The following is a 72089-nucleotide window of genomic DNA, read 5'->3' on the forward strand; positions in this document are numbered from 1 at the left end:
GGAACTGGAGGACATTATGTTGAGTGAAATAAGCTAGACCCAGAAACAAAAATACCATATGTTTTCCTTTTATGTTTGTGCTAAAATTTAAAAAAAAAAAAAGAATGAAAAAGAAGAAAGAAATGCCTGTGTATAATGGTATTGCTGCAAATATAGCTTTATAAAACACTGTTCTATACCTCTGTGAAATCAATGGTTAAGAATGTTATACTAATATAGTTTTAATGATCTGTGGTTACTTTAACATTTATTGTATATGGGTGAAATAATTATTTTTCCGTTCCACTATTGTTTATAGCCATTGTCTATATTTCCACTAAAGTCATTTTGCTTTTCAGTCATTAAACTTCTTGTTCCATGTAGTATTAAACCTTTTTACTGTAATGTAAATTTAATATATGTTATCTCAAAAACTGAAAAAAAGAAAGGTAGGTGCAAGGGAGGGGGGGAGGGAGGGAAGATAGAAGGGGATATTATTATGTTCTTAGAATTGTATCTACAGAGCACATTGAATCTCTTAAAAACTAATTAAAATTTAAAATAAAAAATTTTAAAATACTCCTATTGAATTGCTCTAGTATGAAAATAGAAATGTACTTTCCTCTCCAGCCCCTTTTCTTGGGTCATTTATTTTAGAATACCTGTAAAGTAAATATTTTCTATGTATCTTTAAGCAAAATGAGTTTCCTATCAACTTTATAACCAAGAAATATTTTTCTCAAGGACCTCAGAACCATTTATTTCAGATGTAATCACCAACGAAGATATTGCTACTATCTTCCAGTTTCCCTGGGAGAATGGAACCCTACCTTCAACAGATAACTGCCTACAAGTCACTAACTTACCTACCTACCATCATAAAGACAAGAGGAGTTTGTTTTTACTTTTAGATAAAAGCAATTAGCAGACACAATGGCCACTTCAATTATTGGGCAAATATGGGATGAAATAAATGTAACAAATTTGCTATCTATTTTTCCTATTTGTTATTATTTATTTTTGTATACATTTTTATGTATTTATTTTAAGGCAGAGACATACAAAGAGACAAATACACAGACGTCTTTCATCCACTGCTCGTCCACTGTTTTACTCATCAAATACCCACAATATCTGGGGAAGGGCTCAAGCCAGGATCCAGGAACTCAATTCAAGTCTATTACGTGGCTATTACATGGATGTCCAGGACCCATCACTTGAACTATCACCTACTGCCTTTCAGGTGTGTGTTAGCAGAAATCTGGAAGGGTAGAGGAACTGGGACTTGAACCCAAGCACGCAGATATGGGAGTCCCAAGCAGCATTCTAACTACTATCCCAAATGCGTGTACTCATTGTATATTTTGAGAACATGTAGGAAGTGAATTCCTTTTTGACCACATAAAGGAAAGAGATTTCTTTTGTCTTTGCAATCTCTTTAGTAGAATGACTTTGGAAGTACTTGATATGTCTTTGGATTTTTAAAATGTTCAACAGAAAAGGTTGATCCATATGACTACAAAGCTTCCCAATCAATCAGTGATCAATTTTTAAAGTTAAAATTAAAAATATATGTATCAGCACTTCAATTGCAGTAAACCTCTTCAAGTACTGAGTATATAATTATGGATGGTGAGTGACCACACTTTGATCAATGTAGGTTCAAAACTTCAGTAAATTTTACCACTAACAGGATATAGGAAATATTACAGCCCACAAAATCAAATTATTAGAATTACATTATAAGATGGCGCCGTGGCTCAATAGGCTAATCCTCCACCTAGCGGAGCCGGTACACCGGGTACTAGTCCCAGTTGCCCCTCTTCCAGGCCAGCTCTCTGCTGTGGCCAGGGAGTGCAGTGGAGGATGGCCCAAGTGCTTGGGCTCTGCACCCCATGGGAGACCAGGAGAAGCACTTGGCTCCTGCCATCGGATCAGCGCAGTCCGCCAGCCGCAGCGCACCAGCCGTGGCGGCCATTGGAGGGTGAACCAACGGCAAAAGGAAGAACTTTCTCTTTGTCTCTCTCTCTCACCATCCACCCTGCCTGTCAAAAAAAAAATTACATTATAATAGGCAAACATGATCAGTGGTCCTGAAACTGTCCATTGGACACATTTCTCATTGTCAATTAAGAGATATAACCCACAGTTCTGCAAAAGAGGAATGTGAAGACACTATGCAGAACTTAATATTGAGATTTTCAAGCACATACGCAATGTCCTCTTAGGACTTCTGGCACTGATTTGAGGGAGAAAACAGAAGCTCTAAGGAGACTTCTGAATATGCTTTAGAAATGGTGCTTCCATAAAAGTTCTTTTTCTGTCACTTTGTTTTCAAAGCAGCATAGCATAATGACACAAATGTTAAAGCTACATTTCTTTGAGTGAGAACAAGTTGAAACTGTGGAGGCGGCTAAACCAAGAAAATAATACATGTGCATTAATTTAATCTTTCAAATAAATGTTAACATTAATAGTTCCATGATGAGTTTACCATCTGCCTTTCAGAAAACAGTTTTTATCTTGAATATGTTATACTCACAAGTACTACAATGAAAACTTTGGAGGAATGATGTCATTTCAATAGGTGCAGCAGTTAATAAGCATAAAGTTGTCTAAAATATAATGAATGCAAAGAATAAACTACTAAAATAACTTTGTAGTGTCTATGTTCCAATTACATGAATTCTTGAAAATTGGCATATATTGGGAGAGTAACCTGGAAGAGCATTCTCCAAAGAGTGATTCAACGTTCTGCATTCCTGGACAATGACTTACCTCAGTGTTTTGCTGAAGTTCAACTTAAACCCACTTAAACTAGGTGCCTGTCAGACTCTTCTGTGGTCCCAGCTGGTAGTCATTAAGATAGCACATGCAGAACCCCAGTAATCTGAAGTACAAATGTCAAACTGTTGAAAATACTCTATCGGATTGAAACAGCAGGCACTCAGCCAAATCCTCTCAGTGTAGAATGTATCTCTCAATTTTGTCATCTATGACCGAGAGCTCTCTGCAGCTCACAATCTACCCTGTTTCCCCAAAATAGCTTGTAAGTCTAGGAATCAATGCCTCAACCTAACGCTTCTATTAAGATAACTGAGTCCTATATTCAGGAATGACTCACAGATCGCACAAAGGGATTAGGTTCTAACACGCACAACAGAAACCTGCTTGGTAACACATCTTTTTTTTTTTTTTTTTTTTTTTTGCATTCTTTCTTTTTTTTTTTTTCTTATTACTGTCCCAATACCTCATTAGGGCTAAAAACTAATTAACTTGTATTCAGAACCTTGTTCCAGAATCTACTTCAGGAGTAATGCAAACTAGCAACTTGCAAAGCTCGAAGACTATATGATCTGTGAACTTTTTTTTTTTAACTAAATCCTAAATAATAAGAATCATTGAAAAAGTTAAAACTAAGCTCTTGATTAGTTAAGCAGAACGTTTATATTCATTGAAGAAAAATTATTTTCACTTGTTTCCAGATTATAAAATTATTCTTCCAAAGCAGTCTTCTTAAATGCTATGTATTAATTGATCAAATGAAAAATGACATTAAATGCATGATATCTAAAAGAAATGGAAACACATAACTAGTCCACAAAATTATAACAGAGAACATTTAAGTCAATATCATGTTGCTTTTTGTTTCATAGACTAAATTCTGTTATGATCAATGTAAAACCTAAAGGGAGAAAATAAAAAAGTTATTAAATTGTGTATATCAGATTTTTTCCTTTTCTCAAAAAATACGGAGAAATCATAATATGCTAGACATTTTCTAATTGAATGGGATATCACAGATTTTCTCTTTCAGAAAGCATTGCCTTTGGGAAACCTGTATGCCAACAGATGTAAGGGGTAACTCTTGAATAAAGAAATATATGTTTAATGTTTTGTTTGAAATTTTAATATTTATGGTAATTTAATGGAGAGTTGTAAGGAGGAATAAAACTCTATGCTTAATATCCAATTTTAAAAGACTTAATCTGTAGGGTAGAGAGCTTATGAAATTTGTGAATATTAAGTATAAATAGAAGAACATAAATCTTTAAGGAAAAAGGCATTTTGGCTTTCTGAGGTAAATAATCAGAAACATTTCACATTGTAACTAAAACACCTAGGAGAAAGATATTTAAAATTAGAGGGAAAAGTGACAGAATGTGATCTACATTAAGCCAAATTGCAAATATATTTTTGAATAGAAGTTTGTGTCAATTTGTCTAAAAATCTGTTTTTCATACACCTATTCTCAGGAAGCTCTGGAAGATATACACTATCAAAAACACAGAGATAGAAGATTTGGGTAACAAGGACTCTAACTTCAGCAACAGGAGAATGTTTTCAAAACGAAACAGCTATGAAGCAGACCCAGAGAAAAAAGCCAGTTTAATCTGAAGAAGGAAGTGTTCTCAGAAAAATGACTCATGTGAAAAAGCAAATAGATCCCTTCAAGCAAGGAGGAAAATACTGTATCTTTATAAGTATATTGACATAGATATAAATAGAAATTTTTAGCTCTGTTGGTGATTTAATCATTGTGATAAGAATACGTGACAGATACTCTCAATGGATGTTTCTTTATATTTTTAAATTGAAATTCATATAAAATTATAGGGATGAGTATCACATTTTTTAACTCTGCAAAATAAAACTGGTTGAAAGTTTTGTGTATATATATATATACACACACACAAACAAACATATTTCAAATTCTCATGAATTGAAATATGTATACATAAATATAATTAAAAATTTGTGAAAATATAATTGAAAGATAAATTAATTTTGGTGCAAAAATTCTATAATAGAATACAATTCGCATAATCACAACATGAGGGACTGACATGGTGCCCCAGAGAGTTAAGCTGCCACTTATGACACCAGTCTCCCATGTGGGAGTGCTAATTCAAGTCCAAGTTGCTCCATTTCTAATCCAGCTGCCTGCTAGTGTTCCTGGGAAGGCTGCAGAAGACTGTCCAAGTACCTGGGTCCCCAACCACTCACATGGGAGACCAGTATTTAATTCTTGACTATTCCTGATTGGAATTGATTGCATATCTCTGATACTATTTATATGGCTAATATACATGGATGTGCAAGTATCATTTTATAAGAAGTTTTCATTTTTTTTGGGACAGAGACCCACATGTAGGATTGCTGGCTCACATGGTAGTGTTATGTGGAGATTTTTTAAGGACCTGCCATGATGATTTCCTTAATGGCTGTGCTAATGGACAATACCACAAAGAGTAAAAAAAAAAAAAATCAAGAGTATGGAAGAGTATAAGAATACATTTCTCCACATAAGAAATTATTATTTTTTAATATTTTTGTCTTTTTGACATTAGTCATTCTAATTTGGATGAAGTAGTATCTTATGCTTTGATTTGCATTCTTCTGAACGTTAGCGATGTTGAGCATTTTTCATATACCTGTTGGTCATTTTGATGTGTGTGTTTGTGTGCGTGTGTTAGGAATATCTCTTCAGACAATTGCTTCAATGTTTAAGGATTCATTAACTTAAAAGAGTGACAGAGAGAGAAAAAAGGAGCAACAGAATGAGCAAGACAGAGAGAGAAAGCTGGAGACCAAGAGAGATGCCTTCCATCTACTAGTTCACTCCCTAGCGCTTGCAATATCTGAGGCTGAGGCAGTCGGAAGTCAGGATGCAGGAGTGCTATGAGTTTCTCCCATGTGTGTAGCACCTCAATTCACAATAGCTAAGATAGGGAATCAACATAGATGTCCAGCAACCAATGACTAGCAAAGAAAATGTGGTATATATACACTATAAAATACTGCTCAGCTCTAAAAAAGAATGAAATCCTTTCTTTCACAACATAATGAATGGAACAGGAAATCACTACACAAGGTGAAATAAGTCAGCCCCTAAAATACAAATATCATGTCTTCCCTGATCTGTGTTAACTAATAAGGTACAAAAAAACCCCACAATGTATATGAGTGAAACACATTTTGAGATTTGATGATTGTTTACAGCCCTTTCCCCTCTACTGTTGAGGAACAATGTTTTTTTCTTCTTACTATTTGATGAATTCCTTACTTAGTTTATGGTTAATCATCAGTATAAAGTAAACTGAAAGTAGATCATTGTAAAAATTAAAAGAAGGAGGATGGAGGGTAGGAGGGAAGTATCACTGTGCTCCTAAATCTGTAGTGATGAAATACATGAATTTTGTTCACCTTAAAAATAAATTAATTAAAATAAAAATATTTCAAAAAGAAATGAAGTCAGCATATGAAAGAAATGTTATCACCCCCATATTTAATTTTAGTACTATTGACAATAGCAGTGATATAGCATCAACCTAGCTGTTCATCAACAGATGAATGCACAAAGAATAAGAAAAGTAAGAGAGTGTCAGAACTGGCTATTAGAGAGAGGCAAAAGTTTAAGACAATTTTGTGCACAAAAAGAGTTTGTAATCAAATGGACTATAGAAATGGGGTTCCTGGGGACTGAAGAGCTAATCTTTATGTATAAGATGATTTTTGAAAAATGTATTGAATTCAAGCAGTACTAGTTTCCTAATGTATGTCATTTAATAAGGAAAAGATAAGTAGAGGAAGTCAGTAGAAGAAATCAGTCAGGAAAGTGATGTGAGAGACCACAAATGGGTCAAAAAAATGTTTAGGGGGTAGCAGTAAGGTAAGTACCTTGAATATACAGGAAATAGTGATCAGATTAGGGTTTAATTTGTGTCAATCCTAAGCCTCTCCTGGGAATTTCCAAGTCATCTTTTGATCTCTTTAAAGGATCCTGTAATTAAAACTTTTCTTATTTTGCTTAACAGTAATTAATCAATATTGAGTATTCAGTATGTGTCACATAGTTGGTGTGTCATTCTTTATTCCTGTCTTTCACACTCTTCTTTGATACCACATTCACTTCCTTTACCTAATCTCTATCCAAAGGACATGTCATTCATTGTAAAGTTCTCATATTCTCTGAATTAAGACCAAGGAGAAAGGAGTCACACAATGTCACCAATGTAGGAAGGAAAAAAGAAACAATTGTAACTCTATGCTAAATGTGGTAAGTATTGAAATAGAATAAACCAATTTCAACTTAGAATACTGTTACAAAAACCAATGAATAATAAATAATTATCAGTTGGTTAATTGTAACAAAATATAGGATGTATTCTATCAATAAATTTACGTAGTATTTACTATAAATAATTTATCATAAAACAACACTCTAATAAATACTAAAATGTAATTTTTCACAGATAAAAAAGTTAACCTATTGATAAGTATTCTATCATTAATTAGTATAAGAAAATTAGTGGAAATTTAACTTTAGATTTCATCTACATAGCCATTTCTGGGACTGAGTCAATTTAATAATAAATAAAGTCTAGAAGGGTCCTAATTAGAAGTTATATGATATGGCATGATGTATTATAAAGTTAAACATTGTCACCTCCCAATAAGTGGTTTCTCCTATGGTATACTAGTAGCCAGCATAAGTGATAAAGTGATTGTTTTCAATATATAGTCACATCCAAATTGTAAGTAAATACAAAGGAAAAGGCCGAGTAAATAATAGCACATAGATAAAAGTAAGATTTTAGAATTAATATTTCTCTGCATGTTTTATAGTATAAAGTAATTTATGGTCACATGTGATTATGTTTAATCCATAAACAAGAGTGATATATTAAACTGCACATTTATTCCCTCTTGTTCAAAACAAGATTTTCTCAAGGGCAAGAAAATTACCCAATCTTATTTCTTAAATTGTTCTTTAAAGATTTATTTATTTATTTTAAAGGCAGAGCTATAGAGAGGCAGAGGGGGAGAGAGAGAGAGAGAGAGAGAGAATCTTCCATCCGCTGGTTCACTCCCCAAGATGATTACAATGGTTGGAGATGTGCCCATCCAAAACCAGGAGCTACGAGCCTCCTCTGGATCTCCCAAATGGGTGCAGGGGCACAAGAACTTGGGCCATCCTCTACTGGTTTCCCAGACCAAAGCAGAGAGCTGGATCAGAGTGCAGCAGCTGGGAGTAGAACCGGCGCCTATATGGGATGCCGGTACTGCAAGCAGTGGGCCTACCGGCTATGCCACAGCGCCAGCCCCTATTTCTTAAACTTTTACAAGTATGCTTCATGGATTTTTCCTTTATTGTATACATAATTTACAAACTTGCAATCATTTGATTTTCCTGACTTTCATTAGATTTTACTTTGGCTTGCCTGGTACCTTCTATAGAATAGCAAAAATGTCACGTGGTGGACTATCAATTTCCTGGTTCCAGCGATAGATGGACAAAGCATATAAATGCTGTGGTGAAAGGATCAGTAATTATTTTTGCTAATGCTTTTAGAGAAACAAGTGCAATCAGGCTGACAGCCTGTGGTGCTGATGGAGAATTATAGAATCAATCTTCTTGTCTGAGAGACCATTTTTCCAAGTTTCTCTGCACACTCCAGGAACTTACACTCTCAGCAGGAATGCCATTATCAGTCTGGAGATGCTTCAGTTTTTATGTTTTTCTTGGTACATTCATTCAAGACTGAGTGAAAGCTTTGCTCTTTTTTCTTTCTTTTTGCTTTTAAAAGACTAATCCCTCTCTCACCTCAAACCGAAGGTAATATTCCTCTTTTTCAAAGACAGATCCCAGTGAAACAATACTGTTGTCTGAGGCAAAGCTCAGCTCATTGGTCTTACTTCCTATGTCCTGGCCCAGTGAAATGGACTGAAGATTATGCACTGCCAGTAATTTGGGGCAAGCAGACTCTTGGTATTATACCTCAATAGCATGTTTCACTGTTCTGCATTAATCAAGGACTGATCTTCATAACCATAGTGATCTGTTTCTAAAACACTAGTACTACCCAGAATTCTCATCATAGACAAAAAGTCAACATGAATAAAAAACACAGTTTTCAGCTAACATTACTGAAAACCAAGACAATATTTGGAGACAAGATAAAATATTCACTTAGTTAAATTTCTAAACTTTAAGCGAAACATGAACATACGAACAAGCAAATGCAGGACCTCATGTAATGAAGAAACTGCAGATCTGTGACAATAAAACTAAAAATTTTTAATTTGACAATATTTATGCTTGTGAGTCATTTTATTTACAGATTGTCAATGTTTAGGTGTTTTACCTTGTGGAAATCTTAAATTTCTTCATTTTTTTCCCTTTAAAATAGGTGAAAGTATTTCAATATTCTGACTTCTTAAGTGCTGAAACTTAACTGAAAAGTGATCGCTGTTAAATATAAGAGTGGGAATAAGAGAGGGAAGAGATGTGCAATTAGGGACATGCTCAAGCTGACTTACCTCAAACGGTAGAGTTAGAAACATACCAGGGGATTCCAATTCAATCCCATCAAGGTGGCATGTACCAATGCCATCTCACTAGTCCCAGTGATCAATTTCTGTTCACAATTGATCATAATGATAGGACTAAGAACCAAAGGGATCACATAAACTGATAGAATAAAAAAGGGAGAGAACTATCCAACATGGGAAGTGAGATACACAGTAGACCCATAGAATGGCAGATGTCCTAAACAGCACTCTGGCCTCAGAATCAGCCCTTAAGACATGCAGATCTGGCTGAAAAGCCCATGAGAGTATTTCAGGCATGGAAAGCCAAGACACCCTGGGGAAAAAAAAAAAAAAAAAAAAGAAGACCTAAATGGAAGATCTCAGCGAGTGAGATCCCAGTGGAAAGAATGGGTCATCAAAGAAGGAGGTAGCTTTCTCTGAAGGGAGGAGGGAACTTCCACTTTGACTAAGACCCTGTCGGAATAAGATCGATGTTGCCGATCTCAAAAGGCTTCCATAGCCTTGGCAACTCATGACTAGAGCCTAGGGAGATTATTGACGCCATAAACAAGAGTGTCAAATTGTTAAGTCAACAACAGGAGTCACTGTGCACTTACTCCTCATGTAGGATCTCTGTCCTTAATGTGCTGTACATTGTGATTTAATGCTATAACTAGTACTCAAACAGTATTTTTCACTTTATGTTTCTGTGTGGGAGCAAACTGTTGAAATCTTTACTTAATGTATGCTAAACTGATCTTCTGTATATAAAGAGAAATGAAAATGAATTTTGATGTGAATGGAAGGGGAGAGGGAGTGGGAAATGGGAGGGTTGCGGGTTGGAGGGACGTTATGGGGGGGAAGCCATTGTAATCCATAAGCTGTACTTTGGAAATTTATATTCATTAAATAAAAGTTAAAAAAAAAGAACAAAGGAAAAAAAAGGTTTTAAAGTGAGGATATAGTTTTCCTCATGGGCACTGTCTGCCTCAACATAAACTACTACAGAACATGCCTGTGACTACAGACTTTTAGTTTAGGCCACTGAAGATTAGAGATGGGACTTGAGCACCCCCTTGACTTGCATCCTCTGGTGTGGTTTAACAAAATCCAGGAGGAAAAGAAAGCTAGGCATCAGAAGCAATGGGTGGCAGACCTGTTAATGGCTGTTCTGTACAGTGATCTGCCCTCAAGGAGACCCAACAGGCCAGTCTACTGCAGTAGCTTTCAATGTGGAAAGCCTGGGCTTCAGCAGAGGTCAGCTTGTGAAGAGCCCTGGCAGCTCTGCCAAGAGTTGGATCACTGGAAATGGACCTGCCCTGGAGTCAAAGGATGTCCAGGTCAGAGCCACAGATCTGTGTGTCCTTCTAGACCCACTCCCCCAGCCCCACCTCTCCCCCCAGCAGCTGCAGGGGGCTGATGGCCCAAGCACAGTGAAGCACGCACAGGGGCTCTAATCTGTAGCACCTCCTCCCTGGGCAGGTGAGCAGCCTAAGGCCTGGCATGGGAGCCTAGCCCCAACCTGCAGTCAGCCAGCAACTGACTCCGCCTCCCAGTTCTGAGTTCCACACCTGCACCACCACCACCCTGCCATCTTTCATGGGATCCAGCAGGCACAGGGCTGTGGGTTCCATGCCTGCACCACCACCACCCTGTCATCTTTCAGGGGATTTAGCAGGCACGGGGCTGTGGGTTCCATGCCTGTGCCACCACCACCCTGCTGTTGAAGAGCCACTCCTCTCCGTCACAGATGAAGTAACCTTTATCCTACTTAGTGAGTTAGTTCTTAGAAGTAACCTTTGCCCTACTTAGTGTGCTAGTTCCTAGAAAGAGCCCTAGGCACCAGCTGTCACTTGAGTTGTGGTTCCCAGCAGGTACCCCGCCTCAAGGCTTTGTGATAACTCCTAGTTGCAGAGCACCTTCTGGCGAGCAGCAGATATCCCACCCTAAAGTCTTAAAGTGACTCCTGCGATAGCCAGAAAAATTTTCCCTCCACTAACCCCCTCATTTAAATCCTCCAATCAGTGTGTGAATCGTGTGTGTATCATTTAAACCCTCCAATTAGCGTGTAAATTGTGTGCATTAAGTAAATTATGTGGTTTTTCCCTTTAAAAATGCTTGTTAACAACTGTTCGGGGCTTCTTCTTTGGATGGCTTTGTGCTGTTGAGAGGCCCGTCTGCACAGACGTTGAATAAATCCTCTTGCATGTTGAAAAAAATAAAAATAAAAAACAGAAACATGTGGAGAGATAATATACTATTAAAATTGAAATTAATACTGAAATATAGAAAAAGATAAAGTATATTCATGATACATCAAGACAAGAAAAAATCACTTCATTATCATAAAAAAAATTCCTGAAGACTGATCATACCATAGAATGGACAAACACCCTACTCTATTGATTAATATGTTTTGCTAATTGTTTTTTAGCAATGACAGCTTTACCTTTTTTTTTCAATTTTCAGTAAATCACTAGATTAATAAAAATATTGCATCATAAAAATATTCCCATGTGAAAGCGTTCTGCATTAAGAAAGTCATTGCTTCCATGTACACACTTAAAAATCATTTAACACACCCAAATCCTGTGAGTTAATCCTATCAGCAATCTGTAGTCCTCCACTATGTGTATTCTCACTTGCTGCAAGAATCCATAAAATAAAATTGCTCAAATATAGATGTCATCAAGGTGATCGTGAGTTCATGAGCATATATACCAGAAATTCAGTGATGACTTACTAGCCAAAAATTAGCTTGTATACTTTAATGCATAAAGATAATTAAAGAGAAAATTATTGTTTTTAATATAGAAAGAATAACTTAAAAAAAAAAATGATTAGGGGCCAGCGCTTTGGTGCAGCAGGTTAAATCCCTGGCCTGAAGCGCCAGCATACATTATGGGCACCAGTTCTAGTCCCAGCTGCTCCTCTTCTTATCCAGCTCTCTGCTATGTCCTGGGAAAGCAGTAGAAGATGGCTCAAGCCTTGGCCCTCCGCATCCACGTGGGGGATCCAGAAGGAGCTCCTGGCTCCTGGCTTCGGATCGGCACAGCTCCAGCCATTACGGCCACCTGTCTTTACCTCTCTCTGTAACTCTGTGTTTCAAATAAAATAGAATAAATCTTAAAAAAAAGATTATTTTTAAAGAGTTACAGAGGGAGGGTGAGACAAAGATCATCCTCACTCCCCAAATGGCCACAATGACTGGGTCAGGCTGAAACTGGGAGTCAAGAGCCAGGAACATCATCCAGTTCTCCAACATGGGTGGCAGAGGCCCAGACACTTGGGCCATCCTTTGCTGCTTTTTGCAGGCCATTAGCAAGAAGCTGGATTAAAAGCAGAGCACCTAGGACATAAACTGACACCCATATAGGATGCTGGCATTATAGATGGCAGCTTTACCTAGTATGCCACAATGCCGCCCACAGAAAGAATAATCTTAATAAAGACTTTAATGATATCAAATACTTATTAATAAGTTTGTGAAAGTCTTAGTAACTTTTATGTAGTCATATTTCTTTATTAGGTATACTTAATACAGTAGAAAGAAAAGACAAATTAGTTCACTTAATAAAGTTCACACACTAAAAAATACATAATAATCTATGGTAATCATAGGTACTGGTTTTCTCTGACAAAAGAATTATTTTTAGTACACATGGATTGATAGAAATACATGGGATTTATTTCCTAAAAATTAATGTAGGATGATATTTGTAAAAGTATTAATTCAAATCATTTTTCTATACATAGCTTTGAAACCACTAAGCAAATTAACTGCATTATTTACCAAGGAATGTAATATCCTCATATAACAATATCTTGAAGTTACACAATACTTATCTTGAATTCTTTCATAAAAATTTTTGAAAGTCCAAAACTCATTTTAATATACTACCATCTGCAGCAATTGACAATGGCTCAAGTGCCTACACCTGGTATAGGTAATGCTTCCCAGGTACATCAGTAGGTGCATTAGCAGGGAGCCTGAATGGAAGTAGAGCAGCTGGGATAAGCTTAAACCCTTACACCACAACACCAGTCCCCAACTTCTGAAATTTAAGTTATTCATAATCTATGACACAAAAATTCTACCTCTAGTTGTATTTCATCAGAATCACAATACTTTTGGCCAAGAAATGTTTGTTACAGTATGTTCATTAGAGAATCTTCCATAACAAAACCAGACTGTCCAAAACCCAAACACCCCTCAACAGAAGAATGGATAAATAAGTTCCATACATAAACACGATATGAAACTCCCTACCAATGAAGATGAACCAACTCCATACAAGACCATGGATAATCATTGCAAATTTAATATTGGTTTTTCTCCTTCACCTGCGGAGAAAAAATTTAGCTTAATTTTTTAAATGTAGAGCAGTTATATTAACATGTGTGGAGCAATGACATTTTTCAAGCCTCCAGATTAAAAAAAAGTGGATCTTTTTTGAATTATCAGTTACAAAAATATTACTCAGGAGAAAAGAAGAAAATGGTATGTTAGAGGTTTTTATTTTTTATTTACTTTTTTATAATCCTTCAAATTGGAAAATATATTTTGCTTCTAAGTCAGGAAAACAAAACCACATTTGATTTGTCCCAGTAAAACTGAAAAAGGAAGCACTTTGTTCCTTCTTTAATGACATAAAAGGTATTTCTGTGAAGATAATTAATAAGTCACCAAATCAGCATTTGTTTAATTTTAATTCCAGATATTAGCTTTAAATGTATAGAATGCATGTCGTTTTCTCTGCTTCATCATAAGTTCCTTAAATACTTTTTCAGTACTTATGGATATCCCATGGTCTATTATTTGCATTCAATTTTAACATAGTTATATAAAGACATAATGTTTCAAACACTAGGAAATGTAGTTGAACTATAAATGGAATACATCCAGACACCAAAAAAAAATGCTAAAAAAGCGATGGACTGGTATTTAATATTGCTGAAACAAACAATGATAACTTTAATCAAACTGTTTACATTATTGCTAACAGTGTTAACCTATCAAAATAAGCCTTTTTGATAGATTTAGTATGAGATAGAAATAACATCAAGCTTAATTTTTATAAGTTCTTATTCCAGAACACAAATTTGTATAAATATTTTTCTTTGAGCATTTTCTTAAAATATTAATTTGGTTTCAATTGAGTTTTTTTAATTTTTTTAAAATTTTTACCCAAAGAAACCATTTATTTAATGAGTAAAATTTCATAAATACAACTTTATGAATTTATCGATTTTTCCCATTATTCCCACCCCCTTACTCCCATTCCATCTATATACTATGATTTTTAAAAAGAAAATTATTGTCCATCATCTAAATTCAAGTGTTTGTTAATTGAAATAAAATAGAAAAATTTCCTTTTCTTTGAAAAAGGACTTTTATGTAGTTATCTGGATATACACATGAAAACAGAAGGTGTTCCCTCTGCACCTGGATAAAAGAAGATGATGGAAATATTGCTCAGAGTTCCATGGCCGGGGCTGCATTTCACATACTATAAGATATTTGGGAATATTTTTAGTCACAATACATGCCAACTCCTGAGACGTAGTTGTTCAGGGGCATTTAAATTCCATTTTACACAAAAAATAGTCAGCAATGTTGTAGAACTCATGAAACATCCCAAGATGAAAAGGTACATTTTAAAACTGTTTCCTTTTGCTTGGTTTATTTTTGTTTTTTTTTTTTTCTTTCTTTTTGAGCAACATATTATTAGAGGATCTTAGCATGTAATCAGTCATTAACACATAATTATTTTTGTCTTGCAGAAGAATTGAAGTTTTTAGCAGTAAGGCATTAAAATATTTTGTTTTAGGATATTAAAGAGAAATAAGCATTTCCTGTTCACCAAAAAAACCACATACTATTTTTTTTATTTTTAAGTGTTTATTTACTTCCACCAACTTGAAAGGTACAATCAGAGAGACTCAACTGGCATTATGATATAGTACTTATGCATTCCAGGTGGCAGCTTAACCCACTAGGCCACAATGTCTGCCATTAATACTTTTAATTCTTGATCAAAAAAAAAAAAAACTAATGATAAGACAATGCAGAATTAGAAAATATTTTCTTTCTTTAGTGCATACAAAGTGTATTATTTTCTGTATTTCCAAAATGAGTAAAATACATTTAAATGAAATTAAGATGAGGTATCCTCTTGACCTTTCTATATATTTTAGATGATTAAGGTTTTCACTAACTCTCCTCCCTCAGGATTACAAGAGATTTAGGTCATTCTGTTGTATAAAGTTGCTATGTGTTGTTATTTTTTTTAAATGAGGAAAAATCTGTTTAGACAGGGATGTGGTTGATCTCTGAGAAAATATAAAAATGACATTATTGGAATGATGTTTGAGGGACCTTAGGTCTAACACTGGCAATTTTAGTTGGACTTCTTCCTTTTTCCTTATTTCTTCACCTTAATATATGTGACCACGTCACTCACATAATTTGCTTATTAATTCTATGTAAATGATTTCATAAATACATTATGATAATTTTGAATTGAAGAGTGTAACATTATAAAATGCCTTTTCAATATTTCATTTATTATAGTGAGACATGCTGCTTTTTTTCTGACAAGGAATGTCAATTGATGTCAGGATACTACCTTAAAAAGTTTTCCTCCCAAGGGACTTGATACATATGTGGCTACATTTTCAACTGTGAAGAGCTGGAACCCTGCCTTTTGCTTTCTTTCAATCCACTTCAACCATCCAAAGATGTTTCCTTCTGCAGGATCAGATTTCTCAGCCAGACTTGTCAAATATTTTTTGGAAGAAATGTTCAGTTTCCTGAGAGTAATTGAAAACTTCAGGGCACATGTTTTCAGACATTGCTGGAGTCATCCCCTGTATCTACAGCAGGCAGAAGTTATCATTCATCACCCGGGGTGTTTGAAAGCTACTTTCCTACAGCTGACCTTCTTTTAGTTACTTTTCTTGGAGGCATATCCACAATGTAATAAACACATTTATTTCAAGGTTTCCGTTTTTACAAAAATGTCTTTAAACAATAATATACCATAATACGATATACTATTTTTATTTCCATCGTTACAAATAGTGGAAATTACCCTTCAGAGTGAAATTTCACCTAAAGAACTAAGCTAATTAATTTTTCTGTGAATTACTTTCAGCCCTTAAGGTACAGATTTCAGGAAATTTGTAAAACAAAAAAGGCTTAAACGCTGAGATTCAAGAAAAAAATCAAGGTTCTTTAATTTATGTTTCTTGCTGTATATCGGCAAGTTACCTTTCTCAGAAGCCTTGGTAATTATCCTCAAGTAGGAGCCCCTGTCCTGCAGACTCTCATTTATCATTTAATATAAATTCCTTGGTATTTATTGCCATATGAATCCTCTATGGAAATCCCTCTCAGTAAAAAAAAAAATAAGACATATATTAATTCTGTGAACCTGTAAAACTGACCATTTAACTTTAATAAACACTCAATGATTCTCAAACACAAATGCAAGGAGTCTTGTAAAAGTTCATGAAAAATTAGTGTGAGGAAAAAATGCACAGATTTTAAAAACTTTTGCACCAAAATACAGTTACCTTTAAATTATATTTTCCATGAGCTTTTTCATGCACCCTTGTGATACACAAACACACACACATACACACACATCCCATCATTCATGTATATTTCATATTTCTTTATATTTTCATTTTTCTGCATGGTTAGGTTATTCTCACCCAAAGTAATTGGTACCAGAGTTACAGAAGACTGAAATGTAAGCTTAAAATTCAGAACTTAAGACATCAAGAGGCTTTTCTTGGTCTCTTCCTAGAGCCATCCTTTGAAGAATTCTGGAGAGATATTTGTGGCAAAACACATTATACTACTGCTTGGGACTCTTGTATCCTGTATTGGAGTACTGGTTAATATTCTGGCTCCTCTACTTCTGATCCTGCTCCCTAACTTCCTGATAATATGCCTGGAAGGGCAGCAGATGATGGTTAAGTACATGAGTCCCTGCCACTCACATGGGAGACTTGGGCTAGAGTTCCTAGATCATGGTTAACTTGGTTCAGTCCAGCTGTTACCTGTATTTGAGGAGTGAGCCAGAGGATGGATGATGATCTCTTTCTCTGTCCTTTCTGCTCTCTCTTACTTTCCCAGGTAGAGACAATAAATAAACCTTAAAAAACTGATTCTTAAATGGCTCTGTAAACGTTTCCTCTGCTTACTCTAGAGCATTTGTTTACATTAGGTAGCTATGTTTTATTTTTCTTTCTACTAAAGGAAGTCAGGATAGCCTTGCAAACTGTTCTATATAAATTGAGTATTGCTATTTCTGGGTTCCAGTACTGTGGTGTAAACTCCTTTTTTGCACATGTGCGTAACATATGCCTTTATGAATTAGCCATAAAGACTAAAATGTCATAGGAAACTGGCACTGTTCTATCTCAAATTAAAGAAATTATTTGATCTCAGATCCAACAATGTTGTATTTCATGTTATGATAAAATAAATATGGACACCAGAAACAAATTCTTGGCAAAGGATCTGGCTAGACAGTTCTCCAAAGAAAATAAAAAGTAAAAATGTATACAAAAAATGCTTGAATTCCTTGGTCATCAGAGAAATGCAAATTAAAGCCACAATGAAATAGCACTGGACACTTATTAAAATGGCTACTGACAAATACAGGCAAAAGGTACCTAGCTGCTCGCCTTCTGACCCAGCTCCTTGCTACTGTTCCTGGGAAAGCAGTAGAAGATGGCCCAGGTGCTTGGGCTACTGACCATATGGGAGACTCAGGCAGAGTTCCCGGCTCCTGGTTTCTGCCTGGTCCAACCTTGGCCACTGCAGCCATTTGAAGAGTGAACCAGTAGATGGAAAATTTCTCTCTCTTGCTGACTTACTATCTCTCATGCTCTCGCTTCCTTGCTCTTTCTGCAGCTCTGCCTTTCAAATAGTTAATCTTTTTAAAAATATGCAAAAAAATGACACTAGATTCCTGTCTCTCACCTTACAAAAAAGCCAACTCATACTGGATAAAGCCATGCATGTAAGACTCCCAAGATGCAACTATTTAATGGAAACATCAGGGAAATGAATCATGATATTGGAATGGGCAAGATTTTTGGGGGGTAAGAAGTTAAAAACACAGACAACCAAGGCAAAACTAGATAGATGAGTCTATAGAAAACTGAATGGTTCACACAGCAAGGGAAACAATCAACAGAGTAAAGAGACAACATGAAGAATCGAAGAAAATATTTTCTGCTTATTTATCTGGTACTGAATTAACATCCAGAATAAGAGAAGAATTCAAATCAATTATAGAAAATTAAATTAAAATTCACTTTATTTTTGCTGAAAATGATTAAAATTCAATCATCAAGTGTTCTTCAAAAACTTAATGAAATGTGTATTATGAAACAACTATACATGGAATTTAAAATTTTTGTGCCAAAACAAACTTATCTTTTAATTTCATTTCCCATGAATCCTTTGAGATACCCTCATACATAATTAACTCAAACTCAATACTAAACAGAGAACAGTGTGATTTTTTAAAAAGGTAAAACTTGAATATATATTTCTCAAAAGAAGACATGCAAATTGCCAATGATGTATGGAAGCCGATGCTCAACATTACTGACCATCAGGGAAATGCAACTCCAAATCGCAATGTGATATCACTCTATTTTAGCCATAATGACTGTTGTTAAGAAGACAAATGTCAACAAGTGCTGGTAAGGATACAGAGAAAAGGGAACACCAATACACCATCAGTAAGAATGTACATTAATATAGCCATCAGGAAAAATAGTATGAAGATTCCTCTAAACATTAAAAATAGAACTACTCATTGGTCCAGCAATTCCACTATTGGGTATAAAAAGAAAATGAAATCAGTATGTCGTTGAGATATCACACTTCCTTGTTTAGAGCAGCAAGGTTCACAGTAGTAAAGTGACAGAGTCAACCTAAGTGATCATAACCAGATGGATGGATAAGGAAAACAGCATGAATACATGCTGGAATACTATTCAGCCATAAAAACAAAGGGAATTTTGTCTTTTCTGATAAAATGTATGAACCTGGATGACATGTAAAACCAGGCAAAAACAGAAAGACAAGCACTGTGTGACTTCATGCATATGTGGAATATGAAGATGATATTTTTAGAGAATAGAGTGGTCTAACAAGAGGATGAGGAGGGAAGGGGATATGTAGGAGGGGAGTGGTTGGTCTGTGGTTACAAAGTAAGAGTTAGGTGGAGGAATAAGTTGAGTATTCTACTTCAAAACAAGTGACCGTACACAATGATAATGTATTGGATGAATATATGATTATTTCAAAATAACTAAGAGAGAGAATTTTTATAGTTCTTATTACAAAATATTAATAAATGTAATGCTATTACAAAATTAATAAATGTAATATTACAAATAATAAATGTATATGTTTTAATTATACTAATGATACAATGTGTGTATGCATTGAAACAGTACTTTATGCCTCTTATAAGTATAAACAGTTATTATATGTCAAATAAATTTTTAAAGTCTTTAAAAAGAAGAATATCTTGAGAATTGTGCAATATGGAATAACCTAGAGAACATTTTGTCAAGTGAAATATGCCAAGCACAAAAGGAAAAATATCATGTGATCTCACTTATGTGTAGAATCTAAGAAATGTTGAACTCGGAGGCAAAGAATAGAATGGCACTTTTCAGGGTTGGGTGGGGTGCAACATGGGAGACATGTTGTCCAGCATTTGCAACATTTCACTTACATGGAGTAATGCACTCAAGCATTTTGCTGTTCAACATGTGAGCATAGAAAATAACAGTGCTGGCCCACAGTGATGATTGTTTCACTTCTGGAATTTGAACTGGGTTGGAGGGTACTAATATCCTGGTGAAAATCAATCATGTAATTGAACACATACAAATAAATAAGTACATACATATTAGAGCAACAACAACAAAAAAACAAAACACAAGGGTAACTAAGCAGTCAAAAAACACTCAAAACTGCACAATCTTCCAATATAATGAAGAAAACCTAGACAATCAGCTAAACTTGCTACAGATATTAGGCAGGAAGGTAAGAAATGGACAACCCTACTACAGGGCCAGAGGTTTTGATGAACAAGGTACACTATGGCTGTTTGAAGGTTACGTAGGGTGAGACCTCTTCCGTTACCTACAGAGTGGGTTCTGACTTTCAATTTCAGAATTCTAAGTATGATATTAATGCTCGTTTAACATACAGGAATAGCAAGAGCAGAGCAGCAAAGTAGTTTAGAACAAATTTGGCTATCTAGTGAGTATACTGAAACAGTGTACGCACTTTGCTTTATGTCTTCCTATATGTTATAATTAGTTGAACTCTATTTGTCCTATTACAATGTATTTAATTCAAAAGGAGATTAATATATGTAAATATTCTAGTTTCATAATTGGGATAAGACTAAAAAGTTTGGTCCCAAAAAAGCAGGTCCTTAGTCTAACCACTAAGATGAGGATCATATTTGAAAGCAAATCAGAAGAAATCACGGGGCCTGAAGCCTAGGGCCTCTTTAATTTCCTCTGAATAGAAGAAACATTAATCCTGAAATTCAGTTGACAGTAAGTCTTTAAGAAGGAAGGCCTATTTTGTACCAAGTGTTCAATAGTGGAAGGTAGAAACTAGACAGCAATTTTTTAAGCAGAAAGAGAGTTCCTAGGTTAAAATCTATAATTTCCTCACTGGCTTGCCTTAGGAAAATAATATTCTGTACATATCAGTGAATTCACATACAAAACAAGGGTTATATTTACTATACTTTTCATTAATTTGGACAGGAAGTGGTTAAAATTTATATTCTTGTGCTATGGCTGTCAAAAGGAAATTTAGTGCCTTGAATTGAGATGGCACAACAAAACAGGCAATCTGTTTCCAACTCAAATTCCAAATAAGAAATTATTCTTCCTTTCAATGGAGAGTTTAAAATGCCACACTCATTACTCTAGCACACAGAATGGTAATCATAGCAGACAGTGTAATGGAATTGACAGAAGGAAAACAGATACACTTATGAGGACAGGGAATATTTAGGTAAGAAGGAGATGAACCCAACCACAATGTAGATTAAGCTTTCCTTTTTTTTTTTTTATTATGCATTATGTGAAAATCACAGAGAGTTCATTGGATATTTAGATTGTTGGATGTCTATCTTAGAATTAGGGCAAGTCAGCTCATGTCATCTGTTCCAAGGCAGATACTCTATAAAATATGCTTGGAGCACAACGGTCATAAAATATATCTTTTTTTCTATTTTTCCATGATCTTTTTGAAAATTCCTCATACAGTTAAAATAATCTAGAATGTTTTAGATTGGCTTGTGCTGCTGTAACTGAATACCTGGGATGTGGTAATTTGGAGGCTGTGACGTGCAATGTCAAGGTGTCAGCATCTGGCAGAAGCCAGTGATGGGAGAAGATGGAGTGGGGGAGAGAGAGAGGCAGAATTTGTCCTATTATAGGGAAATTACACCTAAATGGCATGTTGCCCTTTACCCCCTCTGTCTCCCCCTCCCCCACACACACTGGGAGATCTGTTCTCTCTCTCTCTCTCTCTCTCTCTCTCCTGTCTCTCCCCTCTCCGATTTTTCTCTCTCTTCTCTCTCTTTCTCCTCTCTCTCCCCCACCCCCACCTGCCAAACCGCTCAAAGAACTAGATAAGGAAAAGGCCTCCAAGGCCTCTGGAGAGCACCTGTGTCAGGTTCCCTCTGCTATCAGATCAGAGAAAAGCTGAACCCTATGCCCCTATGCACACAGTCTCTTTGGAGACTGCTGCCACCTTTTTGCTTCAATAAAGCTACCTGTCTGTTGAGGTTGGCTCCATCTGCTTTTTCCATCTTTCCTTGCTGGGAGTACAAAAGGCCAGAACCCTGAGCTATTCCAAGCCTAACATTTCGTGGACCACATGGGGAATGGGTCTTTTCGTGTCCTAACCCCCTCCTTCCCTCCAGACTTTTCTCTTCTTTCTGTGGAAACTGGGGTGAAGACCATGAAGTGACTGTTGAGCATGTGGCACCCATGGCAACCTGCACACTCAGGGGGAACCCCCTACCGATCTGCTCCATGACGCTCCATGATGCTCAATCTCTGCCTGCCTTTTACCGGCTCTTTCCTATCACCTCTATTTTCATGTAAGAGAAAGACCATGGATGAATGGAACTGGGACTAACCTGGTGGTGGATGACTGAGAGCCTCTGACCAGAGTGATTCTCTGGTGAGGCTCAAACTTCCTCAGGCGAAAACCAGACCCTGACCACCCAACAGGCATCCTAGAGTCACCTCCCTTTTACTTTCACTTCTCACCAGCATCAGAAGCCAAGAGCTGCCTTGGCCCTAACCTTTTGTCTCTCCTTTAGCCCACCCACACCCTCCTGCTAAGGGATTCAGGTGCACTGCTACCTGCAGAGCTCACTGGTGGTGGGTGTGAACCTGCCCCTCAGAGTCTTAATTCTCTTTCCTCCTTTTCTATTTAGCCGACACTCCCCCAATCACTGGATCTTGAGGGGCACAGGCAACCACATATGTCCCCCTTAAGGCAGGTGGTAGGGCCAGAGGGTCCCACTAGAGTCTATGCCCTTTCTCTTTTTCCACTATGGACAAGATTGAGGAAAAGTTAAGCTCTTTTGCAGAGAACCCATCTAAACATAAGAAAGAGTTCCTCCACCTCTTCCAAGCGTACTGTTTAACCTGGGGAGATGTCTATTTTGCATTAACCTCCGCATTTACTGCTGATGAAAAGCAGTGCATCTGGTGCTTCTCTCAGATTTGAGCACACTACCTGCATGAACAAGATCCCTCGGTATATCTGGTGGTAGGCACCGCTTTCCCAGGCACCAAGCCAGACTGGACATAACATCCTGGAGATTTAGGCATACCAAGGCTTAACCTGTCTCCTGGAAGGCATGCAGAAAAATACTCATACCTATGTCAACTATGACAAGGTCAGAGAGATTACTCAGGGCCCTGATGAAAACTCTGCCTTCTTTTTATCTTGCCTTATTGAAGCAGTCCAAAAATATACGAATCTGGAAGGAACCAACCCACCCAGGACTCTGTATCTTCACGTCCAGTGTATTAGCCAAATGGCACCTGATATCAGACACAAATTCTGACAGCTAGAAAAAGGGCCTAAAAGTGCCAAGAAGGAACTCCTAGATGTGGCCTTTAAGGTATACAACAACCGAGAGGCTAAATTAAAAAGTGAAAAGGACTGGGACAGTAAAACATGCTGGCCTCAGTCTTCCGAAACCAAAATCTGTCTGGACCCGACACTCCAACACCCAAAAACAGGACCCTCCTTTCACTGCAATCAGACACTGGGGAAGAGCACGTCCCAACCTGAGGCCCCCAGGGTCACTGGAAATGGGCCCCCAGGAACATCCTGCTGCCCCTGGTGACCTCGCCTCTTTCTTTCTGTTGACAATATTTTCAGATCGCACTGTGGACTCCAACATTCACCCTACTTGTTCCCTACACCTTCATCTCCCTTACTCTGACACATGCCTTCCTTGTGATGCCACAATGCTCCATGCCTCTAATGGGCAGAGGCCTCCTCTCCAAACTAAAGATTTTTGTCTTCATACCACCACTAGACTTCACTTTGATCTTCTGTATACAACTCCACTCCTCTGCTTGTCCCCAGATCCCCATCTCTCCCTTTCCTCTGCCTATGCCCTGCTTTGTCCCCTCTGCGACAGCCAAGACTGCCTCTCTCTTCCTCATTCCTACTCCTCTGTTCTCCCACCCTCTCCCGCTGAAAACAAAGAAAATACTGTAAAGGCTAGCCAAATGTTTATTGCTCTAAAAGTCCTGCACCTGGGACATTCCAAACTTTTAAGGTGATACACTGTAAACATCACCAAGGAGCCTTGCTCCTATCAGAGTCCTTGGGGTGCTCTACACCTCCCCCAACAAACAGCTCTGCTCTTCAAGCCTGACTTCAACCAACAAAACATGGGGTGGATTGCTACACTGGGAGAGTGGGCATGGTTAGCTCCCTTTCTCAGGCCATCATGGTCATCCTTATGGCCCTGCTATAAGACCATGCCTATCTAATTTGTTCCAAAATTTCTTACAGGACCACATCAAAGCGTCTGTCAAGATCAGATTAAGACCACGATGCTACAGCACTTCAATCAAGGATACCTGCCCCTTCACTCAAAACTTGAAGGGCTCTAGAGGCAAGATGCAACAGGGCCCCTTCTCAGCAGGAAGTAGACAGATGAAGTCAATGTCCCTCTTCCTTTTTGCCTCTAGGGGCTGTAATAAAAGGCATGTTGCCCCTTACCCTCTCCTTTTGCCCTCCCCCCCAACCATGGGAGAACCACTCGTGGTCTCTAGCTACCTGAAAAACTAGGGAAGAGAAAGACTTCTAAGGCTTCTGGAGAGCCAAATTCCCTCAGCAATCAGACCAAATAAAGCCAAGCCCTATGCCCACCCTGCATGTAGTCTCTTTGGAGACTTCACCACTTCTTTGCTTCAATACAGCAACCTGTCTCTGTTGAGGTCACTCAGCCTCCTTTTTCCATCTCTCCTTTCTGGGGATATGAAAGACCAGAACACTGAGCTACCCCAAACCTAACTCCACTCACAATAAAAATATTGATATTCATTCATTCATGAGGGTGGAGTTCTCATAGAATAATAATCTTATTAAAATTTTTTAAAGATTTATTTTATTTTATTTGGAAGGTAGAGTTACACAGAGAGAGGGAGAGACAGAGAGGTCTTCCATTTGCTGGTTCACTCCCCAAATGGCTGCAATGGTCAGAGTTCAGCCAAACCGAAGCCAGGAGCCAGAAGCTTCTTCCAGTTCTCCCAAATAGATTGCAGGGGTCCAAACACTTGGGCCTTCTTCTGTTGCCATTCCTTGGCCCTCAGCAGGGAGCTGAATGGGAAGTGGAGCAACCAGGACAGGGATCCACTCATATGGAATGCTGACTTTGCAGGCAATGGCTTTACCAGTGCACTTTGGCCCCAGAATAATCATCTTTTAGTGCTTTCAATACTTAATAACATTATAATTCATTCAACATAAGTTTAAAATATGTAATCAGATACGTATTTTAAGATTATTCTAACCATTTCCAAATTTTAAGATTAAGAGTTTAGTAACCACGGCACAGCATGAGTGAACATCCAAATACAGATTGTATGTATCCCAAAAAATGATTTGAGAAGTACATAAAATAATCTGTTCATGTCATTGCTGAAAATATTAGTAGGAGTGTATTCTTGAATAGGAAGTGGCTACTTAGGGCCAGAATTTAACGTATTTTATTGTCCAATATTTAGTGTATGTGTGAATGTGAAATAGTACACAGGTGGTTGGGAAATATTATGCATATGGAATTCTTTATTGGGAATGGCCACAGAGTTCTGCCACAGGATTTTTGCTCCAATCACTTACCTAAATTTAGATGAAGTAATACTTCAAAATTTTAACAAATGTTATATGGTAAACCAAATATTCCACAGAGTTTTGAGGACCAAAACAAATGAAGTACACAAAATCATTTATCCTGCCATATACTAAGCACACAGTTAAGCAATACTGTTATAAAAATTATTTTAAATAACACTGACTTCTTTTCTTATTTTATATCAAAGTCTCAATTCTGAATTTTCTTTGGTAGGAAATGGAAAAAACAGTAACACTTGGATTTCGATAAACTGTGCGACAATTTTGGAGTGCGGAGAAGGAGGTGAGGCTTGACCACTACTTTGCATTATGTAAATCTTAACTACATCAGTCTAGTTCATAAAATGGAATCCTGTTCCACTAATACAATGAAAGTACAGATTAATATTTCTTTTCATGAAAATATGTTTCCAATGTACAAATAAGGTAAAAGAAAATGTTACTGGGGGCTGCTGCTGTGGCGCAGTAGGTTAATCTCCGCCTGCGGTGCCAGCATCCCATATGGGCACTGGTTCTAGTCCTGGCTGCTCCCCTTCCAGTCCAGCTCTCTGCTATGGCATGGTAAAGCAGTGGGGGATGGCCAGAGTGCTTGAGCCCCTTCATCCATGTGGGAGACCGTGAGGAAGCTCCTGGCTTCTGGCTTCGGATCAGCGCAGCTCCGGCCCTTGCAGCCAGCTGGGGAGTGAACCAATGGAAGGAAGACCTTTCTCTTTGTCTCTCCTTCTCACTGTCTGTAGCTCTACTTCTTAAATAAATAAATAAATAATCTTAAAGATAAAGAAAATGTTACTAAACTGTATAGTCTATTCATTGTTAAAATATATGTATATATGTGCGTATATATTCTATATATATTCCATATATTCTGCATATATGTACATATTCTACATATTACTATATTTAATAAACATGTTACATGCAGTAATTTTAATGTAAATGTTTTTAAAGATGTAAAACAAGTATCACTTTCCAGTATTGGGCAGTTAAATTTATTAAAATACATGTTTACAAAAAATACAGAGGGTACTAAAAACAAAATGTAAATTAATATTTGCATATTTTTACTCATACTGCATTTTCAAATATCTTGAGAACTGTATTAAAGGAGCAGTGGGTTAAGCTGTGGCCTGCAACGCCAGGCATCCCATATAGATGGTACTTTATGTACCAGCTACTCCACTTCTGATCCAGCTCCCTAGTAATGTGTCTGACAAAGCAGTGGATGATTACCCAAGTGTTTGGGGCCCTTCACCCACATGAGAGACTCGGATGAAGCAACTGGCTCCTTGCTTCAGCCTGGCCGAACCCTGGCTGTTGCAGCCATCTGGGAAGTAAATCATCAGATGGAAAATCTCTCTCTCTAAATCATCAGATGGAAAATCTCTCTCTCTTTTTCTCTCTCTCTTCTATGTATATAACCCTGCTTTTAAATATATAAATAAATCTTTAAAGACTGTATTAAAATATTTTTAAAAGATTTTACTTATTTATTTGAGAGGTAAGTTATATACAGTGAGAAGGAGAGACACAGAGACTTGTCACCAGTCTCTAAACAGAACAATGTACCAACTACTTTAAAACATTTACATTGGGGGCTGGCGCTGTGGCATAGCGGGTAGGGCCACTGCCTGCAGTGCCGGTATCCCATATGGGCACTGGTTCAAGTCCCAGCTGCTCTACTTCCCATCCAGCTCTCTGCTATGGCCTGGGAAAGCAGTAGAGGACGGCCCAAGTCCTTGGGCCCCTGCACCCATATGGAAGACCCAGAAGAAGCTCCTGGCTCCTGGCTTCAGATCAGAGCAGCTCCAGCTGTGTGGCCATTTGGGAAGTGAATCAGCAGATGTGGTCAGCATGTGTGGTTTTCATATAGGTTGAACGAATCCTTTGTGGATAACAAGAAAGGACTATACTTCCATTTCTTTACTCTTTTTCTTTTTTTCATATTTTTATTCTGTGGAGGTATACACCAGCCATTATTTTCTTTGTTTTTCATAAATACCGTTATCAAAAATCCTTTAAAATGACAACTTGTATTTATGCTCATATAGTCCTCATTTGTGATAATACTAATTAGTTGTATAGATCATGGGCTGTCACACTTTCCCTGTGAACAGCCACAGTGTTTGGACTTGACTGTTTATATAGAGTTTGTGATGCACATTACTTGTCTTCTTTTTAACAACATTACAAAAATGAAAAATATTATCCACTCTCAGATTGAACCAAAAGTGTTCCTAGTTCAGATTCAGTTACAGGCCAGAGTTAGTCAAAACTTTGTTTAGATTCCAGGATTCATTGAATCTAATTTTCATTCTGCGTAAGTACTTTATTTCTCTTCTTGAGAAACCCTGCCAGTAGTAAAATCTGTCACCTTTGCATTTCCTGAAGAAGTCTTTATTTATGCTTCATTTTTGAAGGATATTGTTACCTGATACTCAATTTTAGATTGTCTGTTTTGTTTCAGTCATTTTTCTCCTTTCTTTCTACACTTTACTGATACTATTCCATTATCTGATGGTTACCATGGTTTCCAACATGTCTGTCAGCATGCTTCTCTTTTTCCATGTCAGTTTTGCCCTTGCCACCATTTTTCATTCTGTTACTGATTTGCAGTATTTTAGTTATAATGTAGTCTTGTCAATTGTTTTATATTTATTCAGATTGGTTTCTATAAAAATTTTCATTCTCTATGTTTATCTTTTTCTTATAAGTTAAGTCTCAAATTGATTCTATCTCTTTTCAAAGTTTTTACATCATGTAGTCTTCTCTCCAGTTACCTATTAGTCTATGTTATTTTCTTCCTGGACATATTGATCAGTTTACATATTTTTAGTTGCTTGTTTGTCAGTGTTGCTTCTTGCTTGGTTTTTCTCTATCAAGGTCATGTATATATACTCTGTGTCTTTTCTGTTATTAATCCTGTTTAGTAATTTGTTTTATATTTTGCATTTCATGTATTAGAATTTTATATCTAATGGTTTCATCTGGACTTTTTGCACTTTCATGATGTTTTTCATCATCTTTATATTTTACTTTATCTCTGTAGGCCAATTATAGCATAGTTACCATCTTTAGTATTTCTCTGCCTGTTTCTTTTGATGGATTTGTCTCCTGATTATCATTTATATGTTCTTCCTCTTTGCATGTCTGATAATCTTGACTACACGCCAATGATTGTGAATCATATGCTATTAAATAAAAATTTTTATAGGCCGGCGCCGTGGCTCAATAGGCTAATCCTCCACCTTGCGGCGCCAGCACACCTGGTTCTAGTCCCGGTCAGGGCGCCGGATTCTGTCCCGGTTGCCCCTCTTCCAGGCCAGCTCTCTGCTATGGCCAGGGAGTGCAGTGGAGGATGGCCCAGGTGCTTGGGCCCTGCACCCCATGGGAGACCAGGAAAAGCACCTGGATCCTGGCTCCTGCCATCGGATCAGCGCGGTGCGCCGGCTGCAGCGGCGGCCATTGGAGGGTGAACCAACGGCAAAAAGGAAGACCTTTCTCTCTCTGTCTCTCTCTCACACTGTCCACTCTGCCTGTCAAAAAAAAAAAAAAAAAATTATTGCATTTCTATAAATACTTTTTCTGGAACATAATTTCAATTAGTTTGTTTTGTTCATTTCGATACCAATTTCAGAAAATTTTATTTCAACAGATACAGAGTATAATTCACTGTCAGTTTAGTTTAATTACAGGATGTGACCCGTTGACATAGAACGCTCTATGTATTAAGAGTTATTTTATTTGGTATGATGATAATGCTAATTGTTCTTAGCTGTATGTGATCTCCACAAAGTATTTCACCCATTACTTTCCAGTTGCTCTGCCCCTCATCTCTCTGTAAGGTTTATCAATACTCCATCAAATGCTTGATTGGATTCTTCCGCAGATCTCCATAATATTCTCTCTCCTTCCCTCCTCTCCTCTCATTTTGTATCTAATCTTCTCCTCTACTTTATATTTCTCCCGTCATCTATCTTTTTCTTTCTTCCTTCCTTCCTTTCTTTCTTTCTTCCTTTCTTCCTTTCTTTCTCGTTCTCTCTCTTCCTTTCTCTTTCTTTCTCTTTTCTCTCTCTCTCTCTCATTACCTATCATCTATTTATCTATATTTATTTGTCTGTCTACTTATCCATCATGTATTTCCTCAATTTCCATGTCCTTCTCTGAAACATTTGAGTTATTCTGGTCTCTGCAAACAGTTATCTTTCTTCTCAAAGCAGCTGGGTTATTTTTGGGTTCCACTTTCCTTGTTTGTGGCACAGGTAGAAACTTCCCCTTAACAGTAAGCTGGAAGTCATTAGAGTAATATTGTTACTTCCTTTTTCTAATGGTTCAATTAATTATTCTGCTTTTATCCAATATCTGCAAACAATTATGCCCTTCCCCACTCCAGTTTTCTGTTGCTTACAGTAACAAAGCACTTCTCATTGCAGTTAATCCTCTGTGGGTGAAAGAAAAACTCTTGGAAAGACTACTGTAATTGAATACGACATGATTCACCATAATCATTATTGTGAAGTATACACCCTACATAACCACCCTACCCCCGACACATGTCATACCTTTTTGTAATTTCCTCACCTTTAGTACAGGCAGAACCTGCAATTTACTTATAACTAATAAATTGTGACCAAAGTAAAGGATTCTACAGATGCATTTAAATATTTAATAAATTTACTTAAAACTAGCCAAAAAGATTATTTTGGTGGCCTTCATGTAATCAATAAAGTCATTTAACAGATAACCTACAGGCCGGTATTTGACACAGTGGTAAGATGCCAACTGGAAGGCCCACATCCTGTATCAGAAAGTCAAATTTGAGTCTCCACTCTGTTTCTGATCCATCTTCCTGCTAATGCAGACCCTGGGATGCACTAGGTGATGATTCAAATATCTGGCTCCCTGACACCCATTTGAGAAACCTGGATTGAGTCCCCAGCTCCTGCCTTCAGCTTGGCCCAAACCCAGCCATTACAGCATTTGGGGAGTGAAGCAGTGAGTGGACGCTCTCTGTTCCCCTCCCTTCCCTCACCCTCCCCTCTTCTCTCCTCCTCTCTTCACTTCTCCCCTCTCCCCCATCCTCCTTTCTTCTCTTCCCTTCCCCTCTCCTCCCCTCCTCATCCCTCCTCTTTCCTTCCCTTCTCACTTCTCTTCTTTTAAATAAATATAAAGAATTCAGTAAAACTTTTAAAAATATAAAAGAAGGCCTAGAAGTCAAAGATATGGAGTTCCGACTCCACTGATGAGTAGAAGTAAAAAAGCAAACACAAAACAAGCTGCAGGAAATCTTTATCTAAAGTGAAACGAATGTATCCAACAATCTGGGCCAGACTGGTAGTGGCTCTGTGCCTAATTGAGGGTTCAGAAGAGAATAAAGGAGTGTTATGTAGTGAAATCTTATAAAGAGAAATAAGGAATCACCTACGATTTACATAGTAGTTGTAGCTCCATAACAATCAGTAAATGTTAGAAATATACAAAAATATTTTATGTTCAACTTCTGTGCTCAGATCATCATAATCGTGTCAACATCTTGATTCCAACCCTGAACACCAATCTTTTTTTTAAATGATTTATTTTGTTTTATTTGAAAGTCAGAGTTACAGACAGATGGGGAGAGACAGAAAGAGATAGGGGCTGGTGCCGTGGTACAGTAGGTTAATTAATCCTCCACCTGCAGCGTTGACATCCCATATGGGCGCTGGTTCTAGTCCCGGCTGCTCTACTTTCAGTCCAGCTCTCTGCCAGGGCCTGGGAAAACAGTAGAAGATGGCCCAAGTCCTTGGGCCCCTGCACCCACATGGGAGACCAGGAAGAAGCGCCTGGCTCGTGGCTTCGGATCGGCACAGCTGTGGCCATTGCTGCATTTGGGGAGTGAACCAACAGAAGGAAGACCTTTCTCTCTGTCTCTCCTTCTCATTGTCTGTAACTCTCTCAAATCAAATAAATAAAATATTAAAAAAAGAGAGATAACTTCCACCTACTGGTTTACTCCCCAGAGGGCCTCAGTGGCCAGGGCTGGGCCAGACTAAAGCCAGGAGCCAGGAACTTCATCAGGGTCTCCCACGTGGCTGGCAGGAGCCCAGACAGTCAGCCCACCTTCTGCTGCTTCTCCCAGGAAATAAGCAGGGAACTGGATTAGAAGTTGAGTAACTGGGACATGAACTGGTGCCTATACGGGATGCTGGACAGCATGGCAGGCAGTGGCTCAACTCACTACACCCCATTGTCAGCCTCCTGAGCACAGATCTTAAGTGAATAGTAGCCAAGCTTCTGAGCTACAGAAGCTATTATATCACAAATGATTCTTTTAAGCCAATTAAGAAAGCATAATAGAAAACTAATATCACTATACAAAACATAAAAAGAACTATTCAAATTCTTCTAATTATTAAACCACAGCAAATGCATTATCTACAAATGAAGGAGCTATATCATTGACTAAAATGTCACTAAGCAGTATTGCTCATTGTGATCTAACAATTTTCTAAATGGTAAATCTCACTGGTCATCACATTCTCTATATTTCTGTGACTGTCTTTGCAATCTGTTCTCCAGATATGACTGGGACTTTCTTCATAATCCCAATGTCTTTGTTTTCCTCCTATCCAGCTTAAAATACTTGCTGATTATATAAGTTCCGGGCCAGATCTAAGGCCAAAGGCAGGAGAAAAATAATGTCTGAACTCTAAAACCATCAGGCATAATGAACACATTCTCTCATAGTCCATCTTGTTGTGCTTGAAGGCTTCAGAGGTGTGATAAGGCCTAACCCACACTGGTGAGGAAAATCTGCTTGACTCAATCTACTGGTATCAATGTTACTCTTATCCAGAAACACAGCCAGAGTTGTATTTTACTACACAGCCAGAGTTGTATTTTACTAAGTGTCTGCTCACCTTAAGGACCTGTCAAATTGACACAAAAACTTAACTCTTATTTACCCTCTCCCAGACATCTAGTTGCTGAGACCCAGTGTATTTTACTGGACTTGGGTTTTATGTCTATCTCAAAGCCAGAGAAGTACCTGCCAAAGTTAGCACCTGTGAAGTTAGAGTGAACACTGTCAGGAAAACCACCCCTACTTCTGACACATATTTCCAGTTCAGAAAGCACAGAAAACCTGCTGTAAACATATCTTGACATACCTACTGATGCCACAGTGACTGGAATCAGGATTGTCTCTTGCTTAGATATCACAGTACCATGAACGGTCTTCTCTCTGTCTTTGCTCTTGCCCCTTCATTGTGCTTTCTGTCAACACAATACCTCCAGGGTAAGGATAAGTCAACTATTCTAACTTTTTTGGTTGGAACCCTGTCAAGACTTTACTTTTTATTCAAAGTAATGACTTACAAAGCTCTACGGGAACTGGACCACACTTACTTGTTTGACATTTTCTACTAATACAGCCTTTATTCACTCATTTCCAGGCATCAGCAACCCTATTCCTTTTACTTGAACATCTCAGACAACTTCTCATCTTAGTACTGGTATTTTGCTCTACTGTCCCTCAGGCTAGAATGTTCTCTCCAAGATACTCTTCAGAGCTAAATCCTTTACCTATTTAAGTTTTGCTCAAATATCATCTTCTAAATAGAGTGTGTTCTGGCTACCCTGTTTGAAATATCAATATGGCCCTCTGGTACTTACTAACTTGCTTACTTGGTCTTATATTCCCCCCACATATCATCATCATATCATTTCTACTTATTTTTTATTCTTAATATTTTTATGTTTATTTTATCCCCTAAATATTTTTGTGCTTGGATTACAACATTTTTCTCATATACCAAAAGCAAGAATCTACTGTATGGGGTTGAATTTCTGTGATTATTTAAAATCCATTATATATTAAATTTACGAAGAAATTTTGGTGACATTAAACAAAATAAGGAATCATCATGATTTACATAGTCATTGTATCTCCATAAGAATCAGTAAATATTAGAATCATCCAAAAATTTTATGTTCAATTCTGTGGTCAGAACATAATAATCAGAATTTTTACCTAGAGAACTAGTGAAAACCACAAAATATTTATGAATCAATTAAATTCTATTTAATATCTACCCATTAATTATATAAATCCCCATAATGGAAAATAATCTACATTATTATGTTATTGAATATCACAAAAAGGAAACTGATATAAAATATCAAAGATCTATTTTCATAAGCCATTTCTTCATCACTTTTATTTATTTTTATTTTTATTTTTTTTTTTGACAGGCAGAGTGGACAGTGAGAGAGAGAGACAGAGAGAAAGGTCTTCCTTTGCCGTTGGTTCACTCTCCAATGGCCGCCGCGGCCAGCGCGCTGCGGCCAGCACACTGCGCTGATCCGATGGCAGGAGCCAGGTGCTTATCCTGGTCTCCCATGGGGTGCAGGGCCCAAGTACTTGGGCCATCCTCCACTGCACTCCCTGGCCACAGCAGAGAGCTGGCCTGGAAGAGGGGCAACCGGGACAGAATCCAGCGCCCCGACCGGTATGCCGGCACTGCAAGGCGGAGGATTAGCCTAGTGAGCTGCGACGCCAGCCCTTCTTCATCACTTTTACCATAATATAAAAACTAAAAGTAATGCAATGCTTAAAAGTGAGCATTTTTAGTGCTATTTGTATCTATTTGGGGTTGAAAATGGAAGTTAAATTGTGGGGACAAGGACATGAAGTCCATATGTAAGCCCTAGTCTTTCTCATCAATGGATTTAAATTTAGTACATGAGATTGGTGAAGTACTAATTGGAATAAATGTTAAAAACGCATTAAATTTTTATGGATATCAAACAAATATAATTTCTTTGCAGAATGTCAAGCAGTATTTATACGAGAACTAGAAAGGAGTAGAAATGTCATGGACAATTTTCAGAAGTAATCTTCAGATGATATCTTTGTTTTCTCCCCTTCCATAGACCCATTTCAAACAGAACTAAATATTTCCTTTCTCCTGTTGTCATTTTGTGTGTGCATTTCCTATTATGTATTTGTTAATACATTCCAACTTTTTACTTTGCTACTTTCCCCATTGGACTTTGAGCCCCTCCATTATAAATATTTGTTCTGATTAATATATGATCATTTCCTAAAATAAATTCCCAGAAACTGGAATGAAGTAGTCAACTATCTAATGCAGTCACAAGAGTTTTCAGGCTGGCTTCTTCAATGGATGAAAATAATACCCCCAAAATATCTTAAATATGATTTTATCTCTGGAAATATTTTTGATATGTTGCACTACAGTCACATTTTTCTTGTATTCAGAGGACAATGTGTATGCAATGTGATTAACTGAGTTCTAGAATGTAGCAGGCTGCTATCAATCTTGGGAGCAACAGGATGAGTATGTTATAGAAGGATGCTGTTAACCAGGTGTAAGTGAAAGCCTCACTGGCAAGATGGTCCTACAAAGGACAAAATATATGAATAACAATGCCAAAACATTGCAAATTCACTCTGAAATGCCAGGGCATAACACTCTTGGACTAGCTGACAGGATAAAAGAATAATTTAGTAGGGTATTTCTTATCTATTGTACCTTACCTCTAAAAACACGTTGAAGCTGTGTTGAAAACTGCATTACAAGTTATTGCTGCCCTAAGCTTCAATAACTTGTAAAATGTCAGTAGTGCACCTACTATAAACACATTGAAAAAGCATCTTAGTGCATTACTGCCTCCAGGACTGGAGACCCTGTTTATGGAATTGGGAAGTTACGACCCCATCTGTTATGTATGTGAAACAGCTTACCAACTGTAAAAAAAAAAAAAAAAAAAAAAATCTGTTCTGCAAATCCACACATATCAGGGGTAGTGGCAATTAGCCAAGGGGATGAAATAATAATATATTTGTTTCTTATTTCATTTCTCTTACTCCAAAGTCTGGCTAGTACACTGCTGTGAAAATAATATCTCATGTAAAATATTATGTGTTCTTACCTCCCTTAGAGGTCTCTCCTAACCCGTGTTCAAATGTAGTATTAAAAATTCACTCAAATGTAAAGCACGAGCAAATGAATCACATTAAAAAAGAAAGGGGGGAAAGTTCCTGTTATGAATTTTAAATTTCATTCTCTTTAATGCCTGCTTCCTGCCATTCCCAATGATTGGAACAACTCTGTTCTACGTGATTTACATCCTGTCCTCTGGTCTGAGGTCTTATCGGGCAAAGCTGTTCACAGAGAGACTAGCATAACCAGATAGCTAATTAGAAATGCAGCCCCTCTGGCTCCTTTCAAGCCCTAAGCAATCTGCAGTCCAGCAAGATCCCTAGTGGTCAATATACAGATTAAAGTTTGGGGACCACTGCTCTAGGGTCAAAGTAAGGTGAAAGGAATGACCTAGAATGAGTATTATAAACTGCTCTCTGTAAAGGTGTGTGCCTATGTTTCTTCTTTAAAATGTGTATTTTCAAGTAAGAATAAACAAAAATAAGCAGCTGTCTGCTGACAGTGTATAATATGTTCATGTGTACTCTCATTCTCTCAGAGGGACATATTTATAAAATGGGTATAGGTTTTTACCCCCAAAATTCCGAAGTATCCATTCATTCAAGTACATTATTATTGTATGTCAACACTACAGTTGGCCTAAATTAATTAAAAATTTTACACTGAATTTACTTTCACAATGATTTTGAAAAAAATCTTTCTACATAAAGCTATATGAATTTCAGTCATTATTTCAGAAATGTAAACCTCTAGATATGGCATTAAAGTTGAAGGGCAAATGATGTAAACCTTAAATACATAAGGCATGTGTGTGTATGTGTACATGCATATATTTAAAGTGTGTATTTTCATGATAGAAAAAATAGTAATTAAATTGCAACTGCAAATAAGACACAACGTGCCCACTGAAAATGAACTAGGAGTTGTCCTAACAGTTAAGAGGCCTGTTAAGATGGCCACGTCCCATATTGGAATACATAGGTTCAGTCTTGGCTCTGGCAACTGGTTCCAGCTTTCTGTTAATGCAGACCCTAAGAAACAATAGCAGTGACTCAACTGGTCAGGTCCCTGCCACCCATCTGGGAAATCTGGATTGATTTCTCAGCTCCTGGCATCTACCTGACCAAGTTCTGGTTGTTGCAGACATTTGAGCAGTGAATCTGTTATTTCTCTGTGTGTGTCCCTCTCAAATAAAAGCAATGAACCAAGAAGTTCTAAAGATCTGTTGTACAGCATCATGATTATATTTAATAATAATATAGACCTGAACTGCTAAGAAAGTAGATCTATAATTTTCTAATGACAAAAAGTAGGTGAGGTGATTGATATAGTAACTGGATTTTTTAAACATGTGATAATATATGCCAGTATTAAAACATCATGTTGTAATCATAATATGTTTTTATTTGTGTACTACACTTTAAAAAATTTTTTAAATGAACTACTTATGTTTGCTCTAGTGTGGAAGGACGTTCAAAATGTATGAAGTGAATAGAAAATTTTGAAAATTATATGTACATATATAGTATAAATCTGTTATTATAAAACAGTCTCCAGATATTAGGAGCTAGCATACAATATGAATGACACACACATAGCACACACAAACATACATACACACCCAAGCATGAAGAATAGAAAACATATATGAAAAAGTCATTGACAATTCTGAGGAGTGCAGTGAGACACTTGGAATATGTACTTTCACTTCATAATTTTCAGCAATTGTATAGCAGGTAATATCTAGTTTGCTACATTCTAAGAAATTTTTGAACTTTAAAAATGCTTCGTTCTACTGTCCAATATTTTATGGTTACTTTTACTGTTATGCTTCCCGTGTTTTTAATAGATTTTATCTGCCTTTCTATTAGGATCCATTTCCATTAGAAAAGAAAAGAAACAGAAAATGAAATAAACTACCTCTTGATTTCTGCTAAGGCAAATTTAACTTGAGGATGTTCTAATTAATAGCCAAAATCAAGTTTCCGAATTCTCTGTATGCTTAAGTAACCTATCCTTCCTCAAGTGAAATTAACACAATGGACTATAGTGAAGCAGAATTTGTTTGGAATTGTACCAGTTGGTGCCACAGCCCTGTCTCTATGGATTGGTCACATCCAGAAAACGAGGTCCCTTTGCTTAGCCATTGAAGTGCTGTCCCTGTTGCTTTGGCACCCCCTGGTGGAGGAAAATCACACAGATTAGAAGAATTAAGGAGTAACCCACCAGGAATTCATTGTCTGGAAGATAAATGTGTTGCATTTTTCAGGTAACTTCTTTGATTGGAGCACGCTGGGATGAAAGTACATTTCGGTTACATTGATTTAGTGCTATGACCTTCTGATATGGCACTGCCAGGTTCTCCATGATGCCAGGCTCTGTGCTTCCTGTGGGTTTCTAGTATTTAGCAGAGCAGTTGTGCACAGTCAAGTTCAATATCCAGATATGTAACAGATAAGGTCACAGAGAAACTCTGAAATATCAAGGTTTTAGAAGGAACCACAGGTCTGAATATGTTTGTGCATAGTTTTTCTTCATATTGGAGAAAATTTGCTTTGTATTTTGTGGGACAATCATGCAGTCCCAGGAAGAGGCTAATAAAGACAAAACTGTTAAATTGCTACAACCATAGGCTTCAGACTTAAACAAATTTGGAAATATATTTATCTTTGATACCTATTACATACATTTTGAAGTTCTTATCTATGAAATTCTTATGATGTGATCAATGCATTTCAAACAATTATGAAGATTACAAAGCAATGTACATAAAACGTGTGTGTGTGTGTGTGTGTGTGTATAAAGCAGTTAGAGTAATATACACAATTTTTCTATAAGATGCAAGTAGTAATTTTTTCTATGAGTTATTTTCCTTAGTTGTAATTCTGGAAACGTACAGATATATCTGTTATTTTATCAGAAATTAAATTGCCCTAATAGTAAATCATGAAGTTACATATTACAGCAATACAGAATGAAGACTATCTAAAAGATTTTGAGTTAGTAAAATTTATTGAGGTCACCACAAAATTTGGTGTTCTAGGGATATTCATCTCTATCATGTCTCCAAAAGTATCTGCCTCCTGGTGGTCTTTTAATTTATCCTAATCCACAGGGTACAGGGAAGTGGGGTGTGGAGTTGGAAATGATTTTAAAAATCTCCCTGAGCTTGATACATGTTTTATGACTATGTTTCTACCTTGTCATTCAAGTAGGTCCTGGAAGAGTAAAGCTCCTCTCCCTTGAGTCAGGCTTATGGTTTGACGTTGCAAAGCTCTGGTAATTGGAGTCACAAAAGTACCGAGTCAGCCCAAGCGGCAGCCAGGGAGTCTCAGAGCACTGCTCTCTCGGAGCCAGCATGGACAGCCATCTGTTGCGATTACACTGACAGCTGCAACCTCTTCACTGAAGAAGAACACCTGAAACGTCAGTTCTAAGTAGGCCAGCTGCATCAGGTTTCCTCTGCAGAATCTTCTGAGAGCATCAGTTATCTTCCAAATGCAGTTTTTAAGAACGTTGGGGTCCTTTCTTGTGTTTGAGCACCCCAGTATATACTAACACTTTGGGGGCTTTATCTAAAACTAAATTGGGTGTTTCTAAACTGAAATCAATTTTCTGAACTGAAACCACTGTTTTCTAAAGAGATCTTTAAGCTTGTTTTCTCAGCATTTAGCCATTCAGAAGTGAGTGTTATGTTCACTGCATTATATCTAAGTGTACTAGAAAAACATTAAAGTAATATAGATAGCACCTCCGGTGTGCCTCTGCTGTTTTGTACAGAGAGATGTCAAGTCACTCAGTAGCATCAAAGAACATAAATTTATTATTTTATATTTCTGGAGGTCAGACATGCAAAATGGGTTTCACTGGGCTAAATCAAGGTGTCAACTTTGCTGTGCTTTTTACTGGAGGCTTGAGAGGAAAATTGATTTTCTTATGTTTTCCACTTTCTAATGGCCATCCATATTCTTGGCTCATTGCCCAATTCCCCCATCTGCAAAGCTGTCAATAATCAGTTATGGCTTTATAATGTTGCATCACTGTGGTTATTTGCTTGCATCACAACTGACTTGACCCCACTGTCTTTGTTATATTATGAGGAATATCTTCCTATCTTATGATTTCTTAATCACATCAGGGAAAGCCCTATTACTTAATGTTACTTAATCACATCAGCGAAAGCAAGTTATATTCACAGGTCCCTATTTTTAGAACTTAAATATCCTTACAGGAGCATTGTCATGCCTATAATAAAAGTCCATCTGTATGTTATAGATGAGGAAATTGGGAAACAAAGAAGTTGAGAAATTGTTCAAAGTCACAGTTGCTAGTGAAAGAGCTCAGGTTAAATACGGTAAATTTAGTTTCACAATCCAAACAACTGCTTGGTTTACATATTTATGTACTGGAAAAGAAAGAATGAGCCAGACACATGACTTTTTATGTCTACATTGATATACAATAAAATCAGGTGTCATTTAAAAAACTTTTACTTTCAGTAAAATAATGATAGCATCAAAACACTATAGAAAAAAGATCTTAAAGACAAAACAAACAACACCCTTAAATCATGAGTATGAGCCACAGAGATTGATAATGCTTCTTGTGCAACTGCCTCAAAGATACAATGACCCAAAGGAAAAAAAATCAGAATAAAAGAGATGGCAGACTGCAAGTAAAAATATCAGTAGACGGTTCTGAAAAACAGAAAAAGTTGAGGAAGTTCTGAAGAGGAGATAAAAAATGTGGACTAGAGTAGGAATTATAAAATTAAGAAAGTATTTTAATGAGCAGTCCTAAAATGTATATAAAATGAAAATTCCTTAACCCATTATTTTCACTTCCAGCATAACCAAATTCATTCAATGTGCAAGTCTCTTCTGTGTTTGTGGCAGAATATGGTAGAACTCCAAACTGAACCATAGAATGGAACCCTTGTCTAAACTGAATATGAAGATGCTAAATTGACACCAGAAGATCATGAAAGAGTGATTGCATAGAACAGTACATGCAAATATATTACTGAATAACTTTGAAATTAACTTTACTGAAGTCGGGACTTAAATTAACTATCTACCTTAAACAAAGGCAAAGCTATGGTGGCTAAACCTAATAGGACAGCACTTCAAACACGCTCAGATGGATTCAGTGTGTCACATTCTCCAACTCTTTGCATCTTTTTAGAAAAAAAAATTTTCAATACATTTCCATTTGTTTAACAGATATTGGGAAATTGTCAATATGATAAATATGTGAGGATGCATAAAGAATGTCACTTTTGCAGTTCTGATGCTTGTGTTTAATGTTATAAAAGTATCTTAAATACTAAATTTGGAATAACATTGATTTATCTTGTTTGCAAAGCATTATGTATTCTTTCTTAATAACTTAGAGAATTAAAATAAGTAAAATAGAAAAAAGCTATTATTTTACCAGTCAATAAAAGATGTTGTTAGTAAATGCTTATCTTTGAAATTATTTATACTTTTTTCTGCATTTTAAGTAACAATAACATATTTTAAAAGCTATTTCAAAATTTTATTTCACTTAATGCTGTTTATAGAACAACATACCTATGGCTATTCCCCTGCCATTACACACCATCTTGTCTAATGGTTATGTACTATTCCATTTGTAAATGCCTTCGCACAAGGAATTTAGTCAAGCCAAGTTTGTTTTAAATTTTGTGAAGAATTTGGTTGTGGAGCTGTAAAACTTTCAAAAATGTTTCTCCACAGTCCCTGAAGTAGTACAGTGTCATGATGTTTAACGCTACTTTCTGCCAAATTGTGTGGTAGCATTTTCAGTATCTTGAAATTTCATTGCATCTTTTCATTAATAAACTGCTCCTGCATTCTATGTCCTACTTTTCTACATTCTATGTTTTATTTTTACCATGTAAATCCTAGATATAATTAATAATGGTAACTTTAATACAAAGTCTCTAAAACATTGTTTGTCAATGTTTCTCATCATTAAATTTGCTTGATTTTATAAAAAATTCTAAAATATATGATAGCAACTTTTCTTTTAGATACCAAATATTATTCTGTAAGCAACAAAAAAGGTATTTTCCCATGAAAATACCATAATTCTACCACTAAACTGCAGAGTTATTCTAAGCATAGTTTGAAATGAAATATGTCATGTGAGAAAATACTGATACTGTACTGCTGGTTTCTTTTTTTTTTTTCTTTTTTTTTTTTCTTTTTTTTTTCTTTTTTGACAGACAGAGTTAGACAGTGAGAGAGATACAGAGAGAAAGATCTTCCTTCCATTGGTTCACCCCCCAAATGGCTGCTACAGCCAGAGCACTGCGCCAATCCGAAGCCAGGAGCCAGGTGCTTCTCCTAGTCTCCCATGGGGTGCAGGGCCCAAGCACTTGGGCCATCCTCCACTGCACTCCCTGGCCACAGCAGAGAGCTGGCCTGGAAGAGGAGCAACAGGGACAGAACCGGCAGCCCAACCGGACTAGAACTCAGAGAACCGGCGCCGTAGGTGGAGGATTAGCCTAGTGAGCCGCAGCGCCGGCCTACTGTTGGTTTCTGTTGGATGTCATGGAACTATTATCTGAAATCCAAGAGAAAAGAAGCAACAGGTAAAAACATCCTTTTGAAGTGAATTTCTTGTTTTGTTGCCTGATTGCACTACAGTCACTAACAAATTTGGGTTCACAAATATGAGCAAATTTTGTGGTAGTTCCAATGCCTTCTCACTTTTATAGCAGTACTAGTGCTCACACATGAAAACCCAAGTGTCTATAGTGTGTGCATGCATATCTGTATGCTTGTGTACATTTAACCTTGGTATAATTAAACCTAAGAAAATTGGTACAATCCTTAAAAAATAATCATGTGATATTCTGGCTAAAATTGATTTTCACGAAAATGAACACTTCATAAATAAGCCCTAATTACTCAAACCCAAGTTTGGATTCAATAACAGAAATGTTCTTAAAATGTAGAGACTATGATTAAAAATAGCTTACTTTTACAGATTTCATATAAAAGATGTAAAAAATATCCAATCACTTCAGCTCCCAAAATCGATACTTCAAATATCTGAACACTTTTTAGTGAGGTACTTGGAAGTATAATTAAGTACACAGCACTGGCAATGAGAGGCAATGAAGAAAATGATCTTGATTAGATTCCTGCTAAACCAGGAGACCGAGTGAGGAGAAGGAGTATTGACTGTGATTTTTAGCCACTTCTGTTAACTCCTAACATAAGGACGGCTCTAGGATAGACTGGTGTGGTAAATTTGTTTTGGGTAAATGGATAGAATAGATGTTTCTCAAGAGTCTCTAACACACGTAGTTCACAAAATAACAGAGCAAAACGATTCCTTTTGGTATCAGAGGCTCAGTGTTAGCAGTGTTATTTGGTCCATTTGTTTTTCAGGGTTTATTTTTTCTTCTTCAAGAATCATTGATAGGATTTTTGAGAAAGCCATTTCTTCTTCTGGAAGTAAAACCTAAACCTCTTGTAAGTCATCTCCTCATCCCAAGAGCAGTCTCAGTTCACTGCAATCAGAACTCTGTGCTTGATGATCTTAGCACCACAGTGTTTCAAAACAGTAAGCATGAGCATCCTAAGTGAGACCACTTGTCTTTACCCTAACCACTACACCACTACAAGAAATGCATCATGCACACATGGGTGGGAATGGCAAGGAGGTTTGTCTGTCACAATGACAAGATACAGTGAAGTTTAAAATCAGGACTTAGATGTACAGAAAGCAGAATAGCAGAGCTCTTCCCATGACATTTGAAACTAATTTAAACATGATTCCTACTATGCGGAAATATTCAGCATCATTCTTCTGTATGCTAAGCCCCTGGTAAAACAGATTTAGAAAATCATCAATTTCCCATTCCTTCTAGTATTAAGCATTCACAGAGAAATGAGTTGGTTTGGCTAATGAAGGAATTCCAAGGTATCACATAATATCAATGACATCACTGCTACTGCTTCCACTAATACCCAGATTATTACAAATAACTTCCAATTTTCCATGTGCCTGTGTTAAACGCTTAGCATCTGTTTATTTCATTGCAACATCACTGAAGATTGCAACTATATTCAAAGCAATGGCTTATAGAATTGGTTTGCTCTGACTCTACCATTTCACTAGGTCACACTGTCTCATTCATTTCATAAAATCATAGCACTCAGAAATGCACCACACTGGTCTCTTTCACATAAAAAGTCACCTGTAGAGGGAAACTTAGGTTAACTCCATATCTTGTCTATTAATAGTGTTCCAATAAAAATAGGAGTGAAGACATCTGTTTGACACACTAATTTCATTTCCTTTCAATATATACGCAGTAGTGGGATTTCTGATTCATATGGTAGATCTATATTTTGACGTAGTGGTTGCACTAAGTTTTATTCTCACCAATATCTAGTATGTAAGAGTTGCCCATTCTTAACATTCTTATGGGTAGTTTCTGTTTTTGCCTTTTATAACAGCCATTCTTTTTAAAAATATTTTATTTATTTATTTATTTGAGAGGTAGAATTACAGACAGTGAGAGAGAGAGAGAGAAATGTCTTCCTTCCATTGGTTCACTCCCCAGTTGGCCACAACAGTCAGAGCTGCACTGATCCAAAGCTAGGAGCCAGGAGCTTTTCTAGGTCTCCCATGCGGAAGCAGGGGCCCAAGGACTTGGGTCGTCTTCTACTGCTTTCCCAGGCCACAGCAGAGAGATGGATTAGAAGAGGAGCAGCCGGGACTAGAACTGGTGCCCATATAGGATGCCAGTGCCGCAGGCGGAGGATTAACCTACTGCATCATGGTGCCAGCCATTCTATAACAGTCATTCTAACTGGGGTGAGATGACATTTCATTGTGTTTTTGATTTGTATTTCCCTGATGGTTATGATGGTATCTATTTTTTAATATACCTGATGATCATTTTTTATATCTTAGGTAAAGAAACTGAGGCATATATAAACCATGGACACTGCTTTACTGTTCATTAAGAAGGATTACATTCTGGCAGCTGCAACTAAATAGATGGTCCTGGAAGACATCATGTTAAGTGAAATAAGCCAGGTATAGAAACATGACTACTGCTTAATCTCACTCTGATATAAGATCTAAAACATCTTCTCTAATATAGGTTTAGAATAGAACACTGACCAGAGGTTGTCGGGAGATTGGAGCAGTGGGAAAGATATAAAGAATTTTGTGAATGGGTACAGAATACAGTTATACAGGAGGAATATGTTCAGATGTTATGGTGCTCTATCTCATATTAGGGTGACCATAGGTAGCAATAATGTATTGTCATACATTTCAACACAATAGGAAAGTGCAGTTGAAATGCTGTCCACAAAAATACGATAAATGTTTGAATTGGTGGATACAATAATTACTCTCATTTGATCATTAAACAATTCAGGATAGCATTGAAATATCACAGTGTATCCTATGAATAGGTACAATTATTATATATCCATTTAAAGCAAGATAAAACTTTTAAAAAGTTTAAAATGTCACCCAGCCTTGGGGACCTGGCTGGATGCCCCTGTCAGGGTCTTAGTTCTCACCACTCTGCTCCTTTCATGTGTCAGTCACACAATGAATGACTAGAGAATCTGAACTTGTATCTTGCTCTGCAAAGCATCACCTGTAGCTTACACAAAATCTCTAAAAATTTCAATAGTGTCTTAGCCATAATTTCCTTATGGTTATACATCTTTGCAGTGCAATCATTAATATTAATGATTTTATACTAAATGGCCTTGAAGATGTGATCCATGAATTTCATCCTTGTGCTCTCAGTTTTTGATACATTGGGAAATAAGAGGTATTTAATAAATAATCATTGAATGAATTATGGTATCTACTCATGCAAGATTTTCTGTGGAGTGACATGGGTTGCCCCATGGCAGTTCTAATACAGATGCCTGACTTTGCAAATTGTTGCAGAGGATGGTCTCTTAATCCTGTGTGTTTCAATTTTCCACTTGGTCAAAATTGTCTTATACATTTACTAGTTCATTCAATGTATCCATTCCATAGTCTACTTCATTTGACATAAGTTTCATTAAAATTACATTTACAATTATAGATTATTCGATTGAAGATTTGATACTTGGAGGTCAAATCCTATGTTAGTCAGAATTGGTTGATTAAAGTATAGGAGAAGAAGAAAAGATGAAAATGAATTGTTTTACAATTTTATGACTTTTTTAATGCAGCACTGAACAGTATGTGTGTGTGTGTGTGTGTGTGTGAGAGAGAGAGAGAGAGAGAGAGAGAGAGAGAGATGTTGTGGAAGGTAATTTTAGCACATGTGATGCTATACTAAGAGAATAGTGAAATTTTCTCAAGAATTGAGAAGACTTGTAATGGCAGCAGGGCACAGAAAAAGATAAAGTATACAGAATAGGGTTAGCAATAGATCGGTAATAAAATTATAAAGTTAAGGCTGAACTAAACTTTCTATATTGTTAGATGTGAGGATAGAAGTTATTCAACAACATTTATCATAATGAAATAGGGACATCAACATTCTCTATGTCAAGAATGTTACATTTCTAAGGTTTTTCTATTTTTAGTTCTAAGAATTATATATATTAATAGTGTGTGTAGATAATCTCTAATGAGATAATATAGAAATACATTTTAAATTAAATTAAGTGGTAATTGGAGTTGTGGTTAGGCAGTGAGCTAGGAAGGAATTAAGGCGGTTAGGTTATATAGCATTATGTCATCCTACTACTCTACTAGTAGCGCTGCTTTTATCTTTTTAATTTATTAGACTTGTTGGTAAGCCTTTAAGGAAAATGATATTGCTGCCAAAACAAAGCAGACTCATATCTAAAAAGAGTAACCATCAATGTCTAAACTTTGGGGATTTGAAACAGAAATATGATGTGATCAGGTAACAGAAGAGCCTGAGATGCCAAACAGGTTTCAGAGAAGCCACTCAGACAAGTATGACCACAGTAGGCACCGTGCAGTGCCCTGGAAAAGGCCCAACATAAAACATGTACTACAGGAACCAGGACCCAGGGTCATCTGGCCTCTCCTCCTTCTCTGGGTTTTACCACCTTCTCTGTAAATCATCTTTGTAAACTGAATTCTGTAAAGAATTTTCATAAATTTACATAAAAGGCCCTTCAGATGACTGACAAATTCAACTAGACTTTCTCACTTGCCCCTGAAATTATTACTATGGCAAGGAGAGCATCCTGACAATGAAGGCTGAGATCTCGTGATTCTCCGAAAGAAAGAATATTTCATGACAAAACAACACATTTTGTCCTATTGGAAATAGACATATTCACTGCACAAAGGTCAGATTATCTGAGTTATAATCTATTCCTAGTACACTACTGGAACTCCACCCACTAAAAGTCGGATTAGAAGTGAAGTGAGTCAAATACTGACTTAGGGATTTGCTGAGTCTTGGACTTTATACATAATTCAAAAGTATTATACATTTTTGTTATTTAAAATATTGTTAAATTTTCTGACCCTATGTATGACACATAACTGTATATTGAGACCACAACTGAAATTTGATATTATTCAGAGGCATAGTAGCAACTTCAAATCTTTGTCCAGCCAGATGATCATTATCAAATGTTTCAGCTGTGTGATAATGAAAGTGTTCAGAACCTGAGGTTGAACAGGGGAAGTGAGAGGATGGCAGAGGTAGAGAGAAGAGCAGCAGACTCCGTGACTTACTGCTGGCTTCAGGAAGTAGTAGCAACAACTGCCACATCAGACTAACAAAGAGGAGTGAAAAGCTGAAGGTAAGTCCAGTCATCTCTAGAGTCAGCAGTTTTTTGAAGAGGCCACTTGAATGGCCCTGGGATGGAGAAGCTTTGCTGGGTAACCCTCTGAAATCTGGGTTTTTGCTTCATGGGCAGCTAAGTATTTATATGAGAGTTTTACAATTGAGGTGATGTATGTTATAAACTATCAGTGTTACTGAATTAAAGGTTTATCTCTGACAAATATGCACCACATCCAGCATTATGAAATTGTAACTTACTGTTTTATATTTTTGTGTTTATGTTCTTCAACAGCATTAGAATGAAAAACTGAAAAGAATCTCCAAAAAGTGATTAGAAATCACCACTATATTATAAGCAAATGAGCCTAAAATTTGCTAACGGCTTTTTATCACCTATACCATACATAAATACCACAAAAGTAATACACATGACAGAAAATATCTGCTTAGTTATCACAATATTGCAATTTGAATGAGTTTTTCATTCTAATTTCAGAGGAATATAAAAATAATATAGCAGTAAAATTAAATAGCAATTGAAATACTGAGAGCAAAAATAGGCATTAATTATACCAGCAAGGAAGTATAAGAATGTGTTTAAGTGAGATTAGATTTCCAATACATGGAAGGTCAATGAGGCACACAGAGAAAAATTGTACTAGATTTCAATTTTATATGAATCATGCTTTGGGAATTGTTGTATTGAAATCTACCACTAAAAGAGAAAAAGAGGAAGTAACTATACTTGAAAGTATATGTTGACTGAGTTTACTATGATTTCAAAAATTTCTAGCCGGCGCCGTGGCTCAATAGGCTAATCCTCCACCTTGCGGCACCAGCACACCGGGTTCTAGTCCCGGTTGGGGCGCCGGATTCTGTCCCGGTTGCCCCTCTTCCAGGCCAGCTCTCTGCTATGGCCAGGGAGTGCAGTGGAGGATGGCCCAGGTGCTTGGGCCCTGCACCCCATGGGAGACCAGGAAAAGCACCTGGCTCCTGGCTCCTGCCATCAGATCAGCGCGGTGCGCCGGCTGCAGCGGCAGCCATTGGAGGGTGAACCAACGGCAAAAGGAAGACCTTTCTCTCTCTGTCTCTCTCTCTCACTGTCCACTCTGCCTGTCAAAAAAAAAATAAAAAAAAATTTCTTATAAAAATGAAACTGAATTAGTTATATATTAATTATGTATAATGTAAAATGTTTTAAGTTATGACTCTATAGGTCAAAAATATAGCCTGAGGCATTTAACCTACAATTGTAAAAAAAATGTCTGAACTTCTACTCATCAATTTTTTTAAGAATTTTATTTATTTATTTGAGAGGTAAAGTTACAGACAGTGAGAGGGAGAGACAAAGAAAAGGGTCTTCCTTCTTCTGGTTCACCTCCAAAATGGGCACAACGGCCGGAGCTGTGTCGATCGGAAGCCAGGAGCCAGGAGCTTCTTCTGGGTCTCCCACGGGGGTGCAGGGGACCAAGCACTTGGACCATCTTCTACCGCTTTCCCAGGCCATAGCAGAGAGCCGGATAGGAAGAGGAGTAGCTAGGACTAGAACCAGCACCCATATGGGATGCCAGAGCCGCAGGTGGAGGATTAATCTATTGTGCCACAGTGCAGGCCCCACTCAATCAATTTTGAGGTTCTACAGTATGCCATTCTTCAGCTGTTCATAGACATTGAGAAAGTGAATTATTCACAATACTTATTTTTATTTATATATCTTGCTGTACCTTGGTATTCTAATGAATGAATTCTGGGTGGGCATTTAGCATAGCAGTAAAGACTCTTCTTGGTATTGCTTGCATTCCATATCTGAGTATCTGGATTCAAATCTCATCTCTACTTTTAATTCCAGCTTCTTGTTAATGTGCACCTTGGGAGGCAGCAGTGATGGCTCAAGTAGTTAGGTTCTGCCACCCACATCGGAGATCTGGATTGAGTTCCTGACTCTCAGCTTTGGCCTGGCCCATTCCCAGATGTTTGGGCATTTGGAGAGTAATGAGAGAGCTCTGTTTTTCCATTTTTCTTTCTCTTTCTGTATGTTTCAAATAAATAAAATAAATGATTTTAAAAATAGAATTTTAGGAAAGTAGGCAACTGACACTAAGCACAAAAGACACTGGTGACTAAAAACCTATTCAGTATATTAAATAAATGTCATGGTGTCTACCTTTGGAAAATAAAGCATAAACATCATTGTATGCTAAACTCTGAACCATACTTGAATTTGCTCTTTGGACATACCAAAGATAATACTTCAACTACAGAAATAATCATTCACCTGCAGAAATAATAGTAATATTTAGAACAAACCTCCAAATGTGAGAAATAACTACCCTCTTCCTGTTTCCCTATTCAATTCTTCTCCACATATTCCGATCAATATCTGTCTTTGTAGTAATCATTGATTTTCTTTTATTCTAATTGCTGACCAAATAAGAATAATAATTGGCAGTTTTTATGTGACTTAAATAATCACTTCCTGCATTAGGCAGAATTATCCCAAGCCTTTTCTTGAGAAATGCTATCATTTGAGCTGAGAAATAACCAAAATCTCATTTCTTGTTTCTGTTTGGTGTTTACTTTAGTAATACTGCTTTTATCAATTTCTACTAATCACCTTTTCAACATGTTAGAATTCAAATTTAACCCCAAATATAAAACTTTTCCCAGATCTTCCTGAATTGTGAAAATATCTGACATTGTATATATATACATAAAGTCGTAAATGAAACTAAAATTAAAATACCATAGTTATTTCCATGGAAATGATTGCTTTTCTAAACACTTTATATGCTAGTGTAGTTTCCTTGCCACTTAAGAAAACAAATGACAAAACAGAATACAAGTATCCAAAGGTAGAACAAAAGCAAACACTGCTAAAACCATGAAAGTGTAGACTTACTGTGGAGAAAATTTTGACAGAACACCAAAAAACTGTATAATGTTTATTGGAAAAGTCCAGTACAAGAAAGTTACATTATTACTAAATTTGATTTATGTTCCTCTGTTGTAGGAATGATTATTATAGGAAAGTTAATATAGATTAATAACTTAGGTGATGGTCCACAGTCTACTTATCAAGTAGTCTCATGATACTAGTTCTTAATTAAGACAGATAAAGAAGTTATAAATTCCTATAAATGACTTTTACAGCAGTTATGGCTTATGCAGTTTATCTTGAAAAAGAAATAGTTATTATGCATTGTTCCCAAGAGTTAACCAATTTAGGTACTAGATACCTCCCCATATAACCCTAGTACTCTTAATCTCTATGTATATTATCCCTAGTTATTTGTGAAGGGCAGAGAAATACCACATTGCCTAACTAAATTCAGAAAAATGAAACATAATTTTTAAATTCATGACACAGTAAGTAGAAATCTCTAAAAATCATGTAGTAAACTGGTATAGTTTACAATGATCACATTAACTGCATACAGAAATAAATGCCATGTTAGATGGATGTTTTGAAATACATATGAAGAGTTCTCATTTCACTGAACAACTATGTTGTTCCTAGGTATTGCTTTAGATACTAAAAATATGACGGTAGACAAAACAGAAAAAAAAAAAAAACTTTGTTTGTGGAGTTCATCTAGTGGTTGAGGAAGAAAAAGCATATGGAAAATATATAGAAAAGGACTTGGGGATTATTTAAAGAAAATTTCTTTTGGTGTTTGATTGGAGAGTATCAGGGAGCTTCTGTACAGAGGTCTTTTAGGTTAACTTTCAGATCTAAATGACATCAAGGAGTAAACCATTCTTCACAACAAGAACAAAACTATGAATAATGCCTAATCCGTGGACCTGAAGTTCTCACAGTCTCAAAGAAAAGACAGACACATGAACAGTTATTCAAGACATACGTAGGAAGGGTAAACAAAGACCTCACAAAGGATAGACACGATGAAATTTTCCCATCTTGAGAAATGAAGAATTTTCATGGAGAACATGGCATGAACACATTGCACTAAAATCAGCCTGGGTGTTAGCATTTTCAAAATTTTAGGTATACGTAACAAAACCAATAGAAATGAAAAGAAAGAAAAATAAAATGTAGAATGACATCAGTAGCACCAAATCTTGTACTGCTGAATATTGATCTTTTATTTTAGAAATCAGCAATATTAAACTAGAGCTAAATGTAGGTTACTGGTGCTTCTTTCAACAAAAATGTGTTATACACAATAAAATTATTTATGTGGCTGGCAAGTTAGTAAAAGTATATTCATCAATTACATATTTTTATTTTTTATTACCTGAATATGGTGATTATAGTGAATTAAAGTCATATGAATGATGAAAATCAAAGAAATAGTAAGAGAATATTTCTGTTGCAAACTAATTACAGGAATAATTAACAGTAAAAGATTTATGTTTAATAATGCTTTCATGAGAAATAGCATTAGGATTAACAGAACAGTAGTCATAATCATGTTTACTTCTAATTCAATATTCTATACATATTTTTTTCTTGCTTTCTAGAGATTTGGTTCAAAATAAGTGAGAGGAGGCCGGCGCCGCGGCTCACTAGGCTAATCCTCCGCCTAGCGGCGCCGGCACACCGGGTTCTAGTCCCGGTCGGGGCGCCGGATTCTGTCCCGGTTGTCCCTCTTCCAAGCCAGCCCTCTGCTGTGGCCAGGGAGTGCAGTGGAGGATGGCCCAGGTGCTTGGGCCCTGCACCCCATGGGAGACCAGGAAAAGCACCTGGCTCCTGGCTCCTGCCATCGGATCAGCGCGGTGCGCTGGCCGCAGCGCGCCGGCCGTGGCGGCCATGGGAGGGTGAACCAACGGCAAAGGAAGACCTTTCTCTCTGTCTCTCTCTCTCACTGTCCACTCTGCCTGTCAAAAATAAAAAAAAAAAAAATAAGTGAGAGGAATCATAGAACTCTTTAGAAAAATTAACTGTACGCAGTTCGGTTTTGATAAAGTTATCTTTGTAGGTTCTCAGAGTTCACAGTCTCTCTTCTATGATACACTCCGATGCAGACATTCATCTGGTCCCAGATGCATCAACCTTAGGGATGTGGGGTCAAGAGAATTGCTGCAAGCAAGCTGATGATCATACTGCTATCTGGACAATGAGTAATAAAATCCTGTGTCTCTGACCCTGGAATCTTATATCTTTTGCCAGTGTCCATGAAACCATGGCAGGATAATTTAATAGCTTGCTGAGAAGGGTCAAATATCTGTCCTTCACAGATTTTTAACACAGCATTTAGAGAATCTGTGAATTGGATCCAAAGAGTAACCTGATAAGCATTACAGACCTTCTGAGTGGAATCTCTGGGGATAAAGCCTGGGAATCTGAAATATTACCAAATACATCATATAAACACACTGTTGTAGAATCATAATTTTAGCACATTATTCAAACTATCAGTTATGTAAACTGTAAAATCTTTCACTTCTCAACATAGAGAAAATCACGGATGTAGCCTGACAGAGATTGTCATTTGACAGAGAAACGCAATGCACCCTGACATCTTCCATGTCCAAGTCAAAGGCAAATTTAATTTTAAAACTGAGCTAGGCTTTTCTCTTAACTAACATGGAACTCTCCCTTAAAGCACTTTTCTTTGAAGCAGCAAATGCCTTCCTTTGGTTTATGTGTATAGAATGCCTAGATTGATGCTGACAATGTTCACTTGTCAGGTTTTCTATTTGACAGACTGATTTCTCTCATTTACTTTGATTCAGTGGCCAGATGACATGAATCTGATAGACTCAAAGCTTTTCTGATTTAATTAACTCTGCTTTTAAACTTGTTCTTTTCTTTTTCCCACTGCCTTCCTTCACTCCTTTTTTTCAGCTTTCCTGTTTCCTCCCAGAGGCTTTATGTCCCATTACAATTCACTTCTTTTGCATATCTATTTTACTTAAAATATTTATTGTGCTCCTGTAAACAGAAAATGGACCACATCAATGTATACAAAGAAACATAAATTTTTCATCAGATGACCTATAATTTGAGCATGATTAAGAATTCCTCGTGGGGCTAACGTTGCGGAGATGTAGGTTTAGCCTCTGCCTACAATGCCAGCCTCCCCTATGGGTACCAGTTCCAGACTCAGCTGCTGCACTTCTTATCCAGTTCCCTGCTAATGCCATGACAAAGCAGCAGAAGATGGCCCAGGTATTTGGGCACCTGCACTCATGTGGGAGACCCAGAAGAAGTTCTGGGCTCCTGGCTTCAACCTGGCACAGCACTGGCTGCTGTGGCCATCTGGGGAGTGAATCAGTGATGGGAGATATTTTATTATTTTAATAGTTTATTCCAGTATCCTGGGCCTGTCACCCCCAAAGCAGTTCTTTATGGTTCTTTTTGGCTTCAGTGGCTTTAAAATTAATAGACTGTTAACAAAGAATACACTGGCAGTATGCAGTAGGATAAAAAGGGATCATTTAAACATGATATTTTAGAGAACACACTGTTTTTAATATAATGTGGTATAGCAGTATTAATGCCATCTCGCAGTTCTTGCCAATTAATTTGATGATAAGGGTGACAGTGGTCACTCAATATCTAAGGAATTTCAGAACCATAGAGTGTGTTATCTGGTATAAATAACCTGCACAATAAACTACAGATGAAGCAAAGTGGAAAAACTCCTGGAATTAATATAAAATACTTTTCAGACAAAATTGTTTCTGTGTAAGCCCAATTATGTATTTTTTTCAACACTTGCTAGAAACTGAACTTCAAGGCTTAATTTTTTTTTCAAATTAATGCTTTATGCTGCTTATGAAGAAGAGTGAAAGGAGGCACAGATTTTTGCTATTCAAAACACTACTGGACCTTCTTTAATCATTCATGAACCATTCAGTATTTATCATCTCGGCAGAGAAAGTAACATCATAGTCAAGTTTAAAATTAATTTATTGGAAATAAACCATTTTTAGCCATCATTACACCCTACCTAGACAGCTAAAAGGATAAAAAGCACATTTATTGATATGTAATCTAATGACATTTGTAAATTTCTTACTGGTTAAAAATGGAAGGAAACAGAATATGGCATATTTTTAATTCACACTGGAAGTCTTATAATAGGTTAGTTACATATTTTCAATCAGAAAAGTAAGGTATTTCTTCTTTATGGATCTTTTTGGCTTTAGTGGTTTAAAATTGCAACAAGATGGAGGAATCTGGAAAACATTATGCTGAGTGAATTAAGCCAGTCCCAAAGGGACAAATATCATATGTCCTCCCTGATCGGCGACAACTAACTGAGCACCAAAGGGGAAACCTGTTGAAGTGAAATGGACACTATGAGAAACAGTGACTTGATCAGATCTTGTCCTGACTGTTGATGTACAATGTAATACTTTATCCATTTTAGTATTTTCTCTTTGTTTTGTTCTAGTACTATTGGTTGAACTCTGTGATTAACACACAATTATTCTTAGGTGTTTAAATTTTAACTGAAAAGTTATCCCTGTTAAATTCAAGAGTCAGAATAAGAGAGGGAGGCGATGTACGATTTGGGACATGCTCAATCGGACTTGCCCCAAATGGTGAATTTAGAATCATGCCAGGGGATCCCAATACAATCCCATCAAGGTGGCATGTAACAATGCCATCTCACTAGTCCAAGTGATCAATTTCAGTTCACAATTGATCACACTGATAGGTCTAAGAGTCAAAGGGTTCACACAAACAAGACTAGTGTCTGCTAATACTAGCTGATAGAATCAAAAAGGGAGAGAATGATCCATCATGGGAAGCGGGATACACAGTAGACTCACAGAATGCAGATGTCTTAAATAGCAAGCTGGCCTCAGAATCAGCCCTTAAGGCATTCAGATATGGTTGAAGAGCCCTTGAGAGTATTTTAGGCATGGAAAGCCAAGACACTCTGGGGGAAAAAAAAAAAAAAAACCTAAATGGAAGATCTATGTGAGTGAGAGCCCAGGGGCAAGAATGGGGCCATCAAAGAAGGAGGTACCTTTCTCTGAAGGGAGTGGAGAACTTCCACTTTGACTATGACCCTGTCAGAATAAGATCCAAGTCGGGGAACTCAAAAGGCTTCCATAGCCTTCGTTACTCATGACTAGAGCCCAGGGAGATTACTGACACCATCAACAAGAGTGTCAAATTGTTAAGTCAACAACAGGAGTCACTGTGTACTTACTTCTCATGTGGGATCTTCCTTAATGTGTTGTCCAATGTGAAGTAATGCTATAACTAGTACTGAAACAGTATTTTACACTTTGTGTATCTGTGTGGGTGCAAACTGATGAAATCTTTACTTAATATATACTGAATCAATCTTCTGTATATAAAGATAATTGAAAATGAATCTTGAAGTGAATGGAATGGGAGAGGGAGTGGGAGATGGGAGGGATGTGAGTGAGAGGGAAATTATGGGGGGGGGAGACATTGCAATCCATTAACTGTACTTTCAACATTTATATTTACTAAATAAAAAATAAAAAAATAAAAAACAAAAAATTAATAGTCTTTTAACAAAAAATACACTTGCTGGCTGGCACTGCGGCTCAATAGGCTAATCCTCCACCTGCGGTGCCAGCACCCCAGGTTCTAGTCCTGGTCTGGGCACCGGATTCTGTCCCAGTTGCTCCTCTTCCAGTCCAGCTCTTATTTGTGGCCCTGGAAGGCAGTGGAGGATGGCCCAAGTGTTTGGGTCCTGCACCTGCATGGGAGACCAGGAGGAAGCACCCGGCTCCTGACTTTGGATCTGCGCAGCGTGCTGGCCTTAGCAGCCATTTGGGAGAGTGAACCAACGGAAAAAAGACCTTTCTCTCTGTTTGTCTCTCACTGTCTGGCTCTGCCTGTCATAAAAATGAAAATAAATAAATAAATAAATAAAACAAAGAATACACTTGCAGTATGCAGTAGGTTAAAAAGGGATCATTTCAGCATGATATTTTAGAGAACACACTGTTTTTAATATAATGTGGTATAGCAGTATTAATGCCATTTCTCAGTAGTTCTTGCCAATTAATTTGATGATAAGAGTGACAGTGTTTGCCACATATTATATTCGGTTGCATTTGTTTCTTTCCTTTGTTGTTCGAGTATTTCTTTTTGTACTAGTAACATCAGAGGTACAAATTTACCTCATTCACCTTCATGCAAGAAATATGTTTGCATTTTATATCATATGTTTATCATGTCTTCCATGAAAAACAATGGTCAAAATATGTTCTAATTTTAATACAACAGCTCTTTCATGACTTAATTACTCACCAATCTCATGTGTTTTCATAAGCAAAATCCTTTAATTATACTGGAATGTATTGGAACAAGCACACACATTTTATAACACATTAAGCCTTGGATTTTAATCTATTGACAGTTAGATAAGAAGTCAACTGATTTTCCCATTTAACATAACTCCATCATATTAAGAAAATCAATTTAGTTAAGGTGAGATAATTATTTCTAACAGGCACCCATTAAAATGCTCACCATCTATTAATATATTCATTCCTTCTAATTAGATTCTATGAAGTATGTTTATATTTTGTTATATAGTTGAGTGCAAGTTGAGAATCCAACTTCTGATATCAGGGTCTGTTTCAAAATAATCCCTCTACAAATGGACATGGACGCTTCAGATATATCACTTGGGACTCTCTGGATTTCAACTGCTTGAACTGTTAAAAAAAATAAAAAATATAAGGAAGAATGGTTACCTCCAAAGGCTGTTTTAAGTAAGATGCACTTGATCAGGAAAGTGAGGAAGAGTGTTCTATCATGCTGTATGACATTTGGTGACTGATAACTATTAGTGTTATTTTCAACCTCCTTTAGGGTTATATGAGTTTATGTTGAAGGGTAGTATGCTTAACATATAAAGATTAGTATGTTGTATAATTGTTTAATAATAAATGGAATAAACATTTCTTAATATTCCATTGAAGTTGAAAGCACAAAAAGAATTATATATTTTACAAGATTATAATTTTCTAAATTGTGAGGATTATTTCTTAAAGTATGGTATTTCCTAAGACATCAATTATATGACTGAAGTGAAAGTGAAAATTTTGTAAAACATCTTGTGAATCCTTATCCATATCTCCTAGGCAGAAATGGTAGTCCCTTCATCTTTGCTGCATGGTACATTCTGCACAGATTTATCAGTTACTTTTTTTTTTTTTTCTGACAGGCAGAGTGGACAGTGAGAGAGAGAGACAGAGAGAAAGGTCTTCCTTTTTGCCGTTGGTTCACCCTCCAATGGCTGCTGCGGCCGGCGCGCTGTGGCTGGCGCACCGCGCTGATCTGAAGCCAGGAGCCAGGTGCTTCCTCCTGGTCTCCCATGGGGTGCAGGGCCCAAGCGCTTGGGCCATCCTCCACTGCCTTCCCGGGCCACATCAGAGAGCTGGCCTGGAAGAGGGGCAACCGGCAGAATCCGGTACACCAACCGGGACTAGAACCTGGTGTGCCAGTGCCGCAGGTAGAGGATTAGCCTATTGAGCCGCGGTACCAGCCTCAGTTACTCTTTTGTAAGTACTGTTTTCAGTTGGTCTTTTTTCGCCATACTGTGAGTAATCTTTGGATGATGTTTTATTCACTTATGTTAGTCCATATATAATTTTCTATTTTAAATGTTACAGATTTTCATGTTTGTGAATGACATTAAAATAAAAATTTACAGCTGCATCTCTTTCTGTCTCTCCAGCCATAGGACTGAGACTTTTAACTAATATTAGCCAATCAAACATGATGTATGTCTAGGCTTAGAATGTAATTGTCAATATAGGATCTTCCTGAGTTTTCATTTGTCTTTGTCAGTGCAATTAGCAATGCTATGTATGGTACTACTCTGTCTTCCTGGAGTGCTGAGGACTTGAAATAAATAGAGCTCTCCTGCTGACACTGCATTTGGCTATATTATATGAGAGGGAAGGTGATTTTTATAGTATGTACTGAGATTTTTAGATTTTGTTTTGTTCCTGAGTTACAATTCTACTCTAAGTGATGCAGTGTTCCACCATGCCAGACAAATTTTAAAGAAAAATTATAGAGATAGACATTGAAACATTGGTCAGAAGTTAGGATACTAACTGGGATGCCAATATCCCAAGCTGAACGCCCTGATTCGAGTCTTGCTTTTGTTTCATTTCAGTTTCCAGCTTCCTGCACACCCTGGGATGGGCTAAGTATTTCAGTCCCTGTCACAGCCATGTGAGACCCATATTGAGTTCTGGGCTGTTGGATTCCATGTGACCCAGATCCAGCTGGTACAGGCATTTGGGGACTAAACCAGCAGATGGAAGATATCTCCATGTCTGTCTGTCTCTCTGTGTCTCTCTTTCTCTGTCTCTCACTCTGCCTTTCAAATAAAATAAAAATAAATAAAAAGAAAAAATAATTTTAAGGATGATGTACTTTAAAATTATTCACAAGAAAGCAAGAAAAACAAGGTGGAAGAAAAATGTGGGTTTAGGAAACAAGCTGCATAAGATCCTGAGGACTTAGAATTTTTCTCTAGGAAGGCCATCCATTCATGTCACTTTGAATAGCAAGAGATATTTTTTCTATCTTTCTTTAAATATAACTTTGAATGGTCATCTAGACAGATAAAATATAATATCCATTAACTATATTTTCTAAAGTATGAATTAATGTGTTCAATACAATTTCAATTAAAATTCCAAGTACATGTGTATACATATTAGACAATAATTTATAAAAATCAAAACTGATCTGTTAAGGTAATAACATTCAAAGAGATATATCAGGAGCTGGTGTTGTTGGACAGAGGGTAAAGCTACTGCCTGAGATGCAGGCATCCCACAATATTTCTGGTTCGATTCCCAGCTGCTCCACTTCTGATCCAGTTTCCCTGCTAATGGCCTGGGAAAAGCAGCAGAAGATGGCCCAAGTTTTTGGACCCCTTCACCCACGTGGGAAACCCAAATAAAGTTCCTGGTTCCTTTTTCCCGGCTTCAATCTGGCCCAGTACTGGCTTTTGTGGCCATTTGGGGAGTAAACCAGTGGATGGAAGATCTCCCTCTCTCTCTCTCTAATTCTGACTTTCAAATAAAGAAATTTTTTTTTTGACAGGCAGAGTTAGACAGTGAGAGAGAGACAGAGAGAAAGGTCTTTTTTCCGTTGGTTCACCCCCCAAAATGGCCTCTATGGCCAGCACGCTGCACCAATCCAAAGCCAGGAGCGAGTGCTTCCTCCTGGTCTCCCATGCGGGTGCAGGGCCGAAACACTTGGGCCATCCTCCACTGCACTTCCGGGCCACAGCAGAGAGCTGGACTGGAAGAGGAGCAACCAGGACAGAATCCGGTGCCCAGACCAGGACTAGAACCCGGGATCCTGGCACCGCAGGCTGCGAATTAGACTAGTGAGCCACGGTGCTGGCCAAGATATATTTTTTTTTATAATGAGAGACTTATCACAATTATTGAAAAAATCTTGGGTGGCTTCTTAAAAAATTTTAAAATTCTTATTCAGAGCCTTCCTTTCTGTCCCCCATTTACAAAATATCTATAAATCCTAGGAACTGTAATCAACTATAGTATATTGAAACTGGAAAGAACAAATCTAATGACAGACAAGACCCTATTCTTTAACATTAAATTTTAGTTGTTAAAAACAGAAAAAAACACACACAATTAATAAGACCCATACAAATTCATATTTTAAAGGAAATAACAGTATAATATGCACCTCATATTCAGCAAAGGGGAAAAAGATTAGGAAAGCATCTAAGTAGATCTTACCATTTTATTGTCATTAAAGATACTTCATATTATAATTTATTTTTATTTTCAGGAATTTTCAATTCAATTTTTCAGATGTCTGAAAGCTATATAAAAGAGATGTAGAGTCAGGGAAATCATGCATGGTGATATTTGATAGTAGTATGTGAGAAATCCTTATAAAGGATGCACAGCTAAGATGTGTTTAGCTAAAAAATATTTTTTGACTATAAACTTTTAGTAAGTATATAATGAAACAACCTCAGTCATATATAATAACCAATTAATTGGTTTAATAACAATTGTTAATTTTGTTGGCAATTATGAGGGCTGACTCGGATCAACTAGGCAATTCTAATTGAATGGGCATATAATCTGGAGGTGGCTGGGGTTGGGACCACGTTGAAAACTTTTTCAGTTACATGGCAGGGGCTCCTCTGATGTGTGTGTGTGTGTGCGCGCGCACACGTGTGCGTTCTCATCAGGAAATATCTCCATGCAGCATGCAGGGTAGCTGGACTTTCTACATGGTAGTGTAAGGCTCCCTGAACAAGGGCTTCCATCAGAGACCTTTTCGAGCTCAGCATCACATTGTCATGGAGCATCGCATCCACCGTTCACTATTTGCTGAGGCTATCAAGAAGGCTCACCCAGTTTCAAGGGGAAGAGATATCCTTTCCACCTTTGGATAAAAGAAGTGCAAATACTTTGCAGATGTGTTTTTCAACTACAAATCAGCATTATAGGATTAGACATCTAGAGCAATGAAAATGTGAACCTCTGGAGAGCCACATCGAGTGGCTTTTAGGAATTCTGCTTCATCGGAAATGAGTCACTAAACAGCATATTCAGTCCACTGAAGCAGGACTTTCAGAGTGAGTTCCTTGTGGCTGAACTCTTCAGCATGAAGCAATTTTACTGAGCAAGCGACTTTCTATCACCTGATGCTTCCGCTGCTTTCTCAGCAGCTGAGGCATCAATTGTCTTGAATTTCACTTCCATTCAAAGCAATAACGTGTTATTGATGGTGAGACATGCATGCTTGGCATTAAAAATCCTGCAAGGCAGCTGTTTTGTTTCTTCCAACCATTAAACTGATTAGAGGAGAAGATTAAAAATAATATTTGTTTGAGATCCACTAACAGGGGACTTGGTAAGCTATACAATTAAAGGGTTTTTTTTTTTTTTAAGTGATTAAAAGAATAGTGTTATCCTTTGTTGAATGGCAAATTGATATACAAAGTGGAGTTTTTACAATTCAACCAACATCTGAGCAAAGCAACTATTGATTATTTTGTTTAAGCTGGCTGCCATTTAAATGGGACAATTAGTTAAAGACTGAGAATAAGCAAAATCTTGCAATGCTACCGCTGCTGGTGCCCAATGACTAATTTAAATCTTTTAAAAGCCACAAATTCTAAGTCTCTGGAGAAAAAGCTCTGAAAAAATTTGTCAGGTCTGGTATGTCAAAAGTTTCAGAGGAAAAATAAAACCACTTTCTTCAGATATATCTTTTAAGGCTAATCACATTCTAATTATAGAGAGTATTTTGCCTTCACAAGCTGAAAGCTTTTTGTGGATTTAAAAAGCAAATTGAATTGAAGAAACACAGCTAATGTAACTGTAGCATCTGTGGTTTCCATAGGTTTGTTCATCCAAAACCAGTGTGTCCCTCAAGGTGATCCAAACAAGCAGGGGGCTCTGTTAGCTCTGGTAGGATTAATAAACCATGATTTCACAAATGATTTTAAAAATGAATTATGCTTCCTATCCTGCAAAATATCATTTAAAAGTCAAATTACTTAAAAAAATTTAAATGCAATACCTAATTCATGAAGTGCTCCTAACAAACATAAAATTAGGCAATACTGCATTTTTCTTTTACATCTGGCAAGGAAAGGCCATTATCTAAATGGGATAGTCATAATTAAGTTTGCTCCAGAATTGTTTTCAAGATGGAATTTTTATGCATGTATGACATTACTCTGATCAACACTTCCACATTTTAAGTCTTCCTTTATGATATTGGACTATCACTTCACATTCAAGTTTCACTTTCCTCCTAATTTGTAGGAGAAAGGCTGTTGTAAAGTTCAAGGTATATTATAATAAAATATTTGCAGTGTACTTATTAATAAAACATGCAAAAATACTGTGTTAATGTCTCTTGTGACTTGCATTACAACTTGAAAGTAAACATATGGGCCACAAAGAAACAATTTGGTGCCCATCAAGTAACTTTTTGGGGAATGAATTACCTTTATTGTTTTGCCTTGTAAAATGACTTTCTTGGACTGTGAGAAAGAATAGAACTGAGAGCAGAAGCGAGGACATGGCATATATTCTAGGAGAGGTAGAAAATAACAGTGCAGAAAAAGATTCTGGTCAATGATGTGGCTTTTTTACTTCTTTCTATACTGAGCTCACTGAGTTCAATATTTAAATAATAATTATATAATTTGTTAAAGATTTTATCTTATATCACTTGTAATTCTCTCCAAAAGGAAACATATTTTGATTATCATGGTTTTTTAAATGATTAAAGGATTTATCCAGGTTTAGAGGAAAATATAATTAAAATGAAAATGTCCTCACAACCTAGAAAATCTCTCCATGAAAGTATAAGGAAACAAAGACCTATTTTCACTGGCTGATAGTTAACACCAGAATGTGATGCACAATACAGTTAATCTGCTGAGATGGTGCAAGGACAAAAAGAAGTATCAATAAGTTTTATGGAGCCAGGCATACATAACTCATTCCAAACATTTTTCAAGTTCTATGTTTGAATGTTCCCACCAAAATTCATGTTGCCACATAAACTTCACACTGTGAAATATTAAGAGACAGGGGACTTAATCCAACTATGGTACATGGAAGTGAGATCTCAGGAAGGCAATTACGTGAATGAGACCATAAGGGTAAGACTCCAATGTGCCAATGGCTTTATAAGAAGAAGCATGAGAAATCGTGGCTAGCATGTTCTGTATCACCACGTGATGCCCTTGGCAATGTCATGGCCCAAAACAAAGACCTTCACCAGACCCCCAGCAGATGTTGGTGACATGCTATTGGGCTTCCAGAACTACAAACTGACCAAATCTCTTTTCTTTGTAAATTGTTCACTCTGTGGAACTCAGTTACAGCAAGAGAAAATGGATTACATATCAAGATAGACAATAACTGATTCTCAAGTAAGGGGAACTTTCAGCACCATTTGTCATATATAGTTCACCCTAAATTCACTTTGTAATTGGAGTGATCATCTGTGTTACCTAATTGACTTTATAATAGGTGCAATTAATTTCTCATGTCTTTATGATAAAAAAAATTGCAACTTGGAGCAAGGTGTCTACCAAAGTTACAATTCTACTATCCATAGAGACTTGGAGATAGGCACTATCTTCCTTGGAGTTTACATTTTTGAGATTGTTATAGGAGTTTGAGATAGATACTCCCAGGTCCTAAAGCTGTGAATGTATTTAGTTATTAAAATATGTGCATATTGTGCTCACTTCAGCAGCACATATACTAAAAATATGTGCATATGGGGTTGGCATTGTGGCATAGTAGGCTAAGCCTCTGCCTGCAGTGCTGGCATAGTATATGGGAGCAGGTTCATGTCCCAGCTTCTCCTCTTCCAATCCAGCTCTTTGTTTATGGCCTAGGAAAGCAACAGAAGGAGGCCCAAGTGCTTATGCCCCTATACCTATGTGGAAGACACAGAAAAAGCTCTTGGCTCCCAGCTTTGGAACTGTGCATCTTAGCTATTGTGGCCATTTGGAGAGTGCACCAGCAGGTGGAGGACATTTCTCTTTGTCTCTCCCTCTCCCTGTCTGTAATTCTACCTCTCAAATAAATAAATTAAATCTTTTTTTAAAGTACATACATGTATAAAGAGATAAAGAAATAATTTACACATTTTCTAAAGTAAATGCTGTAAGAAAAGCAAAGCTTCTAACCTTACTTTCAACAAGTAGTAGTAAGACTCTACTTTTAATTTGTAGTTGTCCTTAAAAGGGAAAGTATATTCTTATTGCTGAGAAATGATGAATTAAATGATACAAAGCTAGAACTTACGTATGAAGGAGCTAATAATCAGAGAAAGAGCTAATAATTTCTAAGGGAGGAGAGGCCCTGAGTTAGGATAAAAACCAGTATTGTGTTTATTCAATACAGTTGTCCCTACAACCAGGTTCTTCAAGCATAAGAAAAGTTGATACAGCTAAACAAATCCATATCCACCCTATTCATCATTTTTCCCCTACCTCATGCCTCTGCTTCATACAAGATCTCCAGTCTGCAATGCTCACATGTAATGCTCATGGTCACATTAAAGAATTTGCAGATGAGATTTATAATGTGGAAAAGTGATAGAAAGGAAGTCACATGATAATTTTAATGTACATTGCCTTAATTTTTATCCCAACAAAATTACTGAGTATACAAATTACTCAACTTTGTTCTATACAAAGCAAAAATAGGTGATTCTGTTTGCTGTTATGATGGTGCTATCCTACTTTGACTTCTTATCATTGAAGAGAAATTCTAGTCTTACTATAGTTGCACAGATCTTTAGGATTCCCAAAAAATAGCAAAAAACTTTACATGCCCTTATCAACTAGCAGAAGCCGTATATTTAGGGGATTGCATCTGAATTTTGAAAGCCGACTTTACCTTGGTTAATTACATGAAAAAAAGGTTACAATCTTTTTTCACTTTATGTAGCTCCAAAAAATTTTGCAAGTCTCTACTCAGCCCCCAGGCTATACACAATTAATGTCAATGAATCCACTCATCTGGAACAAATTTACCATAATTTCTCAGGTGTATATCAAGTGATGTACACTATCTGCCAAAAGAATGATGCCAGAAACAAGAGCAGTGTGAATTTACTGATTTTATATAAGTTGAAAAAAAAATTAGTTCTATTGCCAAGTAGCCGTAAGAACAGGACTGAATGACAGCATAATAGGTAAATAAAAATGATATTCATCCTCATAGTGATAGGATTATTCACAGTTCCTTTTAAGTGACTTGGGTTTCATTTAGTCATACAAACATAGGGCAAGTATCTATAAAACCTGAGATTAAAAAGTAAAATATTTTAGAGTGATTACTGAAAGATTATCATGTGATTGTCAAAAGCTCATGAACTAAGGAATTCCTAGGCAGCCTCTACAAACTAGAAAAGGTAGAAAACAGATTTTCCATTAGAGCTTCCATGGTGAATGGAGCCCTGATGACATCTTGCTTTTAGTTGCCTATGATGCTGATTTTGGACTTCAGGGCTTCAGAACATTAAGATAATACAATTGTGTTGTTTAAACCCACTAAACTAGTGATAATTTGCTAAAGTATCAGTAACACACACATCCACTTGCAAGGCAACCATTATTGAGTTCATGTCACCTCACTGAAAAAATAAAAAATAAAATAAAATAAAAGCACTCTATGGAAAAATTAATATCTTCAACCAAGGGAAGAAATCAGTGTCTTAAGAGATAGGCACAAGTACACTGCATGTCTATAAGGATTATGAAGTAGAAAAAGAATTCTACCACTTAAACACACACTTCCCTTGAGTCTTATTCTTCTCACTTCAGTGGTGCCTATCAAGTTTCACATGCCACCAGTAAAGTTGCTCAGTGTAATCTTGAAGGTAACATAAGAAAAGTGGCTAATCTACACCTTGTCTGTATTCCATGGAAAAGATACAATTAAAATAGGTGATTCTACTCATAAAGAAGTGTTTATATTGAACAAGAGTTGAAGAGATTGTTAAGAAAAATAACATGTTCTTGAGGAACAAGATTGTTAAATGTCTTAACTTTTAAATAACTACCTACTGTCAGTACCAGCTTCCTCACATGGCAAGGGAACTCCCATGTTCTCTTCATCAAAGGATTACCTGAAACCCCAGCCCCATTTATTCAGCTGTGTACCACAACTTTAGGAATGCCTTATGGCTATCTAACTTTGAACAAATATCTAAAATAGTACATAGATTAATAATTTGACTTTAGGGAGCTGGTCCTATGGTACACCAGGTTAAACTACCACCTTCAGTGGTATGGTGCTCCCATATGGGTGCTGGCTAGAGACCCTATTGCTCCACTTCTGATCCAGCTCCCTGTTAATGAACCTGGAAAGCAGTGAAGGATGGCCCCTGTACTTATGTGGGAGACCCAGATGAAGCTCCTGATTCCTGGCTTTGGGTGGTCCATCTCTAGCCATTACAGACATTTGGGCAGTGAACCAGTGGATGGAAATTTCCTCTCTCTTTCTCTCTCTCTCTCTCTCTCTGTCTCTTTCTCCTCCTTCCTCCTTCCTCCACAACTCTTTCAAAGAAATAAATCTTACAAAAGAACTGACTTTACCTCCTTATGTTGGGTTAAAATAAATCTTTGCCTATTATTTTCATAGCAAAAGAAGCAAATTAAAAGGGAAAAATGGAATATATATCTGTATTCTTTGCATTCTTTGCCTCATTTGCTTCTTGCTTGATGCTCTTAAAGAGGCTGGATAGGAATAACAGTTGTGATCATCTCATGAGGTGAAGACCTCCTTCCTTTCCACTGCCACACTCACACTTGCTTATTACCAATGCAGTTACAGTTCAATCCCCTATTGAATGTAGCAGGCACTTTATCTCCACAGATACACATGTAATTTTTTTTACATTTTACTAAATAATTCAGGTAGAATTGGTCTGAGAAAGAACAGGCAATTTGAAATATAATAGATCACAAATAGGCTTGATTCAACTTGGATCACTGTTGTACTATTTACAGGATGGATGACAGAACCTGATGGGGACAGGGAGCAGAATGAGCTATTAGTGTTATCTTGACTGAATCTTCCTAAGGCCACTTTTGCAGAGCTTTTGTGGCTAGCTAAGCCTAATGAAGTTTATCACTCAACCCCTCAAGGTATTTTGACAATATATTAATGTTTTTCTCAGATACCTTGGAAATAGATCAGCCTTTTTTTTCAATTTATCTTAGTTCAAGGTCACAATATACACTCACCTCAGTTATACACCAATTTATTTTAATTGCTAATTTTATCAACTAAGTAGTCTAGTACACTCATAAGGTAACAGAATGAGCACCAGAGTCATATAATTACACGCTGACTACAGTCATATAAAAACACTGGCTGTTGTTTTAAGCCAGTATGATTTTTGTGACTTTTCATGTAGAAATTCATAGCCTACAGATGATATATAAACTGCATTCTCATTTGAATATTTAAGGGACATTTTAATGCGACTTGTCCAAGACTGAACGAAGAAGCTACTGCCTCCTGGCTTTGGATGGGCTCAGCTCTGGCCATTGTGGCCATTTGGGGAGTGAACCAGTGGATGGAAGACCTCTCTCTATCTCTTTGTAAATCTCCTACCTAATTCTGCTCCACACATGTATGTCCCCTTAACAGTTTAAGGCAACTCTGTTCTTGTGTTGCCTAAAACCCCAAATGAGTAGTCATCATTTCCATATTTATTTATACTATAGCCCTACATAATCTGTGGAGATATTCCTCTAGGTTCACTTTCAAAATGTACCAAACTTCCAAATACCTGATGTTGTATTCAGACTTTACACTTTGCCCAAGGCATTGCAAAGCATAGAGCAGATTACTGCTATAGTTTTATAAGGACTCTCTATGCTTTTTCGGTTACCCATTTCAGTCTTTTCACAATACACAGCAGCTAGGGTGATCCTTTTAATAAAGAAATCTTACTGTCATGATTCTCCCCCAAATCCAAATAGTACTACATTTCTGCAACTAGCCTTTGTAATGACTTTAAAACTCAACATAATCTATTCTGTACCTCAAATTTCATAATTAAATTTCTTATTTTTCCCAGTTTACCCTACTGTAGTCCTCTGACCTCTTCCAATTTATCTGGCCTATTTCCAACTTAGGTTCTTATCCCTAACTCTCCTTTCTGGTCGGAATGCTCTGTTTATTGGTATTTACAACATTAATTAAACGGATTTCAAAGGCAGATTTACAAAGAGATAGAGAGAGGTCTTCCATCCACTGGTTCACTCCCAAAATGGCCACGATGGCCAGAGCTGAGCCCATCCGAAGCCAGGAGCCAGTAGCTTCTTCGTAGTCTTCCACATGGCTGCAGGGGTCCAAGTACTTGAGCCATCCTCTGTTGCTTTCCCAGGCTTATTAGCAGGGAGCTGGATCAGAAGTAGCACAGCCAAGGATTTGAACTGATGCCCAAATGTGATGCTGACATCCCAGGTGCTGGCTTTACCCACGATGACACAATGCTAACCACAACACTACACCAATACTAATTAAATTTAATTCCTCATGTAATGGCATGAGGCCTACATTAAACATCATAATTAAAATTACAACTCTTTACTTTTGAGACTACAGCTTCCCTTATGTTATTCCTTTCTTGCTTGCAGTTTTCTTCTTTCTTTCACAGCACTTATTCCCCACTCTGTGTAATTTGCTGATGATAATTTTGGGTTTCTGACATCTTGCTACTTAAGGACAGCAATTGTATTCTATTGGCTCAATGAAATCCCCCAAATGCTTTATGTGACACATAGTAGGTACTATTGATTGCATGTTTATGAATCTCCCAAATTCATATGTTGAAGCCAAAATATTCAGTGTGGTGGCATTAGAGATATGTCCTAAGGGATGCAACAAGGTCATGAAGATGCAGCTCTGTATCAGCATATGAAAGAATTATTGCAGCTCAACTCACATAGCAAATATATGAAATCAACCCAGATGACCGTCAATTGATGACTGGATAAAAAAAACATATATACATACAAATACACACACACTATGGAATACAATTCAGCCATAAAAAAGAAGGAAATCCTTCCTTTTGTAATAAAATGGATGTGGATGGAAACCATTATGCTGAGTGAAATAAGCCAGTCTCAAAAATGGTACCATGAAATTAAATCTGTTCTCTTTATATTAATAAAAGTTAAAAAATATGTATTTTTCTTTCTGTCATGTAAGGATACACAGAGAAAGCCATCTACAAAACATCTGAAAGAAGAAACTTTTCAAATATTTGATCTGCTGTCTCCATGATCTTGAACTCTAAGAACTGTTCAAATTAAGTTTATGTTGTTTAAGCCAGCAGTTTCGTATATCCTGTTATAGCAGTCCAAACTGACTAAGACAGTAGACAATCAACCATTGTTTTAAATTAAAACACCAAAACAGTACAAAATTAAAATATTTACGAACACCTCATTGTGTAAATGCATTCTTACTCTACTGTGTTATAGCCACAGAAATGTCTTTCAAGTACTTAGATGATTACTGAATTTCAATCTGTCAATGGAATTTTGAATGTAAAGATTAAAAAGACAATTTTGAAAGACTGTAAGATGATTTCAACCTACTTCATATATTTGTTTCTATAACTTAGATGTACTTGACAATTTTATAAAACCAAGTATTGCTCACTTGGGAAAGTACAAAGCAGAACTCTTAGTTTATAAAAATATACCAGTGTATAACACATTCAGTCTATGTTCTTTTATTTTTTTTAATAAATCATAGGTCCCCTAGTAGACCTGACAGTTCATATCAGTAATGGAAATATCATACAAATTTCCATTACTCCTCCTAGTTAATGCACTAATTTTCCTAAAAATTCAAGCTATAAAAATTCCTTGGTGAATAATAATTATATACAGGGGACCATACTATGCAGTCTGGGATACATACAAGTAGATATGGAAGCAGGAATGAAAAAACTATCCTGCTTTCATCAGTATACACTGAATACATGTTTTGAATTATCTTCCTCTACTCCAGAAATATATAAATAATAATAATGAAATCATAATTTTTAATGTTTAAGATGATGGAAATACTAATTATATGATTTGATCATTACACACTGCATACACTTATTTAATTATATTTCATAAAAATGCACAAATACAATACATAAAAATGTAGAAAATAGTTTAACAAGTTTTTTTTTGCTTTTGTAAAGACTATATACACATGCAAAACAACTAGCATTCACCTAATTTTAATCTCATTGAGAGTTGAAAGTACTTGTTCATATTTTAAGGAATACTTTAAGGAATAATTGAAGAAGTATAAAATTATTATTTGTAGGCATTACTTTCATTAAAAATAAATGAAGAGCCTGGCTCATAAGAATATGACTCAGTGCAATACCATAAAAGGAAGATAAACTAATAAGCACCACCATGTAAAGTTCCAGAATATCACCCAAACTCTAGAAGGCCCCCACATTTTATAGGTTTTGGGCATTATATACATGATGTCAGGCACCGTATTTTCCTTTTTGTCTGATGTCTTTGGCTCTATGTTATGCATGTGAATTTTAGTCATGTACTTGTGTTACTAACATAAATTATCATTGCTGCATATTATCCTACAGTGTGATGCATGTCAATTTATTCATTTTATACTTGGTGAAAATTATTTTTAAATATTTACTTATTTATGTTGAAATTGTTATAGACATAAGGGGAGAGAGAGAGAGAGAGAGAGAGAGAGAGAGAATCGTCCATTTATTGCTTCAATCCCCAGATCTCCACAATGGCCAATACTGAGCCAGGCTAAAGCCAGCACAGGAGCTTCATGCAGGTCTCCTGTGTTGGTAGCAGAGACACAAACACCTGGGCCATCTTCTGCTGCTTTTCCCATTTCATTAGCAAGGAACTGGATGGGAAGTACAGAAGACAGGACACAAAGGGCACCCATAAGGTATGCCAGCATCGCAGGTGAATATTCATTGTATATTATACTAAGCAATACTGTCATGAGCTCTACCTTTCCTGTCTTTGATACATAAACATACACATCTGTTGGGCAATAAAGAGGCTGTAATATCCCCCCTTGATACTGGCTTCTGTCTACTGATACTAGGTTTAGTAATGGAAAATAATCAGCTGAGGTCTGCCCCAAACTTTTTCATTAAGTCAAGCCCACTTTTAATTAGCAACCATCTCCATTGACTGGATAATGTTGGATAAATTTTGGCCGAATTTTAGCCATTTAGCCCAAATTCCACACAACTCTAGACTAACCCATTTATAGAGTTCCAAGTAATTATGAAGTGGAGATGTCTGTTCCAAATACATCATAGTTTAACACTTCTGTACCCACACCTGTTTCCGTTACATGGACACAGATGTTGCTACTAAGAGCAATCGCCAATACACTTTCTGCAAACAAATCCCCATATCAAATTGTTTAGATTCCCAGGGAACCTAACAATTTTCCAAATTTACCAACTTATAATTAAAATATAATTCTGCTATATCCATTCACTGCCAAGGTTTCCCGCTTTTTACCTTTATAGTTCGGCTATAGTTGCAATTGGCATTTTTTTTCCTTGATTAATAATGAGTTTGAACACTTTTTATCAAGTTTAATTAAAGTGTATCTAACATCTTTTCTGCATGCCCATTCAAATTTCTTGACAATGTTTAGTCAGTTGTTGGATAGTGCTTAGTACAAGCACATAATGTCAGTTAACATTGCATTGTTTACATCTTCTATATGGTTACCCAATATTCTTTCTGCAAACTTGGCAGTCACTCAGAAAAATTTACTAAAGTTGCTTATACGTTCTATAAGTTATGCCTATTTGGTGACTATATTACTAGTAATACACAAACTGACCATTTTACTGCTGTTACTTTTCCTTTATAAACGGTGATGTTCTTTTACTTAAAATCTACCCTGTGCTATTGATATAGTGTTGGCAATATTATTTGGCTATTGTCTTTTTAGGTTCTTTTCATCTCTATACTTCAAACATTTTTGCATCTTTATATTAAAGATAAGTCTTTTAAAAGTGACTCATAGTGGTGCGGATGTGTGAACATGAGTTTTATCTACTCTCACAATCTGTCTTTTAATTGGAGTGTCTAGTCTACTTACTTTTAAT

Source organism: Oryctolagus cuniculus, chromosome 12 (genome assembly GCF_964237555.1).
Source record: "Oryctolagus cuniculus chromosome 12, mOryCun1.1, whole genome shotgun sequence".
In the NCBI taxonomy this organism is placed as follows: domain Eukaryota; kingdom Metazoa; phylum Chordata; class Mammalia; order Lagomorpha; family Leporidae; genus Oryctolagus; species Oryctolagus cuniculus.